The sequence below is a fragment of the Diospyros lotus genome, chromosome 9 (genome assembly GCF_014633365.1).
Source record: "Diospyros lotus cultivar Yz01 chromosome 9, ASM1463336v1, whole genome shotgun sequence".
NCBI lineage: Eukaryota > Viridiplantae > Streptophyta > Magnoliopsida > Ericales > Ebenaceae > Diospyros > Diospyros lotus.
Window position 1 is genome coordinate 15,638,378 of NC_068346.1, and position 72,089 is coordinate 15,710,466.

The 72,089-nt window shown below is 37.2% G+C and overlaps 2 protein-coding genes across 2 annotated transcripts; one reads left to right on the top strand and one right to left on the bottom strand.

Annotated features, from left to right (window-relative positions):
• The first annotated feature begins 14,865 nt into the window (after positions 1-14,865).
• On the top strand, positions 14,866-15,693 carry LOC127809271 (uncharacterized). The gene has a single exon (XM_052348035.1). It carries the CDS (start codon positions 14,866-14,868, stop codon positions 15,691-15,693), a length of 828 nt encoding a protein of 275 aa, XP_052203995.1.
• Positions 15,694-23,931: 8,238 nt separating this feature from the next.
• LOC127809107 (uncharacterized) lies at positions 23,932-26,636 on the bottom strand. Its single transcript, XM_052347783.1, has 2 exons — positions 26,166-26,636; positions 23,932-25,564 (listed from the first exon to the last, which is right to left on the bottom strand). Exons 1-2 carry the CDS (start codon positions 26,277-26,279, stop codon positions 24,467-24,469), a joined length of 1,212 nt encoding a protein of 403 aa, XP_052203743.1. The 5' UTR covers positions 26,280-26,636; the 3' UTR covers positions 23,932-24,466.
• Positions 26,637-72,089: the final 45,453 nt, after the last annotated feature.

Here is a 72,089-nt window from a genome sequence, read left to right on the forward strand (position 1 = left end):
CCGCTCATCCTCAGCATCGCATTTGACCATTCAAGTGGCATCATCCTAACTACACATACTACACATACTACACAAACCACCTATACAAAGAGGCAGTGTCCAAGTCCCTATAGGCATGGTTCAGCGATAAAGCACTTAGAAGGATAATAAGAGTATCAGAGATTTAAATTTTAGTGGCAGTTGGTGGCATTTATTGCTGGCTTGTTGCCTTTGTGGAGAGAGGGTCTTAGTGCGCCCTATCCCCTCTCTGAGGGTCCCATCTGCATGACATGAAGGGGGTCCACAGGGAGAGTAGCCATATCTTGAAGGTCCATTTTGCGTGTGTATAGGATGGGTTCACATCCAAATTTATCTGAACGTGTATCAGGGGGAAGGTCATCGCCCCTTGGGGACTAGTTGGGCATAAGTCCGGATATCCCAAGTGAATCAAAAAAAAAAAAAGAAAAGAAGAAGAGGCCGTGTCTGAGGGTTCAGGTAAGATAATTTTTATGTATTTATTGCATTACCACCACATCCCTCTCAAGTATAATAATTGACTGCATTTAATCATGTGTAATTAATTCAAATAAATATATATAAATAAATAAAAAAAATAAGCATGTAGGCATAAGGCATTTATACTCATCAATATACAAGTGTGTGTTGCAGTATAAATTTATTTATTGGATGGGAGTTTAGATCGATTCACTGGAAAATTTTTATTAAGACAGAAATAAAAGTAGCGGAATTTTTTATGTGCTGAACTAATTTGTCAGAACAATTCAATTGATTTTAGGAAAAAATAAATTGAATGTGCGATTAAAAACCAAATGTATCGGATTAAGACAATTTCAGTATCAATCCAAATATTTCTCAAGACTCACAGAAAGAGGGTATCATCAGGTTAAATTAATTTTAAGCTTTTTGTTATTGATTACATTTCGAGATGACGATGGTTCTTGTAACGCCCCATTTTTCGAGCGTGTTATAAATTAAGACAATTTTAGGATAATAATTTTTTTCTTTCAAACTTAAAGCTAAATTATATCATTCCTCAAATCTATTCCAAAATTTTCATACATTTTCTTGAAAGAGAATCATTATACACATCAAATGCGAAAGCAATAATTGAACCTGATATCTTAACATTGATCATAAATCAATTCTTATATCATCATTCCTCCTTCTTTTTCCCTGCTTCTTCCTGCAACTCACGAGCATGCTTCTTCTTCTCTTTTCTTTTTTTCTTTCTTCTTTTCTTTTTCCTTCTAGTGCCTGCTGCGCGTGCGAACAGGGCCTCGCCCAACCGCCTCCAACTGGCCTCCGTCGCCCGCTTCTACGGCCCACGGTACCGTCTTCGGCCATCCTCGGCCTCCTACGAGTCATCACCGCTATTGCGATTGCTCCACTGTGGCTGCTGCCCGCGGCCGTGGTTGCTGCCCGCGGCCATGGCCGCACGAGCTTGCGACCATGGCTTCCGCAAGTTGCTACAGCTTGCTCTAGCTGCTTCTGAGCGCCTCTTCGTGCCACCACGAGCCACCAAATTACTGCTCCGTCTCGACCAGCGGTTGCCCTGCTCCAGGTCGAGCTTACATGTCAGCCATGGCCGTTTGGAGCTCACTGCCATAGTTGAGGCTCCTTGCTTCAAGCCACCTTCGCTTAGCCAACTTCCTTATTCTCTCGATCTCTCCATCAATCTCTCACTCTCGGCCTTGCCCTTTCTCCTTCTACTATAAGCTCTCGGCCAAGCTCGAACTCTTTGCCTCTTTCTTCTCATTCTTCCCCTTTTTATAGCCACTTCCACTGCCAATGGCCTACCTTGTCCATCCCTTTTAGCGTGAAACACACTCCAATTGTAGCCATGATTTGGCAGATGGATGGCTTAAAGATGTAGGGAATGGCTGGGACACCTACACACGTACACTTATTATATATATATATTACATATATATTACACTATAATAATAATGAAATACATATTTAAATATCCAATTTCATCTCTATTACACTTGGGCAATTCCCTAATTGCAATTACGCCTTCAAATATTAAATTAATCTGCATTACAATACTGAAAACGCAAAAATTAATAACTCGAAGTTTACTCGATAAGGACGATTTCACCCTAGTGTCCTCACCGAGCTATCGTTTCATCCTGAAACCACTGAAGGGTTTCTTATTACGAAAAGTCGAAGCCCTCTCAGGCTTCCGTTGACTTCTCGGGAAGTCCCCTACGACAATTCGATTTTGCAGCCTAAATGGTAGCTGCATTTTAGCTCTACCGAAAATTGTTCCCAATCCGATTTCTTTTGATACCATAAATCTTATCTCGGAACTCTCATTGAGACCATATTATCTTCTTTTGGCATCTCGGTTTCAGGGTACTCCCTGCAGTCGATTCGGTACTGATAACTGCAATCAAGCCAATTTTTCAACATTTTAAACTTGTTTAAATTACGTGACAACTTCACAAAAATATGGGTTTTTACATTCTCCTCTCCTTACAAAAATTTCGTCATCGAAATTTACCATATGTTCTAAATCTCAAAATTTCATCCTCGAAATTAACACCTGACTAATCACATAACTAGGGAAGAACAAACCTCAATACCTTATTTCAAATAATTCTGTTGTTACTCTTCACAAGAAATCACATATCCCAAGGGAAATTTATACCGACTATGATTCTCATTTGACTCCTTTCACGAGTCCTATCATGGACACAACTATTTCAGAAAGTTCCTTCATGAACCCTTGATAACAGTTTACCAACCTCATAAACTTTCAATCATTTCATAAACAGTTAGGGATCCTATCACAGTGCTCTGGTCCCTTGGAACTTGGATCCTAGTCAAAACATAACATTCACGGTGTTACCTAAACTTTGGCATCTGACCGTCTCCTTGCCAGTTCACTAAGAAACTCAGACCCTGGGTCCCAGACCCATATTGCGAGACAACCTACAAGCTTCTCTAGCACGTTAGCCACAAGCTCATTACTAGCCTTCTGCCTTAGTCCTTAAGCTCAAATCCACTATTAATAGGCCACACACCCATGGTGTTATCGTCATTCTAGAGCTTCATTGTCCTGTCTCCGAGAGTTGTAATTGACTCGACTCCCGTCACTTTTGATACTTTTCTTAATACTAGCCTAAATCTCCAAATCTCACGAATTCTCGATCCTTTACACTTACTCAGGTTACCAACCTTTGCTCGAACCTAACCTCTATTCAAAACTTTTGGTTCGACTCTCGAAATCTATTAGGGCATCTAACCTTTCAAAACTTCCAACCCTCATGGTGCTTATGACAATTAATTTTGATTTCATGTTCACCGATATGGAGCCTCATGCTCTTACCATTTCTTTCTTGATTTGCTTACGGCCTAGCAAGCCAATCTTGGTCTCAACATCTATCATGATGTTTCCTAACATTATCCTCAATATTCCTCATGTGTCTCCCTATCCGAGGAGTACACCAATATTATCAATAGACACGATTACCACGCGATTTCAATGTAGATGGTACTTTGGTCAAATCATCAAATCACGACTCCATTGTTATATCCGGAATGCCTCATTCCTCGATCACACATCAATCATAAATATCCCAGCCTCTTATAGCTGTTTTATAATTCATCAAATTCGCGGTAAAGATATCGACTCTTAATTATCACCTCTTTCAAAGCCTAATAATTTATATTCTCAATCAAGCCACTTATAGCTAAGCATCTAATAATCTCATGCTATTATTGACAATTTCATCATTAAGAAATAATCCTGATAAATCTTCCAAGAATACCTCATGGTATTTTTCATTTTTCTTACGGCTTTTCACTGACCGCAAGTGCCATACCACATATCAATAAGCTCCTTATAATCATAATTTGCTGACATCACTCAGCAATACATCTCCCAATTTGCCTACTAAGCTACCTAGACTAACCGTCTAGTCATACGAGAGTTTCATTCTCTAAAATCGAAATTCCTGGATTTTCAATCGATCTATGTCTGTAGCTTCTCCTACTGCGTCCTGTTATCCTGGCACATCTGCCATTACTTGATTCTCTCAATCACGTCCAAAGATTCACACAATTTTTGAGATGTCAATCCATAGCTACACTAAGCTAGAGCAGGTAGGTATTTACATCACCGACGGTACTCCAATCCTCGCTGAAAACTCTAAAGTTTCCTCATGAATCCCTAGATCCTCAATCAATTCTTTCAAGAAATTCCTCAAGAATCCCAAACTGATTTATCTCCAAAAATCTTGAATCAGATCACGATATCTAGTTCCAATCATCTTCCATTGACTCTATTTCCTTGCAACTATGGCTCTCAATCCACCATTCATTATGGTGCTTTCAAGTTCTCTTCGTTGGGTTGACCACCGACAATTTTACCTGATTTCGCAAGTCTATTTGACACACTGAACCGTAGTCACAACCTCTGCTGACTAGGTCACCTCATAATTTTTTTTAAGGTCTATATGACCTATCAAGCAGCTCTTTCCTTTTTGGTATCTGAACTCTACCTTGAACCGAGGTTGTCATCTCACTACTCATCATCAAAGCTTTGGACTAGCCCTGCTCCACTAGCTGAAATCTCATTTATCGAGAATCCACTGACTCTCGCTTTTTGTTCTTCAAATCTAGTTAATTATCGGCACACGACCCTTAAATTAGTTCTTCTTAGGCACTACACTTACTGTCAGTCAGCACACAAGCTGTCATCATTACTCCGATCACATGGTAGGTTTACTCCTACACCATACGTCAACCCTCACACGGGTACGTCCTAGGTGAAAATTGCATTGTCTCATCGTAGTCGTCCCAAAACTATCATTCATTATCGCTGCCCTGAGTCTAACTCCTTTTGCAAGAACCTTTATTCTAGGCCCTCATCGCGGTCGATGATCTCATCACCTCATAGGTAGTGCCTAAACAGCTCACGAGCATGCATCTTCCATGTCCATTTCATACGTGAGGTAGCTTTTCCTTTGCAACCTAACTTTTTCTTTGAGGCAATTACAAACGGGACCATCTCATGATCACATTGCCATACTAGATACCGAGGTATTCTACTCCTAGAGCCTCGTACTGTTAGTCGTGTCACTCTCTCCCAAGATGACCGTGAACTCCGATGCAATTCTTTAAATAAGACACTCAGTCCATATTGAATCCATTTCATTTCAGGTTGATTCCCTAAGCTTCCGGCCTTGATCAATCACAGCTAGTGGCACACCTCGCATCCTAGACCATTGGGACTTAGACCTATACAAGGTACAAACCCTATTGGGTTGTCCCAGATCTTCAGTATCTAATTGTCTCACATGCAGTCTGCTATGATGCTTTGGTCGACGATTCTCCCGTACTTTACCACAAGCCATCCAGCAGCCATTTGCACGTGGGTCCCTAGAGTTAGATCTATTATTGCAAACACCGAACCAGTAGTGCCGTCACGCTGCTAGGGTTCCTTATCCTGTCTCTGCGAGTCACATCGATTGTACCACTGTCACCTCATCAATTGGCGCAACTCATACGCCATCATTTGGCTATCTTCGGCCTCTTGCTTGACCCAATACATTGGATCCCTGATATTTACATCTCATTTCCGAGACACTAAATGATCTTCGAAAAATACTTATCATTTGATCCTAACTCTTTAGCTAGGCCATGTCACATCAGACTAATTATTCATGATTCGATCATCCTTGATAACCATAGTTATCCTATCTTTCATTGTAAAGATTTCAACTAATGACCTCAAATCAATAGTTTCTAAATCTCTTGAATCCATAATCATGGTTACCGAGTCAACCTTACACCCGAATCATATCATCGAATCCTAACTTCAATAGCTAGACCATTCCGCTTGTACTAACCCCCATCAGGCTTTTACTATTCATTGAGAATAGTAACCATATACTAGAATAGTGTCTGTACGTAAATAGTACACCAAGTAAGTTCTCAGGAAAAAAAGGTGGGTCACAAATGGACCCACTTAAATATCAAGTCTTTCCTTAGCTAGAATTTTCCTAGACATGCACTTCCACTACATAACACTTAAATCCAATAACCTCTGAACCTTCAACTGACAATCCCCAAATCTCTAAATAGGGATTTCGTCTTACGAATCATTAGTCTATTTCCCCTAAGCCTCCACTTGGGGTTCCTACTAACTGGTTCTATCAATATCGGATTCTCTTAAGTCTCCAAATTGCTATTCCCTAATTTCCAAATAGGATTCAGCTCTAACATCAACTATATCCGAGTCACTTAAGACTTCCAATAAACTTCAGCTCTGATACCAACTATATCAAAGCCACTTAAAGTTCCTAAATAAACTTAAGCTCTGATACCAACTGTATCAAAGCCACTTAAGACTCCCAAATAAATTTAAGCTCTGATACCAACTGTAACGCCCTGTTTTTCGAGCGCGTTATAAATTAGGACAATTCTGGGATAATAATTTTTTTTTTCAAACTTAAAGCTAAATCATATCATTCCTCAAATCTATCCCAAAATTTCCATACATTTTTTCGAAAGAGAATCATTATACACATCAAATGCGGAAGCAAGGATCGAATTTGACATCTTAACATTGATCATAAATCAATTCTTACATCATCATTCCTCCTCTTTCTTCCCTGCTTCTTCCTGCAACTCACGAGCATGCTTATTCTTCTCTTTTCTTTTTTTCTTCCTCATTTTCTTTTTCTTTCTTATTTTTCTTCTTCCTCCTCCTTCTTCTCCTTCCATTCTTCTTCTTCTTCCTTCCAACGCCTGCTGCGCTCGCGAACAGGGCCTCACCCAACCGCCTCCAGCTGGCCTCCGTTGCCCACTTCTACAGCCAATTGTTCCATCTCCGGCCATCCTCGGCCTCCCGTGAGTCATCACCGCCATCGAGGCTGCTCCGCCGTGGCTATGGCCGCACAGCTTTCTGGAAGCTTGCGACCATGGCTGCTGTAAGCTGTTACAGCTTGTTCCGGCTACTTCCGAGCGCCTCTTCGTGCCACCACAAGCCACCAGATTGCTGCTCCGCCGCGACCAGTTGCTGCCCTGCTCCAGGTCGAGCTTGCACGTCAACCATGGCCACTTAGAGCTCACTACCATGGTTGAGGCTGCTTGCTTCAAGCCACCTCCGCTCGGCCAGCTTCATCACTCTCTCGATCTCTCCATCAATCTCTCTTTCTCAGCCTTGCCCTCTCTCCCTCGATCTTGCCCTCTCTCTCCCTCTACTATAAGCTCTCGGCCAAGCTCGATCTCCCTACGTCTGCCCTCTCATTCTTCCCCTTTTTATAGCCACTTCCACTGCCAACGACCTGCTTTACCCATCCCTCTTAGCGTAAAACACACTCCAATTACAGACATGATTTGGCAGAGGGATGGCTTAAAGATGCAGGGAATAGCTGGGACGCTTGCATACGTACACTTATTATATACATATATATTACATATATATTACACTATAATAATAATGAAATACATATTTAAATACCCAATTTCATCTCTATTACACTTGGGCAATTCCTTAATTGCAATTACGCTCTCAAATATTAAATTAATTTGCATTACGATACCGAAAATACAAAATTAATAACTTGAAGTTTATTCGATAAGGATGATTTTGTCTCAGTGTCCTCACCGGTCTATCGTTTCATCCCAAAACTACTGAAAGGTTGCTCATTATGAAAAATCGAAGCCCCCTCAAGCTTCTATTGACATCCCGAAAGTCCCCCATGACAATTCAATTTTGCAGCCTGAATGACAGCTGCATTTTAGCTGTACTGAAAATCGTTCCTGATCTAATTTCTTTCGATACCATAAATCTTATCTTGGAACGCTCATCAAGGCCATATTATTTTCCTTTGGCATCTCGGCTTCAGGGCACTCCCTACAGTCGATTCGGTACTGATAACTGCTATCAAGCTAATTTTTTGACATTTTAAACTTGTTTAAATTACGTGGCAACTTCACGAAAATATGAGTTCTTATAGTTCTAATTCTAGTAATTGACATACATGGCATGTCGACTCAAACTTAAACAACCACTATAAACCGAAATGTATATATTGTACACTTAAGCTTAGGGATAATGATATTTCTAAGTTGGACAACCTACATACATGGCATGAGGGTTTCGACGGATTAAGTATATATCTCAATCCAAACTTAAGTGTTTTGTTAAAAATTTAAAAATTAATTTAAACGCCTCAACTTTCAGTAAAGTTCAGCTAACTCGAAAAATTTTGACATCAGACACTGTTCTTACCTTGGCCTGAGAATTATTTGCCACACATCTTCATTTTTTAATATAGAAAATTAAAGTGCAAAAAAAATAAAATATAGAAAAGTAAATATGCGGTATGCAAATGACAGAAATTAAAATTACAGGTATTTAAGTGGTAGAAATTAAATGGCAGTATTTAATTAAAATACAGAAATTTAAAGTACTGAAATTAAAAATATATAATGTAGATTGTAGTATTGAAATAGACAGAAATTAAATATTGCTGAATGTAAAATCGCGTTAACAGAAATGTAAATGCCAATAATAGAATTAACAAATAGAATGAAAATTTAACAGAAATGAAATGGAAGAACAATGCTAGAAATTAAACAACATAAATCAACAGTGCTGTGTGTGAAATTAAAAAAAAAAAAAAACCCTTGCTGTGACCATTCCTCCATTTCTAGCCGTTTGTTTCCTTCTCACAGCCACGGTGTGTTCCTTCCCCGTTGCTGTCCCAGAAAACTCAGTGCTCTTCCCCCGTATTCGGATGGTGAACGGGGGATAGAGCTCTTTCAGGACACTGGTCGTGAATATATATGTGTACATTACACACTAAAATTGCCCTTGATTTGATCATTAATTGCAGAAGAGGGACCGCGTTCTGCTGCCGCTGCTTTTCACGCTGCTGGGCTTTGAATTGGGCTTGTGGCTTTAAACATGTGGGCCCAATTAGACTTATCTTCAATTGATTTAAGTCTCCCAACTTCACGCAGGCCTGCAGCATAATGTATTATATATATGTACGTGCTTATATAGTATGTTATATGCTTATATATTATATTATATATATATATATATTCTTCACGCATGCACTTATATGGTATATAGTCACGCATGAATATATGTATATGTATTATATTATATATTATATTTATTTCTTTATTATTATTTATTTTTTTAAATCTTTAAATATGCCCTAATATTGATTTAATCTTTATTTTTCATATAAACTGGCATATAATTACTAAATATTCAATTAAACCCAATTTTAAGATTAAAATAGGGGTATAATTATAATTTTTTTTTTTTTTACCGCTAAACAATAATTGATTTGAGCAACAGGAGACTAGACCTTGCACTCCTTTCTTATAAGAATAGTCATTTTAGGACATGCTCCAGGTTCAAATATTACTAAGGCAATCTCGAGGTAGCATACAACCCTTGAACAAAGCATAGACAAATAATGGATCGAGTAGTGATCAACCATCTAAGCCTCGTCACTTTGGCACCCATTGTGGGGCTGATTTTTGTATTCGTTTGCATATGCTTAATTTGGAGCCACCCGCTCATCTACCTAGAAACTACCTGGCTCCTTACATAATATGTTACCCAATGAACACCAACCACTAGAAGTCCCGAGCATCCAAACCTAAGCCATACTAAAGCTTGGGTCTCTATTATTGTGAACCAACTACCTCATGATCACCAAGGGAATCAACCGCCCCTAGATAGAGTTACATAGCTCGAGAATCAAGTATAGCACCTCTTGGAATTATTGACCACCTTTCTCAGTTAATAAAGAGGCAGATGAGCCAATCCTAAGGGTCTCCCCCTCTTTGACGGGTGTAAAAATCCATGATGTTATTAGTTAACATTCAACAATAGAATGACAAGTCACTAAGAAGCTTCATTACTTAGTTCAATGCGAAAGTGCTTAAAATTCGTGATTTTGATCAATACATTACCGTGATGCCCTTTTAAAATGGTTAATAGGGGTAGACTACTTAACTCTCTAGAGAAGAATCCCCTTCTCTACTTCTTAGACATTCTCAACTAACCTACCAAGTATATTAGTGTTAAGGAGGTACACCACATAAGGAGAGAAAAACAGTTGGAGAAGAAATAAAAGGACAAGAAAGCCATCAAGCATAAGGGGCAATTAGATCTTTAAGAGGGAAAGTGCCCAATAGAGAAGGTCGGACCAACCCTCAGAGGAGCCTCGCAAAGTACACTATTGAATGCTCCATGGACTGAGATATTGATGACCATTAAAGGAAAGGAATATCTAAAAGGGCCTAAGAAAATAAAGACCCCGACACATAAGCGAGACTAGACAAAGTATTGTTGTTTCCACAATAATCACGACGATACATTGAGGAATGAAAATAATTGAGAGAGGAAATCCAAGACTTACTGAATTAGGGTTATCTTTGACAATTCATCTCTTAGGAAATGGAAAAGATCGATCGAGAAGAACATAAAGATTAGGGAAGAAAAAGTCCATCCCAAACATGGAGTCCCTTTCAAGGGGATAGGACTCGTACTCCACCTCATTTATAAGGAAAGTAAATGGTTGTCAAAAATCCTCTGGTCTTCTACACATTCGCTACAATAATTGATTCTCGAGAAAGGTTGGAGGTTGTGAGGTCAAATCCTGGGAATCAAGTAGCTTGAGAATCACAAAAAAAGCGAGATCCAATGGATTAGTGATATTTTCGAATGAGGACCTCCCTTCTTAGCCTAACTTTAATGACCGCCTTGTGATCTTAACTTTGTTGGATTGTTAAAACCTTAGGAGGATCTTGGTAGACACCAAGAATTGAGCAACTCTACTCAATCAAAGTCTCCTTGATAGGATTTGATGGAAAGGTATATAATATAGACAGATAGGATGATAAGAATCTTGGTTACAATAGGCTTAGGCTTGAGAAGAGTGACAACAGATTGACACTTCATTGTGGTAGATGCACACTTGACATATAATATGATCCTCGATAGGTTAAGACTAACAGCCTTCTAGGCCATTCCTTAAACCCACATAATGGTCATGTAGTTCCTTACCCCAAATGTGACTAAAGAAGTTAAGGTCAATAGGAAAATAACTTGGGAGTGCTACTTAGCCCCTTTTACACCATCTGAGAGAGATCATCCTAAGGATCGTATTTGACCATCCACATGTCCTTATCCTAGCAACACTTACTACAAAGGCCATCTAAATAAAGGCATGGTGTCCAAAGGTTCTAGTACGCCATTTTTTACATATTTATTGTACTACTATTGTGTCTGTAGGCCTTTTCAGGGCATTGAATTTTATGTTAGGATTTTGTTTTTTTTATTTATATACTCAAATTATACTAAAAACTCCAGCATAATCATATAAGAGTAACATTCCTATGAAATTAAGGAAACAATAATCTTAATCATAAATGGAAGCAAAATCGAAACCTAAAGATCTTGCAATTTAATACATAAAAGGACTCATACAATCACATCACTTTGTCCAACATAATATTACAATAGCAGTTTAAAACCAAATACGAAACCAACTGATATACTAATCCTAGCCTTGGCATAGGACCCATAAAAACTTCTATCATGCTCATGCCTCGATCACTCCCTTGCCTTTCTGGTTGCTCGTTTCACCTGAAACGTGGAATATTCTAGGGACAATTGTCCAACATTAGAGATGAATCTTCTAAGAGAATGTTAAAATAATATGTATGCATGATGCATGGACTCACATAACAAATATCCTAGTATAACTTCCTTGGAAAACCAGTCTGGCACGGAACCCTAGGCAGTAATTCCGACATGTTTATGGGGATACACCTAACGTTGTTCCATCAATTACCTTTGGAAAATTCTGGCTACACTATTAGGGCGATATTCCATCTTATGCACAAGTATCAATATGTCAACAATATCATGCCATGAGAAGAGTCACGATTATCGATGCAATAGTATATGTACGAATATGACAATATATTCTCAAATTTCATAATACATAGTAATTTTTGAGAATAACATGCATAGAAAAGAAAATATCATTATGTATAAACCTTTGGTGTAAAATCACTCACATTTGACAAAATTTGGAGCACCTCAAAAAACATGCACATCCTTGATTTTCGTGTCGAACCTCAAAATTCTCACAAATCATTGCACCTCAAGCCTCAAAAGCACCCTATCCATTATTTTATTCAAATAAACATTAAAACCCATTTTTTCATAATTTGTTTGCATTTTCTCTATTTTCTTTCTATTTTTCTCTTTAGAAAATCTAGAATAACTACCTACTCAAATATTTTTCCAACTATTTTTAAACCAAAATTCCTAAAATAATATTCCAGATTTTCTGAAAATTTTTCAGATTTTTATGAATTTTCTCCTATTTTTCTCTAATTTCCATAATCCTCTTTTTCTCAAAAATAAATATTTCTTAAATAATTTTCAAAATTTTTCTCCAGAATAATTCACAAAACAATATTACCATTTTTTTTAAATTTTCTAAGAATTTTTTCCTTTTTTAATTTTCCTTATTTTTCTATTTTTCTTACCTTCTCCGGTCGTCTTCTCTGGTGACCTACAATTTGTTTCGATACTCGACCCGACTTCACCTCCTAGAAGATCTCTCAAACCAATCATAATGGTACTCTTGGATGCTCGAAAAACAATCGGAAGTGCCTTAAATCGATCAATTACAGTCCGGCTCCAGCGATGCCCGATTTTTCGACGAACTCTTAAAACTTTCTCAAATGAATACGAAATTTCACTAAACTTTTCAGAAATGCTCCCCAAGACACGAGAAACAAAAACCCCTTATCCTTTTCCCTTAATGTTTCCTCAAACACGTGAATTCACGACTCGCTCAATTTTCCGGCGAACTCTTAAAACCAGCTCAAATGAATACGAAATCTCACCAAACTTTTCAGAAATGATCCTCTGGACATGGGGAACAAAACCACTCTATCATCTTCCCTCAATTTTTTTTTTAAAATATTCAAATTGATGAGTTTAATTTTTGCAAAATTTGACTACTTTGAAACCTCTATTTATACTCGAAACCGAGCCCCCACACGTCTAATCTCGTTTAACCCAAGGCCATAAATGTCTCATTTTGTTTTAGATCGGTCCAAAAACCTCAATTCAAGTCCCCAAAATCCGATTATAGTGCTCAAAATTTCGATAACTTTCTACCATGTTTTCTATCGACAGGGCTGGTTTGTCGGCCAAGGAATAGCCTAGGCTTAGCCTTGAGGCCCCTCAGCCCATTTCCTCAACCAATCTTAGCCGAAATCAGGGATGGCCAGCAGGTTGGTTAGCCATGGCTATCCAAGCTTTTGCAAAAAATTCATTTTTGCCCCTCTCAAGTTGAAAAATTCTATTTCAGCCCTTTCCACAAAGCTTCTGAGCTTTCCAAAATTTCTGTTGAGACCCTCACGTTCTAAACTTCTCATTTGAGCACTGAAGATTCAAAAATAATGTCATTTCAACCTTTCTTGAGAAATTTCAAAAATTACACTTTGACCCAAAATTATGCTTTGATTGTGAAACCCCATTGTTTCATCCCGAAACCACCTAAAAGTTATTTCTCATGCAAAATTTAACTATTTCAAGGGTTTTGTTGACTTTTTGAAAGCCTCTTACAAGAATTCAATTTTTGAACTCGATCCAAAGCTATATTGAAAATTGTTTATGATCCGATTTTTTTCAACGCTAAAAATCATGTCTTGAGATGTTTGTTAGAGACATACCTATTTCCTTAGGTATCTAAGTTCCTAGACATCTTTTCCGATTGATTTGATCATTTTATCGGACTATTCTTGGCATTACCTAAAATTACCAGAATACCCCTACGCGCTAATAGTCTTGCTCGCTACGTGGATTACCCGAGAGGCTGACACGTGACAAGTCAACAATCTTGTGCGGAATTCGAAAGATCCGGGCCGGTCCTCATCAGGTATAAAAAGTTCCACAGCTCTTACATTTATTACGACTTGCATTTATTCTACTGATTTGAGCGTCGAGTCCACCCCGGGGGACCCTAGCCCCGCCACTCCATTGTCTTGCAGGTCCTATCACCGAGGTCCAACATCGCCAAGTTCGAGGTCTGATTCCCGAGGTCCATTTGCAGAGGTGGCACGTGGTGGTCGGTCCCAAAAACCATCATCATTTGGCGACCACCGTGGGGCCGACGTTCAGACTCGCCAGTCTCTTCTTTCCCTACCTCACGCTTCGGACTTCAACTCCTCACCTCGAACCTCGGTTTTTCCATAGGTATCACACGACTTTCGGTCCTGGCCATAACTACCTACATGGCTCCCCGAAAGGATGTGACTCGAAGCCAGGCTGGGGCTAATCTAGAGGCCCCACCGCAAGGGGAGAATCCACCACCTCCGGCCAATCCAATGCCGGAGGATCGACTCACCAGGATAGAGAATCAAGTCCAACAGTTAACAGGGTTGTTGATTGGTTATTTACACCAGAATGAACAACATCGTCCGCACGTGCCCTCTCGGAGGGCGGAGCACCAGTCGTCTCCTCCTACTCGGGAGCCTCGTCAATCCCGCCAGTCGGGCCAAGAAATCCACTCCTTTGAGGTGGCAGGATCTACTTCTTCCCTCTCACGAGAAGAATGGACTTCACAGGAGAGGCGATTGCGTTTCCTAGAGAGTCAAGTCTAGGAACTCAAAATGGGAAAGGAAGAGCTGCCCCACCTAGGCTCTAACCAACCCTTGAGCAAGGGCATCATGTCAGAGGTTCCACCAGAAAGGTTTCGTATCCCATCCATCAAGCTCTATGACGGAAGCACAGACCCCTATGATCACGTAGAACTTTTCTCCTCTCACATGCTGGTGCAATTGGGGTCCGACGCGATGTGGTGTCGGGCATTTTCAGCTACTTTCGGAGGTCATGCCCGGACTTGGTACACCTGTCTTCCCCATCGTTCCATCAACAGTTGGGAAGAGCTAAAGACCTACTTCCTAGCCCATTACGCTCCCTTGAAGCGCTACCGGAAGTCTTCCATGGCTTTGGTGAACACCAAGCAAAACCAGGGTGAATCCCTAAGGGATTTCGTGGCTAGATTCAATGAGGAGGCATTGAGCATTGACGAGTTCGATCAGCGGATCACAATGGTAACTCTCCAGAATGGCTTGAGGGCCGGACCATTCGCTCAGTCCTTGGCCAAGACTCCACCTCGTACTTTCACAGAAGCCCTTACACGGGCTAATAAGTACATCAATGCGGAAGAGGTGATGAAGGTGAAGCGAGCTGAACAACCTGACAAGAAAGAAAGAGAAAAGGAAAAGAAAAGGCCAATGATGGAACATAAGACAGACTATCACCCCTCTCGAACCCAGGATCGCCTGGGCTTTGGGGGTGCCCATGGTAGCCCGGTGAGTTATACTCCCCTCAACGCCAGTCGAGCAGAAATTTTATTGGCATTAGAGGATAAAGATTATCTGCGGCGTCCTCCACTGCTGAGGTCTCCACCCAATACTCGAAGCAAAAGAAAGTATTTTCGTTTCCACTGCAACCATGGTCATGTTACAGAGGACTGCATCCAGTTAAAAGAAGAGATTCAGGAGCTTATCAACCGGGGTTACCTCCGAGATTTCGTTGGCCAAGAAGGCGTGAGTTCGGGTAGAGTTGAGTCCAAGTCAGATAATAGGAGAAGGTCTCCTACTCGGGATTACTTCTGAGAGCGAAGTTGGACACCGTCCCGGAGAGAAGGAAAACAGCCTACTGGGGATGGATGAGCTCCGAGACCTGTCCTAAATCCGAAAGGCCACATTACTATGTACTATAACCGATGAGTCCACGCTAGGAGTTTCATGCCATGAGATCTTGTATTGCGAACGTTCGACGTGAGCCATCCTCAAGAAGCGAATAAACTAACTTCGAATTAGAAAGGACCGTACCGGGTGATAGAATCCTTAAGTCAAGGGGGCATATCGACTAGAAGACATGGAAAGCAAGTCCTTGAAGCATACCTGGAATGTCCAAAACTTAAGGAAGTTTTTTCAATGAGGAGGGGAATTCCTCGAACCTCTTTGTACTCTTTTTTTTACGACTAATGGCAAGACTTCGGATTCTCTCCATTTAATAGCAATCTCACGAAGGCCAACACTTCGCCAAAGAAAAATCCAAGGGTTACGAGCCCTAGGCCGTCCCCAAAGGTGGACTAATGGCCACGGAAAAACTCATCCAAGAGTCACGAGCCCTAGGCCATCCACAAGCCGAAGATGAACAAATGGCCAAGGAAAAACTCTAGGCCAACACCCTCCTCCGTGAGGGAGTGACTAAAATCCAAGGGTCATGAGCCCTAGGCCGTCCACAAGCCAAAGATGGACTAATAGCCAGAAGAAACTCAACACCCTCCTTCGCGTGGGAGTGGCGACAATCCAAGGGTCAAGTACCCTAGGCCGTCCACAAGTCGAAGATGGACTAATGGCTAAGGAAAAACTTTAGCCCAATACCCTCCTCTGTAAGGGAGTGGCTAAAATCTAAGGGTCACGAGCCATAGGCCGTACACAAGCCGAAGATGGACTAATGGCCAAGGAAAAATTCTAGCCCAACACCCTTCTCCGCGAGGGAATGGCTAAAATCTAAGGGTTACGAACCCTAGGCCGTCCCCAAAGGTGGACTAATGGCCAAGAAAAAAATTCAGAGCCCAACATCCTCTTTCGCGTGGGAGTGGCGACAATCCAAGGGTCAATAGCCCTAGGCCGTCCCCAAGACAAAGAGGGACTAATGGCCGGAAGAAACTCAACACCCTCCTCGGTGAGGGAGTGACGAAAATTCAAGGGTCAAGTGCCCTAGGCTATCCACAAGCCAAAGATGGACTAATGGCCGGAAGAAACTCAACACCCTCCTTTGCGTGGGAGTGGCGACAATCCAAGGGTCAAGTACCCTAGGCCGTCCACAAGCCAAAGATGGACTAATGGCCGGAAGAAACTCAACACCCTCTTTCGCGTGGGAGTGGCGATAATCCAAGGGTCAACAGCCCTAGGCTGTCCTCAAGACGAAGGCGAACTAGTGGCCGGAAGAAACTCAACACCCTCATTCGCATGGGAGTGGCGACAATCCAAGGGTCAAGAGCCCTAGGCTGTCCCCAAGACGAAGGCGAACTAGTGGCTGGAAGAAACTCAACACCCTTCTTCGCGTGGGAGTGATGACAATCCAAGGGTCAAGAGCCATTGGCTGTCCCTAAGACGAAGACGAACTAGTGGCCGGAAGGAAATCAACACCCTCATGGAAGTAGTTAAATCCAAGGTTCAAGAGCCCTGACTCATTCTCGAATTAAAGGAATGTAGAAGGTTAAAAAAGGAAAACCACAGCTGGGCACAAACCAAATGGAGCTTAAATAGGTACGACCTACCTTGGAAAATCTCGAGCCACATCTGCGACAAAGAAAAGCCAAAGAAGCGGGTTAGTCAAGTTAAGGCTTATTTTGTTATTATTAAAAAAAAATTCATATATATATTTATATATATTAAAAAAAAAAGAGGCAAAAGCCCCAAGGGTCGGCCATGGCCCACCCAATGTGCGCCCATATATATATATTTATATATATATATATGTAATAATAAAATAATAAAAGCAACAAGCAAGCAGGAAGGGGGCTCCCAGAGGGAGGTCGGCCATGGCCAAACTCCCCGGCCTTGGCCGACCTTAGCCAGGCCGAGCCAAGCTCTTGGCCATGGCCGAGCATGGTCGAGCTCTGGGTCGGCCACGAGCCAAGGTCGACCTCGACCAAGGCCGGGGAGTTCGGCCAGGCCGAGCCAGGGCCGACCTTGGCCAGGCAAGCCTTTGCCTGGCTGAGGAAGAAGATGAATTAAAAAAAAAAAAAAAGACAAAAAACAAGCAACAAATAAGGAGCAAAATAATATAAATAAAAAAAGCAATGGAAGAAGTAAAAAAAAAAAAAGAAGGAAAAAACTAACTTCAAGAGTTTGGGGCTTAGTTGTCTCATACTTAAAAATACTCCTGCACATCTTGAGAAAAATTTACAGTTAAATAGCCTTAGAAATTAAGTTACTTCTCGACCCAGCATAATTCTCAGCTTAGCTCAAGGAGTGGGGGGCAAGTGATGTGGCATTACCTAAAATTACCAGAATACCCCTACGCGCTAATAGTCTTGCTCGCCACGTGAATTACCCGAGAGGCTGACACGTGACAAGTCAACAATCTTGTGCGGAATCCGAAAGATCCGGGCCGGTCCTCATCAGGTATAAAAAGTTTCACAGCTCTTACATTTATTACGACTTGCATTTATTCTACTGATTTGAGCGTCGGAGTCCACCCCGAGAGATCTTAGCCCCGCCACTTCGTTGTCTTACAGGTCCTATCACCGAGGTTCGACATCGCCAAGTTCGAGGTCTGATTCCCGAGATTCATTTACAGAGGTGACACGTAGTGATCGGTCTCCAAAACCATCATCAATTCTAATATTAATTCTTTTAAAATTTTATATTTTCTTCCTAATACTTATTTTGAAAGCAACTCAAAGTTTCTTAATATTACAGTGTCATTTACAAGTATAATGATTGAATGTCGAAAGACCTGTCAGGGCCTAGACCCATCATTCTTTCTTGCAACCCATTATTCTTTCTTGCAAGAAAGCCCTTTCAAAACACACTCAGTACTAGGAATTATCGATCAGGTAATGATCAAGCATTTAAACCCATCACTTCCGAAGTCTACTCAGATTTAAAGGATACAAGCTCCATTTGTTGATAATCAATGAAATAACAAACACAATTTATTCAATATTTCTATATATTATATATTACAAATTAAATACTTCTATGATTTCTCATTATTTATAGCCGTTAGATGGGCTTTGACAATTCAAACAGAAAATATTGCATATATATATATATGGTTTTGCATGGATCAACATCATCTTAAATTTCGCACGTCAACCTCCACGGATGGACATCCATTTGCTGAGCTCAAACTTGCCATGCTCGCGTTTGATGAACTCTTCAGCCTCGGCATCAATGTCTTCTCCATCGTCTCCGCCATTGCCTGCAGCTCCGACGTGATGCCCTTGGCCCGCGGTTCCAACCTTGCCCTTCGCCCCCGGCCTGGGAGCCTGGAATCCATGGGACGTCCTGTAGATGTCCGAATAAGGCGGCGCATCGACGAGCTTGTGCGGGGTCAACTCAGGCATTTCGACGAGCACCTGGTGGGCACTCTGAGAAGCAGCCGCACGATGGTGGTGCTTGAAACGATGATCTCCGCTTCCGTTCTGCATTCTGGAAAGCGCTTGATTGTTCGATGTGGATTGGATGTAGGTCTCGATGGACGCCATTTATAGAGGAAGAGGAGGAAGGCTTGATATTCGGGCTCCTTGGCTCTGAAGCTTGAGCGCCTTTACAAGGCAACCTAAGGAATCTGAGAGTTTGGAGGGGCCGGAGAAATCAAGGAAATGTTTGGCGAAGGAGCATTCTTCTTTTGGCTCGGGTGTTTTCTCTTCTCTTTTCTTTTCTTTTATTCCATTTGACTTTCTTTCATTTGAAGATTCAAATGCCCAAGTGATAAAAACGCACGTGTAATAAATTACATTTGTACCTAAAATAAGTTAGAAAAAATTGAAAAAAAAAATAGTATCATGGCACTGACTTGTCACTTGTCATTTTAATAGGAAAATACTATTTGTATTTTTTGAATTACATATTGAGTTACATAATATAGTTAAAATAATAAAATTACCCCTTATTCAAATCGGTGAGGCAACGTGAGCTGGCGAGATGCATAACTAAAATATTCATCACCCAAAATAGTGAATTCGCACGAGTAGATGAGACGCAAGGCGTATTTTAGTTATTTACGTTTATGTAATCTAAGGTATAACTCTTGATTTACAAGTAGTATGATCTATTTTAATAACAATTAATAGAGATAGATGATGATTCAGAGTTGAAACTAAATAAAACAAAATTAGGTTGTTATTATTAAAATGTTAAAAAATGAAGATTGAAAATTGAAATAAAGTAATTAGTGTTTATTTATAATAAATATTTTAATGTTATTTAATGATAAAATCCAGTTATTCCACGTGTGCATCAAATTAGCATTCGTCATGTCATAGATCATAATAATTTCTTCTTGGCTGGCTGGCTCATAAAATCCTTCCTTTTGGCTTGGAATTCAACGAAGGGAAAGTTGCTTCTTCTTTCTTCCCATTTCGTGAAGGATTTGAGATGTCTGCCCACACCCATAGTCTCGGACCAAAAAGATATATTCCTTCATTATTACTAGTAATCACAGCTTATTCTTTTGGAACAGAAATTTTAACGAGGAGGTATAAGAGATATTCTTTTATTCTTTTAATCTTTCAGAGTTCCTTTACAAAGTGGGTTTGAAACATGTGTTTTAGAATGTATGTAGCAACCGTGATCAATGAAAGCCCAAGTGATAAAATTTTGCAGAAAAGCTCTGGCGAAGCATATACATGCATGCATGTACATCTCCTCCTCTCCTCTTCGTTAATGAAACCTCACAAGTAGTTTTCCTCTAGTATTCTGCTTTCTAAGGCATCTTTGAATGTCCCAACGTTCACAATTCAAAGCCAATCTACAGATGATATACGTCTTTTCTTTGATTCTTTCCATGAAACAAAGCACGAGGGCATCTGAGCAGCAGACGGTAAAGCTGAGTGTTGGCTGCCTACCTTTGGAGGTATTTGTTTGCTTTCATTTGAGGTGTGGGATTCTCTCTTCTCAATATACACTCCTTGGTCAAGAATGAGTTGTAATTTCGATATGAATTTTCCACATACAATGGCATATGATATGGCCCAAAGTTTACCATCTCACAAGAGATACTACTTGTTTTGGCCAAAGGTGCATGGCTGACATGCAGAGTTTTATTCTTAAAGGGAGCCTTGTGAGGTCAGAGGCCACCTCATTGCTTACAAGTTAAGAACTCTCTTCTTAAACCCTTCCCTGCCAAGAAGAGGGTTGAAGAAAGCAGAGATCTTACTCACTGTAAACCATAATCTCGCTATTATTAGTATTTATTTGTGTTTGCTTGTTCGGCAAATACATTTAAGTTTGTAGTAGCTAGTACCTTCAACATTATTCTGACAGGTGTTTGATGAAATGCCAAACAAAACTTTAAGCATACCAACAAGTAGGGCCAGACCTTCCATGAGACCCATGAAGCGGCTACCTCAGGGCCCATGGAAATTTCATAATTTAGGGACCCATAAATTGAAAATGGCCCATACAAATTTCACAACTAGGGGCCCATGGAAATTTCACAACTTAGGGCCCCATGCTTTTTTCGCCCACCCACCCCCTTCTCGCGACTCTTTTCTCTCTGTTTTTTTCGCTCGTTGCCCTAGTCCTACCTCTTTGGCTTCGCCACGCCTCGCCCTTGCCCCCTTTCTTGCGACCCTTCTCCCTCTCTCTTTCGCTCGCTGTCCTAACCCTACCTTTTTGGCTCCGTCGCGCCTCACCCTTGCCCTCGCTCTCGCCTCTCATTGCTCGATCGGCGATCGCTCATCCTCACCGACTTGCCTTGCTCTCGTGGTCGGTGGCTTGCTGCTCGGGCGCTTGCCTAGCAAGCATCGCTTCTCGCTGCTCTGCTCGGTTGCTGGCTCGCCATCGCCCTCCGTCGCTCGCCCTTGTGGGTTGTGGCCGGTGGCTCGCTACCTCTCGATTGCCGATTGGGTCATCATATTAGATCTACTTCTCAGATGCTCTAACTCCAGATCTGCTTCAACTTTCAGCGATTAGTTGCTCATTCATTTTATTTCGATTATGGTAATATTCTTCATTTCGTTTCATTTATGGTAGTTTTTAATTGATAATTTTTTAAAAAAATAATTTTATTCTTATGTTATAAATATTTATTTATTTTTTATATTTTATTATAAAAAAATAAAATTTGAATGTAATATACAATTCGGGGCCCATTTTCACGTCTCGACTCAGGGACCCAAAAACTTAGGTCCGGCACTAGCAACAAGCAGCCAGGCGACACCTTCTTGGTAACTAGACCCCCTTTGGTGTGCAGTAGTTCCCATTCCAACACCCTGTGCTGGAATACTTCTGACCATAACTCCACGGGTAATACGCACACCCATCCGGCTGCACCTGGTAAGACGGGTACCCACTGATAGCTGCTGCGCTGTTCGACATGTCTGGACCACAGCCATAAGGGTAAGCTGAAGGTTGCCACACGGTTTGGTGGTTGACCCAGCCAGTCCACACTTCCAGTGGTGGAGCGCAGCTTCCATGAGCAATCCGTTAGATTTGGGGGAGGAGAGGCGGGATGCCGGGGGCCATAAGTATGCCAGCAGTGTAACCGCTGCCCTGCTGCTGCAAGGCATGGGCTGCTTGGTGTTGGTAGCCGGATAGAGGGCAGGGATCAGGCCCAGTGAAAATCATTCTGGTATTTGCTTTCTGAGGTATGCATGTTTTGCAATTCGCTGCGCTTCAAAATGCTATTTATAAGGTTTGTCCTTGATTCCAAGTAGATGATAATGCATCTAATGCCTATTTGTGTGTCCTAACTCAGGCTCTTGATATGGCATATTGTCAGGAATTGGAACTCTAAGCTGTAAAATCCAGCTTTATTTGCAACTGTCAAGAATCTTAAACGCCAAGGGGAAAAGGAGAAAAAAAAGATGCTCGCCTGAGGAATGCCACAGCAGCATCAGCATTTCGCATGGCATTGACGTCACTTCTGTGTAATTAACTAGCATGAGTAGTTTGTGAACTATTGAATTTACCAGTGAACGAACTTAATGTACACTTGAGAACTGAAGAGTGTAGTGGCTGTGGATTCTAGTTGTTACCAGGAAAGGGGGAAAAAAAATAGGACATCCCTTTCTATTACACTTTACCCCCTAGTTTGAGCATTCCCAAAGTTAAAGGCAGCATGAAACTCACTCTTCAATACATGAGGTCCGTGAACAAAGAAAACCCACATTGTAAAACAGCAAGATCATTAGCCCAGTCTCATACAAATCAGCATCATAATCTTTTCATATAGCTTGCTTGGTTTTTCTAGGATGTGATGCTTCAGTCTAGGTTTTCAATTGTTTCCAACAAGGATAATAGTGATCTTTTTGGATCCAATCTTCTTACAAGCAATACTAGTCAGGGATTATGCAATGATCTTAAAAACTCAAAGCGTAGCTCTTTATTGAGCCTGGGTTAGCATGATGCAAGAAAGAAGGTTCCGGGGGCTTCTTCTGGGAAGGTTTGAATGATTCTAGAAGATGCCAAATTGGCTGCCTGCTCAGGTCAGTTTTCCCCATCTTATTTCAGTGGCTAACGAAGTACTTAACCTTTTATGCACAGGTATACAGAAAACAATTGCTGGCTAGGAATTTCTACTCCACTAGGAAGGATTCAGCAGCCAACATAAACCGATCTTAGAAACAGTGACTGAAACACATCACTTAGCCTAATGGTTTGCAGATGCCAACAGCAAAACATTCAAGAACCTGACAGAAACGTCTATTGCTTAAGCCAAATCACCTTCTTTCAAGTTTTAACCTCTACAGGCTCAAAATGCACAGCAAACATGTCATCAGTTGCAAAAGGGTGCCTGGAGTGCCAACCAGAAAACATTCAAAAACCTGACAAAGGGTCTATTACTGAAGCTAAATCATGGACTTCCTTTCAAGTCTAAACCTATAAAAGCTCAAAGTGCAAAGAATCTTCCCTCCTCTCATTTTCCAGGATTCCCCTAACCAACCTTTGATCAGAACAAGAGGCAGTACAAAGTATGGTTAGCCAACCTAGTTAAGTTACAATCACATTTTTTTTTTTTCCATGTAACAATCACAAGTTAAATGTGTGTACACGCAGCCAACATAATCAGAAAACTGCACATTAAAAAATTTTTCCACCATTTTATCTATCATTGTTCTTTCATTTTTGGCATAATACTGATAGTTATATGAGAGAGGAAGCAATAAGCAAAGTAGCAACAACTGTAGATCAGACAATAAAATTTATGGACAAGAATATACCAAGAAGTCACTCAAGGAAAAGCCATGAAGCTAAATAACACTTCAAAAATATATAAATAGATTAGTCTCAATCAAAATTTCCTAAGGTAACTGCAGGAACAGAGCCATATTTCTTCTTTGGGTGCACAGGGACCGTACCACATAATGCAAATAAGGCTTGGAAATCCTATAGCAACTTTATCTGTCTCCATAACAACGCTAGGGCCCCCTTGTTGAATATGTGCATTCCTTCTTGAATGAAAACTGTCTCTAGGATGAAGTCACATACTAACTTCGTCCCAGAAATCCGAGAATTCATCCAGTTTCTCAGAACAGTTCTGGAAGAATGATATAAATATGGATCACCATGTACCAGATCTGTAAGGGTGAATGCTGAAGTCATTCATCAACCGTTAATTAAAAATCTTCAAGATGCCTCGCTCTAGCTGTAACTTCAACCTTTATCAAGACAGACTTGTAACTGACCCCACAGGGAATCAGCCTCTTTCTCTTAAGCAATTCCCAGGCAAGAGAAATTTATACTTGTCGGCATTTTCCAAGAGATATGACGGAAGATGAACTGCAGAATAGGAGTGGGGAATTGGCCCCATTTTCCCAATGATTTCCTTAAATGTATACTCCTCGGGTAACATATCAAACAAGTCAGCCCCTTCGCAGATCACTTTCTGAACTCTTTTAGGGTTCAAATAACGAGAGAACCTCACTCTGTCATAATGGCTGTAAGCTTTCATTTTGAATATGAACTCATCAATGTGACGGAAGCAAAAGCTACAATGCCACCCAGCATCAGCCAAGATAACCTCAGACTGTCGATAATGTGCATACTTTGTCTTACCGGACTGATACCTGTGGACTGAAGCTCTCCAGCTGTTATTGTCCACAAGGAACTCAAAGGAGTATAGATAGTTCTTCAGCCGAAGATGGAGCACTGGAGGTATGTCATCACACCACCTCAAGAGATCAATAGTGTGTCTGCTTGGAATCTCATCAACATCCGACATTATCAACAAATCATCATCTGAAATACTGGCTAGTTTGAGAAGATGATCCAATGCTAGTCGCTGGTATGCCTCTTCAATAAATGGATTTTCCCCCTTCCTAAACCTTCCTCCAATTTTACCATATGTCAATCGTGGCTCCACAAATGTGAATAGATTTCGGTTTTTCTCAAAAACCAGAGGCTTTGGTAATCCAGTGAAGGTTGAGTTCGACTCAAGGAGGACAAATCCTGTCACATATGGGTACAATTCCTTCCACCTAATGGTGAGAATCTCTATCTCATTACTAAACAACACTGCATCAAAAACTCGCCTTGGGTATTCGCGAATTCCCCACCCATGAAGTTTGCAGAGGTTCTCCATTGGTACATTCTCATGATAATAGTGAGGGATTTCGAAGAAGGGCTTGGGAGGCGACTCCCACAATGGTCGCAAGAAGTACGAGATCTTCTGCCCATGCAAATAAACAACAAAGGTGCATGTAGGGATCAACACAAATAGAAATATATAAATTTTCAAATCCATTCCTCGCAGAAAACATCGCAATCTCGACATGCTAAACATTCCACCTGGCTCCTGCAAATTCAAAAAGAGACACCATCTCCTATATTCAGCACAACGACACATAAATATAAGAACAAAATTCATGTATAGGGTACTGATGGGAAACATGGATAATCCATCTTTCTAACCAATGAGCAGTCAGCTTTTGCTTCACAATCAGAGTAAGCGAGCAGATTAGGGCTAGCCTAAAAGTGCAAACAAAACCCTAATCAATGAAAATTAGGGCATTATGCAATGAGAGTAGGCAAATTCCATAATCCATTTCCATGGGTTCCACGAATAACATTAGTATCTTCAGTTTTCATGTGATAAAGGACTTTTCAGAAAGTGAAATAAAACAATGAACTTTCTCATCCGCTTCTGGGTTCGTTCATTCAAGCTCCAGGCACAAAAAAAAGGTTGAAAAACAACCCCCCGCCCCCCCCCCCCCCCCAAAAAAAAAAAAAAAAAACTCGAAAATAAAAAAGAAATCAGCCTTTTCTTTTCCTTACCATTTATCAGCAGCCCAGAAAATCACGACCCAAGGCCATAAAATTAAACCTAATCGAAACATTGAGACAAGCAAAATCCAAACAATGTTGCGAGAAACAAGCAGAAGGGAGATAAGAATTACCTCATCGCCGCTACGGCCGCAAATATCGTCGCTCTTCTTAGAGCAGTAACGAGATCCTCCTTCGGCCATGGCACTCAATTTCTCAAAATATCTCGAAATACTACCACTCCACATGCCTCTTTGCCGTTTGTTATCGGAATCTCAAACCCTTTCTGGGAATCCCAGCCGTCAAAACCCGGATCAAAATCAAACCCACCAGAAATCGATCGGAAAAATCGGAGGCCCCCAAGCCTGGCCGCTTTATGAGTCGTCCTCTCTCTCTCTCTCTCTCTCTCTCTCTGTTTCTTTTTATTTTATTCTTTTCTTATTGCCTCTCTCTACCATTCCCCCGGATAAATCACAGCCTTCTGATGATTAAATCCCTAAAATTGAAAAGGGGGAGAGGATAATGAGTGGGTTTAAATGAATAAATAAATGAAATTGGAAGAGACAGATGGGCCAAGGAAGTTGGCTGGCTGGTATTCAACTCTACAATGGAGCCGTTTCTCCTGTCGTCTGCCCATTCTTCTCTACAAACGACTAATAAATAAGTACACCCAGTAACCCTTTATCTTCAGTTTAACTCCTGTTTATATGAGTTTAACATTAAATGTGGTAAATGGGATATTTGAAAATTTTATAATTTTTTAACTTAACTCTTGTAATTGTGTAATTTGTGTTAAGAGGGTAAAAGAAAGTAATTTGAATATTTTATTAAATAATTATAATTAAACTTCAACTTGACGCTTATTTCATTCTTTTATGTAATCAAATCACATACTTTTAATGACATGAATCACAATATTGGGTAAAAATCAAATTTTGAACTTAATAGATAATTTTGTTGGTTAATGTTTATTTAATTTGGGTAAATCAAATGGACACATTCGTTTTTAACCATTTTGTAGAAATTTTTTTTTTTTTACCTCCCTCAAACAAACTAATTACATTCTATAACCACTTTTAAGTGTTAATTTCGATTGTGGTTGTGAATTGAACATGTTAAACTAGATCTAAACTAAAAATTGTGTGAAAAAATCAAAACTAAAATTACACTCGTAATTGGGTTTAACTGTGTAATGAAACTGCACTAATAAAAGTAACTATAGAATATAATTAGTTTGTTTGAGGGGGTAAATATATATATATATATTTTTAGGGAATGGGTTAAAAATGAATTTTCTATTTGAAATGTGGTTAGTTTTCGCAATTTCCATCTCTTTAAAACATGTAAGTGGCATTTCAAACACTTAAAAAATTACAACAAATACCATAACTGTGCATATGGTATTTCGATTTTTTCATATCATTAGTTAACTCTAGTTAAATAATTAAAAATAACTAAAATGCCTTTACATTTGTAAATCACTTCTCTTAACAAGCAAATAAGGTGGTAGATTGAAACATACCCTAAAGCCTTAAGACTAGGCTTTATTCAGCGAAAAACCTGTGGGTTTATGAACTCCCCAATTACTTTGGGTGTTTCATACCTTAATAAAAAAGAAACCCATTCTTTCTAGCTTTTAGGACTAGAACACTCCTCCTAATAGAGATTGGAGTCTAAGGCCACATGGTCACAAGCTATGACGTAGACCTGTTGTAGCATAGCCCGCTAGGAGAGTCATTTTCAAAATAGCCAATGCATATGCATCACTTTAGAGAAAACGTCTCCGTCGATGAAAAGACTTTCCCAGTGTCAGAGCCTATATCCCTTGGGGAATCCCCTTATCACTCATCATTTATTCGAGACCACCTTCTCGTATATTCATGATTTCTCCATGGTTAAGCTTTGCTCTTATGAGGAATCCAAAGAGATACGTCCCTTACCTGTATTACCTTGCATTGTCCTATGGCAATGCGACTTGCCTATTCCAAGTCCACCTCATTCTTGGGGGCCTTCCCCATGGTGAGGGGGGGAGGGGAAGGGTTTCTCACTTAACCCTGAGTCAACACCAGAGACGGGGGAGAAGTAACGCCTTTTCTGAGGAAGGAGCGCACTCTCACATGCATGTGTCACATGTTCTTATCATTTATGTTGCCTATAAATACCCCTTAAACTCCTCAATTTAGGAACAAGTAGAAATAAGCTAATAAACAACCACAAACACGACATTACACTGAAAAACCATTATCGCTGTATCACTTTTCCTCTTTTTGTTTCCCTCTCCACACAACATCCTTACATTGCATTCTGTCTTGTAGACCTTCTCAAAAGATGATGAGTACTTTGCCACTATTCCACAATCTAGACCTTTTTGGCTTGATGGCTCAACCCATCGATAGATCGAGCCTTCTCTAGGCTAGTGAATTGGGCCATCACTAGACGACTATCCTTTTCCTTGGCTCTCGTGGACCAAGTAGGGAGTTGAAGGGGATCCTCATGTTCTTTTAGCTATTTGCTAAGTTTCCACACAACAAATAAATTTTAAATGTTGTATCTCGGTAATAATAATTTGGCGTTGTCCGTGAGAAACGTACAAAACGTCAAATGCGAGGTCCCCCGAAAGATCCTCAGAACCCTTTTTACCCTTCATCAGAGCCATACTAGAAAACCCTAAGAACCAAAGCCAATTCCTTAGGGACAACCTCTGCCTTCAGTGGCTAATATTATGTAAGGTCTTTGGAGCCATTCTTGATGGGGCTACACTTTCAAGCCTCTAGGATTAGCATTCATGGAGGAGAATGTAGCTATCCATACCTTATCTGAAAGACTCCCTAGCTTTCGGATCTCCTAGAATGCTCTCTTCTCATGTTCCATGAGTCAACCGAAGGATGCATCGTGGAATATCAGGATCTCTCCCAAGTGGGAGACAAAGCCCAAAGATGGCCCTACCATGCCCAACAAAATTTCTAACCTTTCTTCTCATGATCAGCTTTTGTCATTACAAAGGCACTTGGCTAGGGTCATCAGGCTCCACCCTTCATCATCATCATCCCTCGAGACTGCCCTTATAGATCATATACAAAAGGAGGGAAAATATGGTGGAGAAGTTTGAGAAAGCACTCGACGCCCCTCAAATTGCTAGGAAAAGGATTGCCCACCTTCTGTTGTTTTGTAGAAGTACTTGTTCCCCATGGCCTCCTGCAACTATTTCTCCTTCATATCTAAAGCTGCGATAGAAATGGTGCATCAACGTTCCAAAATCCTATGTACCTACCTATGGAGGAAGGTGTTTACCACGATATAGGCCCATCTAACATTCTATCAAGTTCATTTGGATGGTAGACTACAAGTAAAAGACATCCAACGGGCATAGCTCCCCAAGCCAGCATAACCCTTCCAGTCACCCTAGATAGGCTTGTTCTTAGCTGTCACTTTGAAAGAAGACAGAAGTACTTGAAGACATGTTTTCTTCCTTTAAAACAACATTGTATTTGAACCAAGAAGCAAAGAGCAATTGTGAAAATAAACGAGGGACTGTTCAAAGAAGTACCTCTAACAAAGTTTTTCTCATACCTATATACATGCCTTGCACATAACTTCTGGCCTTTCGGAACAATTCAAAGACATATTCTTTCCCGGAGAATAACTACGAATGAAAGGCCATCTTCCCAAGACAAAGAATAATTGCGCTCCGGAGTGAAGCTCTCAACTAAGATATGAAGTGAGAAAGAGTAGACACCCAAGAGGGGGGTGAAATGGGTTTTTAAAAACTTTTCAATTTAAAGCAACCTTATGCATAGAAAAATGCTTAACCTTTTAAGGGCTTTTTGAAAATATCTATTAAAAGATTTGTCTTTAGTTGATCAAGGAAATAATGATGTGAGAATATCTTGGAGAGAAAAAGTATTTTACAAGACCAAATTTTAGAACAAATATTGAAAACTGCAAATGCTGGAAATAAAACTTGATTAGCTGAAATGTAAGGAGAAATTAACAATGCAGCACACAAGGAATTTTATAGTGGTTCAACCCAACTAGCTTACTCCACTTCCTTAGCTCCTCACCAAATATTTCAAAAATCCACTATAGCTTTTACAGGGTTAGTTATAACCTCAGATTTTGACAGGTGCAACTATAACCACTGCTTTTCATTGGCTCAGTAGCAACAAATTACAAAGCTTTACAAAGATTTTTAAATGCTCAAACTGAAACCACTGCCTTTTAAAGGATGAGGCATAACCTCTTTCCTTTTAGAGATCATGCAAAACCATAGAAGATTACAAGAAGTAAAGAATAAAGCCTAGAGAAATTTTTACAATATATCACTTAAAGAAGATAACTTCTCACAAAATAAAGAGAGAGTAGAAGAATTAAGAAGATAAGCACTATTTCTTTCTTTTTTTGATTGAGGATAAAGACTTGAAGAATCTTTTTAGCTCAAGATATAAGTAGAAGGTATTCGAGAACAACAACCTTGATCTTTGTAATACCTCGGATTTTTAAACTCAAATATGAGGTGATACCTAAGGTTATTAGGTTCTAATACTTGAGGAAATATGTCATTTAAAAGGATTATAGAAGCCTTGAGACAAATGTTCAATTTCTGAACCAGTGGCAAAATCGTAAATATTGAAGTCGGGTAAAAGTATAATTTATCTAAAATCTTGTGGTGCTAAGTGTAATTTATCCATTTTTCAGGGACCAAAAAGTGCAATTTAAAAATAGCCCGGGGACCAAGTTGCAAAGGGTCTAAGTGTAGTTACGTGAAAAGTTCAGGCCGAAGCGTCGTTTGTTGAAACCTTAAAATATCGCTTCAAAATATATTGGATTTCAAACTCAAATCAAATGTAGCTTTGGATCGTTTTGAAATCCAAGTCTAAGTCTTTGTTAAAGTAAGTCTTCTCCAAGTCTTCTTTAAGTCTTTGTTAAGTCTTTTCCAAGTATTTTCTAAGTCTTTTGCTTAGTCTCCAAGCTAGAGACATGTGGCAAGCTTCCATTAGTTATTTGGAAGAAAAGATAAGATCACATGATGGCTCATAATGACCCCCTGAGGTGGCATTGCATGATTGGCCATAAAAACTAATTAGTCTCCAAGTTTGATAAAGTCTCCAAACCTTATCTTCAATGACACATGGCAAACAACTATTGGACTACTTGGAAGCTAAGTTAAGGACTCATGATGACCCTTGAGGTGGTGACATGTGGTTGGTTCAAAAAGTCTATAAATAGGGGCCTATGTTAATCACAAATCATTTCAAACATTCTAAAGGAGAATCTCTTCCAAATTGCGGGAAACAAAGGGGAAGGTATTGTTCTTGAGAAAAAGAAGAGAATCATGCAAAAAAAAGGAAGAAAATCAGTGGAGAATCGAGGGGGAACGAGCCTCGTCGGAGTTTTTGAGTCTTTCTCGAAGTTCATGTCAAGCAGTCAGAAAACCCATCCTGCTCGTTGTAAACCATGCTTCCTAAGATAATTATTCAAGGTGAGTGATTCCTGCATGTTTTGTGACACTTTGAGTATTTGTTGCTTCACTTGTGTGTGGATGTTGGCTTGCATAACATGCCTTTGTGGCTTACACGTCTTATTTTCCCTTGGCTATGCATATTCCTTCTGCTTTGTCATATATCATGTTTGTGTTGGTGACTGTGGCTAGTTGTTGGGCCATCATGGAGGAACTTTTGCTCTTACGGTGAGCCAGGGGTGACTGTGATAACTGCGGGGGTGATTGCAACACCCTGACATTGTTACCACAGGGGTGGATTTCATAACAACATTATTGCATTTGCACACACATGCATTTCCTTTTCTGAGTCACTCACTTAGATGTTATTATCTAACTTGGGTGTTTCATACCCCTGAGATATTCAACATCCCAGGTATATCGGAAGTACCAGGTGTTCCAGGTTCTAGTTCGAGCAAAGGCAACGAGGTGGTGCTGAGCTAGCTTTGGGTTTTGCAACTAACTTTAGCTTTTATTTCATTATGTACCCTTATAACCAAGTGATGTATTGTAATAGCAGCTAGGACACTCAAAGTTGTAAAGGGTGTGTGTGTGGGTGTCCTACAATTGTACCTGCTGTGATGTGTTATGTTTTATGGAGTATTGAAGGTCGTATGCATTTCTTGAACTTGCAAAGGAAATCTAGTGGAAATCCCTTTATTTAGATTTGGTTAAGCTTTCAGGTTCGATCCAATACTTCTGTTGGTAAGGGTTTCCATAATGCCCGTAGGTGATGTCTTAATTATATTTTAAGTTATTGCGTATTTGGAAAAGTGGGGTGTTATAATCTTCATCTTCATCTCCTTTTATAGTTGCTGTCATGAGGGAGATATATTCAAGAAATAGCTTTTTCTTTCCTTAAAATAATCATTAGAATATTTAAATATCATGCTAAATAATTGAGAAAAAATTGAGAGCAATTTTGAAGCCTTAATTGTCAAGAATGTGCATTAAAATCACTTGCAATGGCTAGTTTAACGGTTATATTTTTTAGTTTCAGCACAAAAATAATCAACTCATATAGGTCTTAATTACTCGAGTAAGTTTGATCATTAATCGACTATTGATGCTCATTAGTCGAGTAACTTTTGATTACACTCGATTATACTCAACAAATACTCGATTATACTCAACAGCTACTCGATTATGTAAAGACATGAATTTAATACTCAACTATCACTTACAAATAGTCGATTATACAATAACTTTTACTCAATTGCTCATGAAAAATACTCGATTAAAAGAGAATAAAACTTCATAATCATTGTTCAAACATAATTACTCGATTATGGAATAGAGATACTTGACTAATACAAGATTTTACTTGACTTTGCTCATCTTTTAGTTGACTAATCAAGAAATGAAATTTGAAATTTGTCTTGGAATAATGTTCGATTTAACACAAATAATACTTGAGTATGACTTTGATCACTCGATTACTTTTGATATAACCAAAACTTGCAATAAATACTCGATTTATTCTATGCCTTACTCGACTATTCAATCAACATATATTGTTTTGAATATCATCTTCAAAATAATCAACATCTAAATATCATAAGCATTAAGCTTAACTATAAAACACAATTTTCTTATCAACATAAAAATAATATAAACCTTAAGCTCAAACAAACACAAGTGTTATTTGTGAACTAACTTTCCAAATACATTTATTTGGTTACATAGAAAGCCTTAGAAGATAAATGAGATATTTTAAAGCACATGGCTTTGACAACAAGTTGAGAATAATATATGTTACTCAACTAAAAGATTCCCTTTTCTAGATTTAAATGAGAATAATTTTACTAGGATCATACATTACTATACAGTATGTAACATAAAGGTGCATCATGATAACTTTATGAAACACTCACATGAAATATTCATAAGTTAAGTAACTTACATTTACTTGACTAAAACATATAGAACATAGCAAATATGTTGAGCCCAAAATATGTTAATTAACAACACAACATATATCACAAAGATGCCATAGCTTGATCATCATGATATCTTGTTTATATTTATCAAAACAAGAGCACATATCAACTTAACAAAGCATATATGACTTCTATTATATAAGCTCTAAGCCATCATACACATATACTAATAATGCATACTTCGAGTAATTCTTGAAAGATAGAAACTTTAGAATCTTATTACTCAAATGCATTGATCCTAAACTTGATTCTTAGAATAGACAAGCAACACTTGAAATATTTTTGCTTATCATGTGACTGCTACACTACCCTACACATTTATTTATCAAAATAATAACCAAATTCATCAAACATTAATCCTCTTGTTAAAGCAGGTATAGGGCGATTATACTCGACAGTGTGCGAGTATGCGTGTAGTATAATTTTAAATTTATATTTCGGTGAGTTCGAGTCAGTTCACAGGGAGATTATTTATAGATTAAAACAAAAATCACAAAAGATTTGATTTTAGGAGGTGATTAAGATGATTTAAAGGCAAGAATTAAAACTAAACTAACATTGAATTTAAGCAATTTGGGTTAAGACAATTTTAGTGTTAAAATCAATTAATTCCCAATTTAATAGAAAAGATCAGTAATATTCATTTGAATTAAGTTTTGCAGATCTATCAGTAATTTTATTTCAAGATAATGATAATTCTTGTTTAAAGAATCTCCATAATGATAATTCTGAGGCTGTGCGCGGAGGAGGCTGACGGTGGACGTGGTGGCGGCTGGCGAGGACGGCGGTGCGGTTGCAACTAGCGGCGGCTGCGGAGGTGGCTGGCAGCTGGCATGCGTAGGGGGGTGGCTGCGAGGTTGTTCATGCACATAAGAAGTTGGGAGGAGAAAGGAAGAAGAAAGAAAAAGAGAAAAAGAAAAAAAGAAAAAGAAAAGAAAGGAAAAAAAAAAGATGAAGAAAATAGGGAAAATGAGAAAAAATTTGAGAAAAATAGGAAAAAGCTTTAAAAAATTTTCAAAAAATTCTAAGAATTAATTTGGATCTATAGAAGCATGCCGAAGCCAAGAAATTGTCTAGGCACGCATTTCGAGGTTAGGGCACTCATACCAAGGAAACTTGAGAGCTAAGTTAAGGTGAGTGATTCGATTTAGCACTTGGTTTTGGTTTATTGCAAATGATTTTGACTCTTGATCAGTTAGCTTCAAGTGCCTAATCTGGTTTCATACAAACGATTTTTGCATATGGTTGGTTAGTGAGTGGTTTTACCCTCTAAACCTTGGGTGGTTCTATGCGAATGATTTGCCCAAATTATTTTTGATTTATCAACATATTGTGCATGTTAAATTTATTATATCATGTGTCAAGTGGATATGTTTTGTAAAAATGAAAGGCGTGTGGTTTTCATAGCATTGATATATTTGGATTCATGTCATTGTTATGATGTTCAGTGGAACGAGATGAGGTCTCCTTGAGAATGTCGCTACGTTAATCCCGCTAGAGGTGTGGAATGTGTTTTCCATGGGTGACCGTCGATGTGCAACCAGGGATTAAGTATGTTGAGGTGTTTTCTCAAGGTTGACATGTTATTCGTTTATGTTGTGCTTATGATCATACATATGTTCTATAAAACTGTTTTGTACCATCATTTAAATGTTTCAATATCTAATCTGGGTTATGCCCCTAGAATATTCAAATGTTCTAGATGGGGATTTAACAAAGGCGAAGGCGTGGCTAGTTAAGGGCCAATGGAAAATGAGCGAGATCACTATTTACATTTTCAAGTCATGTAATCCTTATTTGATTTAGAAGATAATATGTATGAATGGTTTAGTAATCTATGTTATTTAGTCTTGTTATTTTTGTTGCGTAATGATATGCCTTACTTAGTTTAAGTCTACTGAACTTGTTAGCTAAGTGGGCAAGATTGGGGTTCTAGGATTTTGTGAGCATGTGAAAATTGTTCTTTGAGACACTATGTGTGACAAACTTATGTATGGCAAAAAAAAAAAAAAAAAATCCCACTAAATCCCTTATAGTGGCATGCCCGACAAGGTGGGGTGTTACACAAAAAGACTAATGCAAGACTTTCACGAAAGAGATTGAGTACTTTACGAGGCAGGGATATCGACCAAACGAGAAAAATCCAACAAACTAGCCACTAAGTAAGAAGACCTTATCAAGTTAGCAAAGTAATCTAATATGGGGTTTATAAGTTTCACTCCCTAGATGAAGTATTACCACACACCTAGGCGTTGGACAACTTGAAGAGATACTACTAGTAATAATCCAAATAGTTATGTTTTTCTTTAATTTTTATTACGTGTAATCTAGTTTTTGTCATTGTTATTTTAAGTTCTCCTTGCAATCATGAATTTGCTTCCCTACGAGGCCTTATCTATTTAGAAGTCGTTAACCCAAATAGAGGTAACATTAGTTATAATTTAGTATCTCTCACTTAAGCAATAACTATTTGTGTATCATACATGCATAAACTAAACAAAGGGATTGGTAACCAGCTAGCTAGCACTAGACCATGCAGAATGTGAACATGGTACCTTTTTTCACAAATGATGACCCATTTTAGGGTCAAACTAATAATTAGATACACCAACGCACAAATCGAATGGTATGCAATGTGATCGTCCCCAATAAGAGATGATAGATAGACTTAATCTACTCAAGAAAGTATACAACTAACAAAGGTTAACAATAGCGAAGACATTCAAATATCCTTAGGCAACTAAGATGCCCAAAACGAACCCAAGGACTTGGATTCTCAAAGGATTGTTGAACCCTTGGGGGTTTACTTAACAAACTTGGTCATGATTATGAAACATTCAAAACATGAATGAGAATTAAAACAAAACATTCAAGTACAATAGAGAAAAGAAAGAAACAAACAGAAATAGCCTATTCATTAAACTATAAAATACATTAAAAAAGAATTTAACAAAATGAAGCTAAGGTAGAGAAAATGAAAAACTACCTCTAGGTTAAAAGTGATTGCATCTATATCTACACCTAGTAAGCATTCACGAATCTCATGAGCAAGGAATTAAAATCCTCATCCAGTAGCTTGCTTGTGAACAATAATGTGGACATTAGATTAACAAAACTCGATAAGTCCTTATTGATATTCCAAGTAAGCCAATTACAGCATGTCAATTGCCTTTTTCTCAACATCCTTTTGATGTGAACCCATGATGGAACAAAGCCAAAGGAACCCATAAAAGATTGAAACGAACCCTAGAAAAGCTAAAATCGAATATAAGGCAAAGAATTCTCGACCTGTTGATTCATGAACCAAGAACCTAGATTATATTAAAATCTAGACCCGTTGATATGCATAAACAAGAACCAAGAATTGTGTTGTTGAACGCCACAAAGACTGCCCAAATCTTTGATAAGTTCAGGTCTTGAACGCCACAAATAAATAAATCCTTTGATAAGTTTGAAGTTTTGTTCTTTGAAGGACAAGATAGAAAAACGCAAAATCTCTCAAATTCAATTCATAATAATCTTCTTCTTTCGTTTGCAATGGAAAAACCTTTAAATAAGAAAAAATAATTAAATCCTAATTCTACTTGAAAAATAATAAAAATCCTAAACCTATTCATAAACTAAATCCTAAATCTAATGGGTTTTAGTTAGCCCAATCCAAATAGAAGTAGAAATAACAAAAGTAACTAAATCAAACTACAAGTTGGAATAACAAAACTAACATAATGCAACTACAAGTTGAAATAATAAAACTAACTCAATCCTAAATTACATAGGAAATAAGTAAATAACTTGCTAAACAAGAATCCAATTTTTGATAAGGATGACTGGATTGACTGATAACATTGCATCATTGTTAGTCGGCTCTCCATGATTCTCATCATTCCCTTCCTCTTGAAGACGATTCGTCCTCGAATCATAAACTAGAACAATCAACTTGTCGGCTGACTGCACTCTCACCCTGCAATTAAAACACAAAACAAAACACAATAAAAATTTTATATTTTATTTATTTATTTAGGCGAGAGGTTTATACTCGTCAGTGTACGAGTGCAGTTGTAGTTCAAATTTAAATTTATACTTTCTGGATAAGTCCAGGTCGTCTACTGAGAGATTTATTTATGGCAAAAGAAAAAAAAGAATGTCACACACACGCACACGCATTTAGATGGATTGATAACATGATTTTTTATAATTTTTTTAGATAACAAATACTAGAAAATAAAGCAAGACAGAAGTTGAAATAAATACTAAACGTGAGAATATGAAATTGGAAAGTACTTGAGTTAAGACAATTTCAGTGCCAACCCGTTGATTCCCAAATATTAGCATAAAAGATTAGCAACATTAATTTAATTTCAGATATGAGGATTTGTTATTAAATGCAATTAAAGATAATGATAGCTTTAGTTTAAGCAATCCCCATACATGATATGCGGGATTCTAATTTAAGAAACTACCATAAATTTAATTACAATTAATACACAAAACAACTAAATTAATTATCCGGGTTTGGGTATGATAGCGTTTCCAGTTCTAGTAACTCTCATGCGTGACATGAAAGCTCTAAGTTAGGTTTACGCTCCAATCCAAACCTAGTGATTTTTCAATAATCAAAACAAACTCATATTGAAGTTTAAACCAATGTTACTCATTTAAAGCGTAGCTTTCTTTGGGAATCATTGGCGTTAGACACTGTCCTTGCCTTAACCCAAGATTAGATTTAGCTACTCATCTCTATTAAATTAATTGACAACAATTTAAATGACATAATTTAAATAACAGAATTTAAATGACAGGAATTAAAATAGAAGAAACTAACCGGCCATTTAGGCGGTAGATAATTAAAATACAAGAATTAAAATTGCAAGAATTTAAAGGCATAAACTAACCGTCCATTTAGGCGGTGAACAATTAAATGACAAGAATTAAAATTGCAAGAATTTAAAGGCATAAACTAACCGTCCATTTAGGCGGTGAATAATAAAGTAATAATAAATGACATAAGAATTTAAAAGAAGAAAGGAAGAAAGTAAGATCACAAGAGAAAATACTAAAGAAAATGAGAGAGAACAAAAGCAATTCTCAAAGAGAGAATTCTAAGGAAATAACTAAACTTTGATTCAAGAATAATAATCACACTTACAAATGCAATCAAGTGATCTATTTATAGGCCACAAGATGCAATACAAACCACACAATTTCAATTATTCAACTAGACATAATTATATCTAATGGGCACTCACACACTTAAAGTTAAATGGATTTTAGCTATAATACACATCTAATATTAAATGGATTTTAGCTATAATATCCACCTAATAGTTAAGTGGATTTTAGCTAAAAAACACACCTAATAAAGCTCTCACATAAAAAATAAAAATAGATTTCTATAAATTGATTTTTAATCTTCATTAGGATTAAAAATAATCCTTGGGCCTTCTCCAAATAATATCTTCCATGGGTTGCTCAAATTGGGCCTTAATTCTTCATGGGCTTAAATTCTTCATGGACTTTAATTTTTCATGTGCTTGATTTCTTCATGGACTTGAATTCTTCATGGGCTTGATTTCTCCATGGGTTTGATTTCTTCATGGACTTGAATTCTTCATGGACTTTAAGTCTTCATGGGCTTTAATTCTTCATGCCTAAAAAAAATAAAAATAATTTAATATTATTAATAAATTATATATTATATATATGTATTACACATGGCACATATATATATATATTATATTATATTATATATATTACATGAATGCATATAATGATGTATATGTATTATATATAATTTTATATATTATTATTATTATTATTAAATTTTACTTTAAAATTTCATTTCATTCATTTTTCAATTTAAACTTGCATATAACCATAAAATATATATTAATATCTAATTTAAACTATTTTTAAGATCAAAAGAAGGGTATAATTATAACAAAATTTTTATAAAATTAACCACTAATCATACCCCCCAACTTAAACATTGCTAGTCCCTTAGCAATCAGATTATACACCTGCCAAACTTTATTCACAATAACTGTATGAATGTAAAAATTTCAAATTCGAAACCGAAATGCATAAAATTAAATAAATAATTTAGCATTCTAAATCAGATTTTTGGTTAAAGGTCATACAATCTCAGGAATGGAAATTAGGATAACCAACACACAGACTTACTCCCTCGAAGTTTTGACTTCAAATCTTACTATGGATTTTCTCTCCAATAAAAAGGATTCCTCAAGTGTACACACAAGGGGGTGCACCGTTATAAGAGTAAATGCAGAACAAGTTCAAAACTCGGTGCCATCCCAAATACAAGGAACGTATTTTCATGAAAGAACAGGGAAATTGACATAGCTTCATGATTGGAATAATGCTCTAGACGAGTAACTTCTGAATTTAAACATGATTCCCTACTCCAAACTCAAATTCTGAGATCACATGATTTATAGCATAAAAAAGGACCAGACTGGGTTGTAATGGGGCTATAAGGTTAATACGGGTTGTCAAAGAAAAGGTAGAGTGTGCAAAGGGTGTGTCGGGATTTTTTTTTTTAGCATTTATTTTGAAACAGTTATGCTGAATAACTAAGAGAATTTGCCCCCTTTTTTCACTTTTTTTTTTCTTCTTTTTTTTTTTCTTCTTTTTTTTCTTCTTCTTCTTTTGAAATATGAAAATAGATAAACAGACTAATTCCCAAAGTCACACCAGGTTGGATAAAATTCATATGGTTATGGGTTAAACAAGGGTAACGAAAGAAGTTGTACTACAAATGGCTCAAATGGGCTAACAAGAGGTTGATTTAAAGAAAAAAAAAAATAGGCTCAAAATGAAAGAAATTGATCCCCCTATCATGCTTCTCAGTCATCTAATTCATAGTTTGAAACCAGTCAAATTCATCCGCTATCATACTAGACATTCAAAGCGAATTGATATTTTGAAGCCATTGAAAAGATAAGATAAACAAGAGAGCATATTTAGAGTAAGTGTTATTTCACTCAGAATTAACGGTTATTAGGCTCAAACACTTGCTTAGGTAATAGTCTCCACTTCTGTTGAGGGATCATACAGTGTACTAATCAGTTAATTACTGTTACCTTTGACTTTATGACCGATAACCAATTTCTAAATTTTGAATCCCTGATGAATGTAAATTACTTATTCTCATGCATAAACGTTTTCAAATGAGAAATCAATGCATTCATGTTTCGTATTGTAAACTTAACCGGCTATCAGTGCATAACTTTAAAGCTTTAGGAATAGCATTATTTAAAACACATAATAATTTTTGTTTTTTATAAGAGCAGATAAAGACAATCAATTCCCACAAGACTACAAACTAGTAATTACAAACTCACAGTTAAATATAAACCAGATGATTCATGACTAGACCTTACACCCCCCAACTTGAATTGCAGTAATAAATCAGGGTTGTTAGGAATACCTGTAACTCCACAAGTCCATAGATTTGCTGTGAACTGCTAAAACTTAAACAACAAATGAGCACACCATATATATATATTTATATTTTCACACCAAAATAAAAATTTCATGCAAGTCATAAGATAAGCAAAATGCGTCTCAAGAGTACAAAAAGTACTCCTTACTCAGCCATCTTATCAAAGACTTTGCTAACAACATTCCACAGTTTTGTTTTGTTTTGTTTTTTTTTTTTTTTAAAAAACACAACCAAGAAAAATTCTGCGAGTTGTACAATAACTAGATGCGTCTCAAGAGTACAAAAAGTACTCCTTACTCAGCCATCTTATTAAAGAGCATTTCTCACAGTGATAAATCTAAATTAATCGGACCCCTTTGGCGCTTGTTACTAATTGCCTTAGACCAGTCTATCCGAGGCTCATGAGGATCGTACTGTGGAACATAAGCATGTAATTTCTCTAACAGCTTATCAATGGTGGATGCAGAAATGAGAATCTTTCTTGCTGAACGAGAAATGAACTGTTGGTCCACAGCCTGATCAAGAAAAGAGAGTAACCCATCGAAAAAATGGTTAACATTTAAAAGTCCAATGGGTTTGGTATGGAGATTACTCTTGGCCCAGGAGATTATACAAAAGATTTCTTCAAGTGTTCCAAAACCTCCTAGTAAAGCAATGAAGGCATCTGACTGATAAATCTTACAAGCCATGCGCTCAGACATAGAAGTCGTTTCTATAAGTTGACCGCGTGTAATCCAGGAAATATGTGGTTCAGCTAAAGGGATTGGCATTATACCTACCACAGATGAATTTCCAAGATGTACAGCTTGTGAAACATAACCATTCAATCCACGACTTCCCCCTCCATATACCAAATTAATTTTTTTCTCTCCTAATTTTTTACCAAGTTCGTTCGCTGCAAGTGCGTAACAAATATCACTCCCAAGTTGAGAGCCACAAAGTACACATATGGTTTTAATTTGACGAACGAACTGCCCTTCCATGTTTGTTTCTTTTGTATGTCCTGAAAAGAAGTTTGGAGATCAAAAGTAGCTATACAACAATTCAACAAGAAATAAATACAAACAAAAATCTTGTGTATATATAAGTAGTTGTGATTGTGGCTCACATCTTCCTCTGGTTTTACGTCCAGAAACGGCTTAAACACTTTCTATGAAGTGGGGATAAGCTTCCCATCCAATTTTCTTATAGATTGGAAAACATGGTCGTTTTTAGTCAGATTCCCAAGACTATAGCGTTGGTGGTCACTTCTGAACTGGGTCCATAAAGCAAGAAGTTCTCTTTGCACTATTCCACACGGATGCGTCTCAAGAGTCAATCGGATATCATCCAGAGACTCCTTACTCAGTCCATCCTTTATGAAACTAATTTTATCTTCTCGATTTATGGACGTAAACCCCACAGATTTGCATCGTGTGTTACAGGTCCATCGAGCACATTTGTAACAACCATTCACTCTTTTCGCTCTTCTTTTCTTCGCAAAACTACTCTTCCCTAAGTCTGGAAAATGCTTAAAACTAGGTGAAGTTTCACCAGCTAATCGAACTTTTGTTTCGATCAGCCAACGAATATCTTCAGGGATGTTATTAAGCATCAACAACCTAAGTCTTTCACACCTAGCAACATAAATTTTTTTCAAATCATTCTGCGGGAGAGATGTATAGTACTTGTGAATTTTTGAGAGATAAAGATCCATTTTTTTTTTTTTTAACTATACTAAGAAGAAAGTAAAGAACTATAAACTTTACAAAAGGGATGAGAGTACCTGATCGGAGAATAACACAAAGGAGAGAAGACTGAGCTCAAGAAGGGTGGCTTGCCTTATACAGATATGGAGTCTCTTATAGAGCAATGACCATTACCATTTTACACTCGGCTCGAGGCATGCCATAATTACAGGGTCAGGCTTGGCGTCTCTTTTTCAACGCTTGGTGCCTCATTTTTCAACATTTGGCAGTGTGCCTTATTCTTTATAGGGCAGTGTGATTGCACTGCCCAAGAAAAGATAGCTACCACCAGCGTCAATTCTGTCTCTCAATTCAATTTTTTTTTTTATATTATTATTTTATTGTTTTATTCTTATTCTTATTATTATTATTATTAATTATTTTTGTTTTTGATGATTTTTTTTTTTTTTTGCACAATGGATCAGTTTCAAACACCAATAATTTTTTTTTGCACAATGGATCAGTTTCAAACACCAATAAAATCAAGTACACCTTACCCCCCAACTTAAATTGCGCATTGTCCTCAATCGACAATAAAAGGATAGAAGATAGGCATACCTGGTGGTCTTCAATGCATGAACTTGTATGCAAAAAAATTTTATTTAGACTGCACACAGAGAAACACTCTTTGAATCAAAGTTAATTAAGTAATGCAGAAAATGAACAACTTATATATATAATTCTTTATTATTTTATTTTATTTTATTTTTTTATTTTTTAATTTTTTTTTCAGATCTATAAACATCCATTTAACCTAAATGGAAAGGTGGTCTTTTAACGTCAGATTCCCAGACGATAGGAAACTTTCCCTACTCATCAGATGATGATGGATCATCTAAATCCACAACTCCTTCATTCTCCTCAACACTACCCTGGTATGGTTTCAACCTATGACCATTGACTGTTAGAAGCTGTCCTGACTCCAGATTTTCTATCTCAAATGCCCCATATCCTGAGATGGACTTGATTACAAAGGGGCCGACCCATCGAGACTTCAATTTTCCTGGGAATAGATGCAATCGAGAATCATACAAGAGTACCCGTTGCCCTACCTGAAAGCTTTTTCGAATGATGTGCCGATCATGTAACTCTTTCATGCGAACCTTGGCCAATCTTGCATTTTCAAATGCTTCATTCCGAATTTCTTCAAGTTCATTCAATTGGAGCTTCCTGGATAAGCCTGCTTCAGTTAGACTCTTGTTGATCTTATGAATTGCCCAATATGCTTTATGCTCAATTTCCACCGGCAGATGACAAGATTTACCGTATACTAGCCTATAGGGAGACATTCCCAAAATTGTTTTGTAAGCTGTCCTGTACGCCCAAAGAGCGTCTACTAGTCTTAAGGACCAATCCTTACGATTAGCAGCAATAGTCTTTTCCAATATGCGCTTAATCTCCCTATTGGCTAACTCGGCTTGACCATTGGTTTGGGGATGGTATGGTGTTGCAACCTTATGCAGTACACCATATTTCTTCATTAATCCTGCCACAACTTTATTACAAAAATGGGAACCCCCATCACTGATGATTGCTCGTGGCATCCCAAATTGACTGAATATATTTTCTTTCAAAAATTTCACGACAGTCCTATGGTCATTTGTTCTGGCCGGGATTGCTTCTACCCATTTGGACACATAGTCAACAGCAAGTAAGATGTATTCATGACCAAATGAATTGACAAATGGGCCCATAAAATCCATACCCCAACAGTCAAAAACTTCTAACACTTGGATCGGATGTAATGGCATCATGTTTCTCCTTGACAGACTTCCTAACCTTTGACATCGATCACAATTTGAACAGAACTTGTACACATCCTTGAACAGTGTCGGCCAATAAAATCCACTCTGAAAAATTTTTGCAACTGTTTTCTTGACAGAAAAATGGCCTCCACATGCAAGAGTATGACTGAAATTGATAACACTTTGTTGCTCATGATCGGGTATGCATCTACGGATGATTTGGTCAGGACAATACTTGAAGAGGTAGGGCTCATCCCAAAAGAAGGTTCTGACTTTTCTGAAGAATTTATGCCTATCTTGCTTACTCCAATGGTCTGGGATCAGACCAGTTGCCAGGTAGTTCGCAATGTCGGCATACCAAGGGACAACAGATGATGCACGAATAACATTCACTTTAAACAGTTGTTCATCAGGGAAATTGTCATGAATTGGTTCATCAAATTGTGTGAGATCTTGACTTGGAATCCTTGACAAATGGTTAGCCACCACATTTTCTACTCCCTTCTTGTCTCTGATTTCAATGTTGAACTCTTGCAGGAGTAAGATCCATCGGAGCAGACGGGGTTTTGCATCTTGCTTTGTGAACAAATACTTCAGAGCAGCGTGATCAGTAAAAATGATCACTAGTGACCCTACGAGGTAAGATCGAAACTTGTCCAGGGCAAAGACAACTGCTAGTAACTCTTTCTCTGTAGTGGTGTAATTCTTTTGTGCCTCATTAAGAGTTTTGCTAGCATAATATATCACATGAGGTTTCTTATCCTTCCTCTGCCCTAACACAGCTCCTACCGCATAATCACTAGTATCGCACATAAGTTCAAATGGGAGGGACCAATCAGGGGACTGAATGATAGGTGCTGAAATGAGTGCATCTTTCAATTTATCAAAAGCATTTTGACAGGCAGGACTCCATTCAAACGGAACATCTTGAGACAACAAATGGCACAAGGGTCTTGTTATGGTGCTAAAGGAAGCAATGAATCTCCTATAAAACCCTGCATGTCCCAAAAAACTTCTGATGTCTTTCACATTCCTAGGGATGTGGAGTTTTTGAATTGTTTCAATTTTTGACCTGTCTACCTCCATCCCCCTAGATGAAACGATGTGCCCCAAGACTATGCCCTGTTTCACCATGAAGTGACATTTTTCCCAATTGAGTATCAGATTTGTTTCCTCACATCTTGCTAAAACATTTTTCAGATTCTCCAAACAGGCCTCAAAGTTACTTCCATAAACAGAAAAGTCATCCATAAACACTTCAACAATTTGCTCAACCATTTCACTGAAAATGCTCATCATACACCTTTGAAAGGTGGCTGGAGCATTGCATAACCCAAATGGCATGCGCCTGTATGCAAATGTCCCAAATGGACATGTGAAAGTTGTTTTCTCTTGATCTTCTAGTGCAATTTCTATCTGATTGTACCCTGAGTACCCATCTAAGAAACAATAGTAGGCTTGGCCTGCTATTCTCTCCAGAACTTGATCCAAGAAAGGCAAAGGAAAATGATCTTTCCTTGTCACAGAATTGAGCTTTCTATAATCAATGCACATACGCCATCCTGTCTGGATGCGCGTGGGAATCAGTTCATTGTTCTCATTTTTTACAACAGTGACTCCAGACTTTTTGGGTACTACCTGTGTTGGACTTACCCACTTAGAATCAGAGATTGGGTAAATTATTCCAGCATCCAATAGCTTAAGCACTTCTTTTCTGACAACTTCTTTCATGTTGGGATTTAATCTCCTTTGCATTTGCCTAACTGGTTTTGCTCCTTCTTCCAAGAATATCTTATGAGTACATATCAAAGGGCTAATACCTTGCAAATCTGAAATGGTCTATCCTAATGACTTCCTGTGTGCTTTTAGAACTTCTATCAATTGTTGCTCTTGCTGAGGTGTCAAACTTGAAGAGATCACCACTGGGAATGCTTCCCCTTCTCCTAGAAAGACATACTTCAAATCACTGGGCAATGGCTTTCTCTCAGGCGTGGACTGATGGCTATCAGGATCCATGAGCTTACTGTCCAAGTTTCTTAATGGCTCTAAACCAGGCATCCATGTAGGCTTCTCACTTTCTTTGCTTATGACTTCCACTTCTTTTATTTCTTCAAGATCTTGATTTCCTTCTTTGGGTCTTCTCATGAACTCTTCAAAACAGTCATTGGTCAGTGTTTGGATCAAGTCTACCTCCTCCACTTCACTCTCAGTGTCCTGATGTTTGGCTACCCTGAAGATATTCATTTCTACAGTCATGTTCCCAAAAGATAGCTTTAACACACCATTCCTACAGTTGATGATGGCATTTGATGTGGCAAGGAATGGTCGACCTAAGATGACTGGCACAGGAGGTTGAGGCCCCTGATGTGGCTGGGTGTCCAAAACGATGAAGTCTACTGGAAAGTAGAACTTATCGATTTGTACCAGAACATCCTCCACAATTCCTCGTGGAACTTTGACTGATCGATCAGCCAGCTGAAGGGTCACTCTAGTGGGTTTAAGCTCACCTAATCCCAACTGTTGATACACACTGTATGGCAACAAATTGACACTAGCTCCTAAATCCAAGAGTGCCCGATCAACCTTTTGACTTCCTATGATGCATGTAATGGTTGGACAGCCTGGATCTTTGTATTTGAGAGGAGTTTTCAATTGGAGAATGGCGCTGACTTGTTCAGTTAAGAATGCCTTTTCATGCACATTTGTTTTCCTTTTTACAGTGCACAGATCTTTCAAAAACTTTGCATATGAAGGTGTTTGTTTGATTGCATCCAACAACGGGATGTTGATTCTCACTTGCTTAAACACTTCATATATATCTGCATTTTGTTGCCCTTTTTTCAAATGATTCAACCTTTGTGGAAAAGGTGGTTTGGGCCTGTATTGAATTTCTTTCTCATCTTCTTTTTGTTTTTCATTTTTCTCATTTTTTTTATTTTTTTCATTTTTCTCATTTTTTTCATTTTTCTCCACGGTGGATTCATGATCTTTTGGTTCTTTTTCTTCATCAACATGTTGGTTTATCCTAGGATCAGTTGGTTTCTCAATTATTCTTCCACTTCTTAGGGCAGTCACTGCTTGCACTTGTTCATGAGTGTTGGTTTCACTATTTGAAGCTTCTACCTGGTTGGTTTGCCTAATTGGGTTAGGATTAGTTTGGGATGGAAACCTTCCGGGTTCTCTCACACTCAATGTTTGTGTTATCTTGGTCAACTGGCTCCTAATGTCTTCTATGGCTCTATTTGTTTGGTCTTGATTTTTGACAAGCTGAGCAACCTGATTGTTGATACCTGTTTGACTTTGGATGAACTGGTGCAAGGTATCTTCCAAAGATCTCCTATGAGGAGGTTGGTAAGTATTGGATGAAGAACCTTGATTTTGTTGAAAGGTGTGTTGTTGTGTAGGGAAGGGAGGTTGAGAATGATTTCCAGAATCATTTCTCCAAGAAAAATTGGGGTGATTTCTATTATTGGGATGGTATGAATTGTAATTCTGATTATTCCCATAATAGGCTCCACTCTGATTTTGATTTAGTCTCCCCTCAAAGTTGTGTGAATGATTATTATTAGTCTGCCCATACAATACCTCCTTGAAAGCAGGTAGGGTAGGACATTCTTCAGTTGAATGATCTGTTGCATCACACACAACACACTTTACTTCCACTTGATTAACAGATTGCACCTTTTTGGGTTGCATGTTTTCAACTTTCTTTGTTAAAGCAGTTAGTCTTGCATTTAAATCATCACTCTCACTCAGTTGGTATCTCCCTCTAGGTTGTGGATTTTCTCTTGAATCAAGAGCAGATGTTGGACCAACTTCCCAGTTCCTTGTATTCTCAGCCAATGTGTCAAAGAAGTGGAAAGCTTCTTCTGGAGTCTTCTCATAGAATTCTCCATTGTACATTGTAGAAACTAGCATTTTCAATTGGGGAGTGAGTGAATCATGAAAGAAACTGACCACTCTCCATTGCTCAAAAGCATGGTGCGGACAAGTGTGAATAAGGTCTTTAAACCTTTCCCACGCTTGAGCAAAATTCTCATTTGGTTTACAGGCAAAGTTCATGATTTGTCTTTGAAGAGTAGCAGTTCTGTTGGCAGGGAAGTATTTTTTTAAGAAAGTTGTTTGCATTTCTCTCCAAGTTCCTATAGATCTAGGTGGGAGAGTGCTTAACCATATTTTTGCCTTATCTTTCAGTGAGAATGGAAAGAGTTTTAATCTTATGACATCTTCATTTGCTGTATGGTCCATGCAAGTGCTACATACTTCCTCAAATTCTTTCATATGAGTATATGGATTTTCAGAATCCATGCCATGAAAAGTTGGTAACAATTGGATTATGCCAGGTTTGAAGTTAAACCTATGATGGTTGATGGGAAGAATAATGCATGAGGGGGTTGTCTGCCTAGGAGGATGAAGATACTCCCTAAGGGGTCTGATCATCTCCTGATCAATGGGATCAGGGTCACCGTGGTCACTACCACGTGCAGACATGTTCTGTGGAAGTGGCATGTTCTCATTATGTTGAGACATGAGTGACTGATTTTCTACAGTTTTACCTGACCTAAGTATCATACACTATGCACAAATAAAAATAAAGTAAAAAGAAACAGAGTTACCGAATTTATCAGGAGATGCTTATTCTTATATTTTTTTTCCTTTTTGTTTTTGCCTCAATCTCCCCGGCAACGGCGCCAAAATTTGACTGCACTCTCACCCTGCAATTAAAACACAAAACAAAACACAATAAAAATTTTATATTTTATTTATTTATTTAGGCGAGAGGTTTATACTCGTCAGTGTACGAGTGTAGTTGTAGTTCAAATTTAAATTTATACTTTCTGGATAAGTCCAGGTCGTCCACTGAGAGATTTATTTATGGCAAAAGAAAAAAAAGAATGTCACACACACGCACACGCATTTAGATGGATTGATAACATGATTTTTTATAATTTTTTTAGATAACAAATACTAGAAAATAAAGCAAGACAGAAGTTGAAATAAATACTAAACGTGAGAATATGAAATTGGAAAGTACTTGAGTTAAGACAATTTCAGTGCCAACCCGTTGATTCCCAAATATTAGCATAAAAGATTAGCAACATTAATTTAATTTCAGATATGAGGATTTGTTATTAAATGCAATTAAAGATAATGATAGCTTTAGTTTAAGCAATCCCCATACATGATATGCGGGATTCTAATTTAAGAAACTACCATAAATTTAATTACAATTAATACACAAAACAACTAAATTAATCATCCGGGTTTGGGTATGATAGCGTTCCCAGTTCTAGTAACTCTCATGCGTGACATGAAAGCTCTAAGTTAGGTTTACGCTCCAATCCAAACCTAGTGATTTTTCAATAATCAAAACAAACTCATATTGAAGTTTAAACCAATGTTACTCATTTAAAGCGTAGCTTTCTTTGGGAATCATTGGCGTTAGACACTGTCCTTGCCTTAACCCAAGATTAGATTTAGCTACTCATCTCTATTAAATTAATTGACAACAATTTAAATGACATAATTTAAATAACAGAATTTAAATGACAGGAATTAAAATAGAAGAAACTAATCGGCCATTTAGGCGGTAGATAATTAAAATATAAGAATTAAAATTGCAAGAATTTAAAGGCATAAACTAACCGTCCATTTAGGCGGTGAACAATTAAATGACAAGAATTAAAATTGCAAGAATTTAAAGGCATAAACTAACCGTCCATTTAGGCGGTGAATAATAAAGTAATAATAAATGACATAAGAATTTAAAAGAAGAAAGGAAGAAAGGAAGAAAGTAAGATCACAAGAGAAAATACTAAAGAAAATGAGAGAGAACAAAAGCAATTCTCAAAGAGAGAATTCTAAGGAAATAACTAAACTTTGATTCAAGAATAATAATCACACTTACAAATGCAATCAAGTGATCTATTTATAGGCTACAAGATGCAATACAAACCACACAATTTCAATTATTCAACTAGACATAATTATATCTAATGGGCACTCACACACTTAAAGTTAAATGGATTTTAGCTATAATACACACCTAATATTAAATGGATTTTAGCTATAATATCCACCTAATAGTTAAGTGGATTTTAGCTAAAAAACACACCTAATAAAGCTCTCACATAAAAAATAAAAATAGATTTCTATAAATTGATTTTTAATCTTCATTAGGATTAAAAATAATCCTTGGGCCTTCTCCAAATAATATCTTCCATGGGTTGCTCAAATTGGGCCTTAATTCTTCATGGGCTTAAATTCTTCATGGACTTTAATTTTTCATGTGCTTGATTTCTTCATGGACTTGAATTCTTCATGGGCTTGATTTCTCCATGGGTTTGATTTCTTCATGGACTTGAATTCTTCATGGACTTTAAGTCTTCATGGGCTTTAATTCTTCATGCCTAAAAAAAATAAAAATAATTTAATATTATTAATAAATTATATATTATATATATGTATTACACATGGCACATATATATATATATTATATTATATTATATATATTACATGAATGCATATAATGATGTATATGTATTATATATAATTTTAAATATTATTATTATTATTATTATTAAATTTTACTTTAAAATTTCATTTCATTCATTTTTCAATTTAAACTTGCATATAACCATAAAATATATATTAATATCTAATTTAAACTATTTTTAAGATCAAAAGAAGGGTATAATTATAACAAAATTTTTATAAAATTAACCACTAATCATCGGCATCTTTGCCACCCAGCATTAAGAAATTTTTGTGGTCGCCCCATTTCCAAATTTTCAAGCATCTTTTTTTATGTAGGAATGAAAAAGAAGAAAACAAGGATAGATAAAATACCCGAAATTCAAAGCTCTGATACCAACTGATACACGATCTGGTGCTCTAATACCAATTGATGTGAACCTGGTGCTTTGATAGCAACTGATGCGTGACCCAGAGCTCTGATCCCAACTAATGTGAACTCGCGATGGAATGAAGCCAAAGGAACCCACAAAAGATTGAAACGAACCCTAGAAAAGTCAAAATCGGATATAAGGCAAAGAATTCTTGACTCATTGATTCACGAACCAAGAACCTAGATTATATTAAAATCTAAACCCGTTGATATGCAAAAACAAGAACAAAGAATTGTGTTGCCAAGAATTGTGTTGTTGAACGCCACAAAGACTGCCCAAATTTTTGATAAGTTCAGGTCTTGAACGCCACAAATAAATAAATCCTTTGATAAGTTCGAAGTTTTGTTCTGTGAAGGACAAGATAGAAAAAAAGCAAAATCTCTCAATTTCAATTCATAATAATCTTCTTCTTTCGTTTACAATGGAAAAACCTTTAAATAAGAAAAAATAATTAAATCCTAATTCTACTTGAAAATTAATAAGAATCTTAAACCTATTCATAAACTAAATCCTAAATCTAATGGGTTTTAGTTAGCCCAATCCAAATAGAAGTAGAAATAACAAAAGTAACTCAATCAAACTACAAGTTAGAATAACAAAACTAACATAATGCAACTACAAGTTGGAATAATAAAACTAACTCAATCCTAAATTAAATAGGAAATAAGTAAATAACTTGCTAAACAAGAATCCTAGTAAAAAAAGAATTCGTATTCATCCAATTCCAACCCAATTAACTGGATTGACTGATTCGATTGAGTCATTGTTAGTCGACCCTCCATGATTCTCATCACCTTTAGTCAACCAATAAGGGTATCGACACTTTGCTAAGCTTTATTCTTTTGAGCAACTACCTTTTCGATATTCGCCTTGACTTGATCTCTCTTACTTCAAACCTTTGACATTTCAGTTCTTTACTCTGAAGATTTCTTAAGGAGTTTAGAGTACTCTTCTTCCACCTTCTTGTAAACCTTGTAGAATGTATTGTAAGTGGAAGTTAATAGCCCAAGCTCCTACTTTGCCTATGTGGCCAACTCAACATGCTCTAAAAGCTACTAGTGCAAATCCTCAAGCTATGTCACCATAAAGGATAACCTTGATGCCTCAATTAGACATTTGTTGCACTCACCTCAAAGACCACAACCAAGCTTTTTAACCTTGGACTATTACTGTAACAAGTCTTGCAACTGCAACTCCATCTAAAAAACACAAGTCTCAAACTCAAACATGCACTCGCTTAGGACATCCAATGCATTATCATTCAATTTGATGTCAAACTCACGAATGCAATCCTCACCGCCAGCAACAAACATTTGCAAAAAATGCTTGTGGTCCATTGTTGGAAAATTGACACAAAATTAGCATGCGACATGGTATATTGAGGCTAAAATTTTAGTGGGACCTCTTAAATCTTTTAACTAGGTAAAGTGAATTTTTATTCTTCGTCATGAGAAAATCGATTTGGTATATTTATATGCTCAAAAGGTAAATGAGTGAATGAGAAATTGATGCTCAAAGTATACCCGTTGTGTAACACCCCGCTTTCTCAAGGGCGTGTCACTATGTTGGGGCTCAACATAAAAATATACATTCTCTTCATACAACACATTTTTTAACACCTCAAGTACCATATTCCAAAGAAAATCCCCCAACACATCATTACAAATGCGGAAGTTAAAATCAAAACCTGATATGGTACATAACCGAATTCACTTTATTCATCACATGGAAATCGTACCATAGTTTAAACATCACCATATTCTAAACTAAATACATGAAAACTCATTTCTCAAAGATAACAACGAATTACCTCAACATAATCAAATGATTCCTCAAATAACATCAAATTATAATAGTATTGCACTATCAATTTCTCAATCATCATTCGCAATACATAACATTCTTACATTTAACAAGGCTGATCCTCAATGGGACTTAAGTTCCAACATGACTACATCAAATTTGAATCTTCATGAAGAAGCAAAATACCAAAACAACTCTCCAAATCCATCGGACACGTCATCACATGTCGTCACATCTCGACCACTTCCCTGCCTATACTGCAAGTCTCAACTGGAATGTTTGAATATTCCAGGGGCATAGCCCAATTAGAAGATGAACCTTCAGTGAAGGTTTAAAAATAGATACATGAATGCATAATGCAACGACATGAACAAACATATGGCCTAGTGTAATTTTCCTGGCAATCAATGCCCGGCACGGAACCCTAGGTAGTAATCCTGACCTATTTACGGGGTAGTACTCCTATACGTTGTTCAGACAATACCCTTAGGGAATTACAACTACACTATCAAGGCGACATCCTATCCCATGCATAGATATCAATATGCTAACAATATCATGTCATGTGAAATAATCACGACTATTAATGCAATAGAACATGTACGGATATGATAATATGTGCATAAATTACAAATAATTTAGCAATCCTTCGTGAATATCATGCATAAAATAGGCAAACATATCATATATAAGTTTTTAAGGAAAAACCACTCACCTTAACTTAGCCTCTCAGTCTTCCTCGGTATGCGTGTCTTGACCTCAAAATGCGTGCCCAGATAATTTTTTTAGTTTCGGCATGTTCCTCTAGCCCCAAATTAATTCCTAGAATTTTTTAGTTATTTTCTCTATTTTTTTTTCTATTTCTTTTCTTTCTTTTTTTTTTCTTTTTCTTTTTCTTTTTTCTTCTTCTTCTTTCTTCTTCTCCCCTGCTAGCTTTTCTTGCGCGCGAACAGCCTCGCGACCATCCCTTGCGCGTGCCAGCCACCAGGCGCTACCGCCTTCACTGGCCGCCACTAGCCTCGCCGGTCATCGCGCAACCAACGACTCCCCCTACTTGCCGTTCACAGCAGCTGTGTGCTTCCATGGTCGCGCCTGGCTGCTGTAACGGCCAGCCCACCGCTGCTCTTTCTCATCGTCGGCCACCTCCGCGATCGCTGCTACCATTCTTACTCGCCGCTGACTAGCCTTAGTTGCTCCCATTGTGGCCCAGCCATGGCCACTCCTATTCGCTGCCATCTTGCTTCCTCTATTGCGACTATCTCTCTCAATCTCTTCTCCTATTTATAGAAAATCCACCGCCTCAAGTTTCCTTAGCCATCACTCCTTGAATCCACTTGCATCAAAACTTAATCACAAAGCTTTCACAGAGGCTGGACACCACACACACACACACACACATATATATATATATTACACATCATATTAATGCTTCAATCTTCTCAAATCTTTCTGCAAATTCAGGACCGCAGGATGGGAAAATTCAAAAAAAGGGAAGGCATGTTTTAGATGCAAAAAGAGGCACCCGGGTAAGAGGTGCGATGGCCAAAGCATTGTTTGTTACACCTGTGGATAGCCCGGGCAAACTTCCAGAAATTGCTCAAAGGAAACAGTTTAAAAAGGTAAGGCCATAGCAGCAGCACCAGTGAGTATGATCTACTACAATTGCAACCAGCACGGGCACATCGCGAGGAATTGCCCAAATAAGAAAGAGCAGCAGCTAAAGATTGAAGAAGAAAAGGGGACCAGACAGGGGCGGGTCTATAATTTGACCAAGGATACTAAAATAAAATAATAATTGTGGAAGCTAAAATAATAATCAATAAGCTAAGACAGGTAATCATCATAAATGCGGAAGCTAAAATCGAAACCTGATATGGTACAAAATCGAAATCCACTTTAATCATAAAATAAGAATCCATACCATTACATCTTTAAATACTTAATTACATGGAGACTCATCATCAAGAGATAACAACTAAGTACCTCAAATGATACAATCTAATGATACTTCAAAAATACATTAAACCATAACAATTATACATGATCATCAATATCATAATATATCCTGAATCCTCATGAGGAAGCAAATAGCGGGACAACTCGTCAAACCCATCGGCCACGTCATCATGTGCCGTTACGTCTCAATCATCTCCTTACCATATCTGCAAGTCCTAACTAGAACGTTTGAATGTTCCAGGGGCATAACCGATTAGAAGATGAATCTTCTAGTGAGGGTTTAAAAACATGATATGTGAATGCATGATGTAAATACATGAACAAACATTTACCTTAGTGTAACTTCCCAGACCTAGCTCAGCATGGAACCCTAAACAGATTCCTGACACTTTTGGCAAGATAATCCTAACATTGTTCCAACAATTGCCTTTGGGGAATTATAGCTACACTATCGGGGCGACATCCCAATCCTATGCACAAGTACCAATATGCCAATAATATCATGCCATGTGAAAATCACGTTTTTCCATGCAATAGTATATGAACAAGTATGACAAAATGATCATAACTTTCATAAATATCATATCATATATAAGCTTTTGGGGGAAAATTACTCACTTTTAGCACGAAGTTTTGGATATCTCAAAAAATGCGCATCGCCTCGATTTGCGTGTCAGACCTCAATTTTAGTGCCAACCCTCAAAAGTTGTACCCATCACTTTATCTCGAGCACAATAATCCTATAAATCATATTTAATCACTAATAATCTCAAAACATCAATTTCCACTTTTTCTATGTATTTTCTTCCATTTTCCATTCTAAAAATTCAAATAAATACATTCAAGATTATTTTCTTCTATATTTTTCCATAACAATTCATTAAAGTTTAAGGACATCAAAGGAAAATTACTAGACTTACCTAAAACCCTCGTTTGCACGTAAAATGAGACTAGTTGATGCGAAAATTGAGACATCGGGAAGGTCAACATCAAAACGTTTTGCACAAACCCCCATAACTTATTTTTCTAGATTTTTCCATGATTTTTATCGATTTTTCCCACCTTCCACGCGCCCACATGCGTTAGGGCAAGTGGCCCGCGTGAAGACCAGCGCTTGTGACCCACGCACTAGTCATCTTCTCTGGCCACGGCACACCAAAAAATTTAGTTCTCTCCACCAGCTTGCTCTTCTAGATGAATCGATCAGGATGGCACCGGTATTGGCTTGAAAGGACCACTCGAAATGGCTCAACCGAAGGCTTAAAGCCTCGACTTAGGTGTTCACCTCTCATTTCTGGTGAGGCTTCGAAACCGCATCAAATAGCCACCAAAATGTACCAAAATTTCTAGAAATCTTCCTCACCTCATGGGCAACAAAAGTCCCTTAATTTTGACTCTCAATTTATTCGAAAATGACCTCGATTTGAAGCTTAAATCCCCTTCAGAATCGGCCACCATGAACACCTATTTATAGGCATTTTCGGACCTTCAAACGCCCGATATCGACCAACCCATGATCCTTAGAGTCTCTACCTTCCCCAAGTCGGTCCAAAAACCCATCGAAAGGCTCCAATTTCACGATCTTAGTGGCCAAAATTTTGGCCACTTTTGGCCGAAAGTTGGCTCGATTCCGACGAGTTTTAGGCCATTTGTCAGCCAAGAAACTTGTCTTGGCCTTGCCCTGAGGCCCCCCAACCACTTCCTCAGGTCTCCCATGGCCAAATTCGGTGATGGAATGGGCTGGTCGGTAATGGCTATTTGAAGGTTTTCTTGAAATTACACTTTGGCCCTTCAAACTTTGGCTTTCTCACTTTGACCCATTTTCACATAGCCCCTAAACTTTGCATAATTGCAATTAAGTTCCTAGAGTCCTAAAAATTCATTTGACTCTTGAAGATTTCGAAAAAATATCGTTTCAACCTCCCTTTGGCAATTTTAAAAAACTGCACTTAGGCCCGAATATTTGTTTTGGCTATAAACCTTTTCGTTTCTTCCTAAAACCACCGAAGGGTTGTCCTACATACCGAATATGAACCCCCTCAAGGTTCCGTTGACTTCCCAGAAGCCCCCTACGATAATTCGATTTTACAGCTTAAATCGTACTTGCATTTTAGCTGTATCAAAAATCATTCCTGATTCGATTTCTCTCGATACAAAAAATCATTTCTCAAGATGCTCGTCATTGCCATATCATTTTCCTTAGATATCTCAGCTCCAGGGCACTCCCTTTAGTCGATTCGATCAATTTTTCGGGCTATTTAGATACCAATCATCCCTGAAATTCCATTTTTCTAATAAAACGCTTATTTTCAAATAATCCTAATTTCTTGGGTACTACAAGAGTAGGTTGATTTAGCTGAATCACTATAAAATATGTGTGTGCTGCATTATTTATTTCAACCTTTCATTTTAGCAAGTTAAGTTTTTATTTCCAGCATTCAAAGTTTGCAGTTACAACTATATAATTTGATCTTGTAAAGCTCATTCTTTTTCATATCATATTTGCATCATATTTTCTTTAAGCAACAAGGGTTAAAACTTTCAATAAACTCTCTTATATCAATGTCAATCCACGCTCCAGCGAGATAGTGAACCCCAACACTCTCTCTTTGTGCTAGACAGAGAGAGTAAGGGAGATTAGGGTTATAAATGAAGTGGGTTCAAATCAAAGTGGCTTCTCAAGCTTGATAATCTCACTATCATGAACAGTAAGCTACAATAGGTATTAGGAAACAAGAGGAGCAATGGAAGAAGGGCAATCAAAGGGTCTTCTAAGCTCTGAAGTTAGAGAAGAATTCACGCTAGGGTTGAGAGAAACTCAATGCCACAATTCGTTCTCGTTTTTGGCTTATATATCAAATATATAAAACCCTAGCCGCCCAAATCTCCTCACTAGAGACAAGAGACATGGAAATTAGGCTGGGAACAAGGAGGGGTTGTAACGATCGAGATTTTTACCTCAATTCAACAATGGAAGCAAATTGATTAAAAATACACATTTCTGATACCAACTTGTAATGGCCGAAAATTGTAACGACCAAAAATTAAATTTCCATGTCGAATAAATTCTTTTATTCCTACACAATATTCTGATACCAGTCTCATTTCACAACAGCGAAAGCGTAAATAAATTAAAATTACCCATTTTAGGGGCTCTTACATACACCTTAAAGCATCAACTATTCAAATCTAACAAAACACATCATTTGAGCCCTTGACACCCTCAAGATCTTTTCGGTCGGGAGAGCCCTGTACACCTGGAATGATGCAAGTAAATATGAGCCATAAGGCCTGTCAAGTTTAACTGAAATAAAGGGAGCATGAGACTTATAGGCAATGAGAAAACATAAGGATCGTGAATAACATTTATGGCATTCATACCGCAGCTCTTTACCTCTCTTCATGATAACATGATGTAAAATGCAATCATGCTCATATACAATTTTTTTAAAACCATTTATGGGACCAAAGTCCAAAACCATGGAACCGAAGTCCATACCATAAACCTGGGACCGAAGTCAAACTCTAAGCCAAAGCATTCTTTGCGGATATACCCCGCGGACTCGTTTGCTGCGCACATCATGAAGCCTTTACATATTTTTAAAAACCATTTTCATCCACATGCTTCATGCTTCCTCATAACATGCATATTTGTAATAACTTTTCATATATAACTGACATGTGATTAACGAAGCAATATGCACAATAGGGCAACATTCATGCAAGACAACATCGAACCCTTGCATATCCTCAATAAGACATCATTCCCAAACCCTATTTGAGACTCAGGAGTTATAAATGAGAACCATAAAATAATTTACTAGAAAAGGGGAATAACTTGCAAAATGACTAGCTAAATTGGAAGCATAAACTTGCAAATTAGGAAATTAAACAACAAAGGCTTGCAACTTGGAGAATTTAGCAACATGAACTTGTGAAGAAGAGCAACTGAACTTAAATTTTAGAAAATTAAGAAATATGAACTTGCGATAACAAGAATAAAAGAATGGAACTTACAAAAATAGGAAGAAAACTTGCATAAAGAGGAATTGAACTTGCATATTAATAAGAAGGTTGAGATCTTGCCTCTTAAATGAAACAAAGAGGAAGAAGAACTTACCTTAGATACTTTACTTTAACCTCTACTACGAACTGGGTTGCTTATGTTACAGCCCAAGCTCACACCGCCAGAATTTCCCTTAATTTATCCAAAAATTCTCCCATTTCTCTCAAGCTTAAATTCTCCAAAATTCTACCGTTTCACTGCTTATTTATAGGCCAAGAGGAGGGACGTTGCAAAGGCACCAAGGGAAGCAAATTCTAAGCAAAACAACATATGGCATGGCTATTGGACAGGTGGTAGCCATTGGGCGCGCGGCAAGGCCACGCAGGGCCTTGCATGGAGTGGCTTGGTTGTGCATGGGCACGCGGCCGCGCCCATGGTGATAGAATTGAAATGATATGGCACACACCAAGAAGGGGGTGAATTGGTATAATTAAAATTTCTTTTGAGAAACAGAGATGTCGTCGATGAAGACCACGGATTCGTTAAACCTTAAGACCTTGAAATGGAATGATGAGGTATCAATCGTGTAAAGACAATCTCATTTTGTGAAAAATAAATTTGAAAGCTTATAAATGAATTAACAGAAAGAGTAAGGATAAAAATGAAAACATGAACACATAAAAATAGAAGGCACAGAAGACACAAATTTATAGTGGTTTGGCTTTCCAAGCTTAGTCCACTATCTTAACTACCCACTAAGGATTTTTTAGCAAATTCACTATCAACCCCCTACTCAAAACCCGAGTAGGTCCACTAGTCCGAGACTAGGAAATATACAAGCCTCCTAATCAAATGGGCCCTCTAGCTAATGCTAGGAAAAGCTACAGAAATTGTGAGAATGAAAATCTAAGAGAACAACTCTTAGTTACAAGCTCTCTCTTTAAATAAAGAATCGAGGCTTAAAATAAATGTAACAGTGAGATACATAAGCCGAAAAAATGAAAATACAGAGAGTAAAATTTAAAGCTCGATGTAACAATGAAAGCTTAGTAAATCAAGATATTTAATGTGTTCAGCAGCTTTCAATGCGTCTTCAACCACCTATTTATAGTTGATGGTGGATAAATTTGAATTTTGAACCATTGTGGGTGGTTGGACGAGTATTAATTGAGCAAAAAACTAGCCTTTATAAGTTTTTGAGAAACAAACGGTCGATGGACAAAATTGATTAGTCGACTATTTCTTCAAATAAAACTAGGCATAGTCGACAAACAAGAAAATATAGTCGACTATCTTCTAATACAAATTATCCATAGTCGACAAAACATTCACATAGTTGACAGATACAAAAATATGAAGAAGATTTTAAAAATCATATATAAACATAGTTGACAAAAGTAAAACTATAGTCGACTATCCTTACATGATAGTCGGCAGAATAAAAAATAGTCGACAAAAGCCTTATATAGTCGACAGATTATACAAGCATAGTCAATTATCCTTAGGCATAGTCGACTATCCTTAATAACATAGTCAACTATCCATTTTGAAAAAATGAAAACTTAACATATCTTCATTTTGATTCTTTTGAAAGCAAGTTGAGATTATCAAAAATATATTTATTTTGAATTTAACCACACTCAACAATTCTTTTATAGATTTTCATACCTTGCTTCAAACTCATTTATTAAAGATTGATTTTCTCATTCATATAATCCATATAGCAGAGATTGATTTTCATATAGTCATTATCAAAACCATTTTATTACCAAGAGTAAAATATCAATCTCCCCCCTTTTGATTGATGACAAAACAAATATGAAAATCAATTCACTCACTTTATCTACCCCTTTTTGTCAATATCAAAAAGATGAATACTCCCCCTTTTTGAAACACACTGAGACTCCCCCTTAAACCAAGAAACACATAGATTGATCAACTATTGAAGCATACAGTTAGATTTAAACATATGTTAATAAGAGTAAAATGTCAATACTTAAGCATTCATTCATAAAGTGATGATGTAGTCTAACAAAACATATGATGAAAGCAACATTTAAGACTGCCAAGGTAAACATACACAAAGTAAGCATCTAAAAGTAAAGTAAAATGTATGATAAAGGCAACATCTAAACATCTGGAGAGATGGAGGAAGGAGAAGACTGAGCTGGTGAAGGAGATGAAGCTAATGGAATAGATGGAGATGCAGCAGGAGGAGGGAATTGAGAAGAAAGCATCTGAATAAGGTGTCCCATCTGAGATGAGAGATCTTCTTGCTGCTGATGGAGACTCTATCAAATTGGCTTCAACTCTTGATATGTCAAATTTTAAATTTGCCATCCCTTGAACCACTAACTCTTCATGAGATGAAGATGGTCCTTCTTATCTTCTCTTCTTCCTAGGATTCTCAAGCTTATCAACCTTGAGCCATTCCCCATTCTTATTTGCATAGCCAATTCTAATGGCTGTCTTATCATTTATATGCTGAGAGGGGCTGAGATAGACTTTTCTAGCACTTTCCATGTTTCCCACTAAACTATCTAGTAATTCACCGATTGCCATGCCATAGGGAAGTGACCTAGTCTTTGTTGAAAAGAAGTCTATCATCAAGTTGATCATCAGTAGACATAGATTTGGCCTTCTCTTAGCCTTAGTACATTGAAGTAGCCACAAATCAAGTCTAGTAATAAGAGAAAAACTGCCATTCCTAGGGTAAATCATCTGATAATAAATGAGATGAAGAATTATAGTGTTCAAGTCCATACTTGTTGTGTCAGTGATTTTAGATGTAAGAGAGTCATCTCCTATGACTTCTTTGCTAGCCTGAATATAGTCTTGTGTCCAAGAGGCATAATTCTCACCATCTAAAGGAATTCCAAATCGATTATGGATCAGCATCAAGGTGACTTCCATATGAGAATCCCCAATGTTGGTTTTAAACTTCTTATCTGACTTCCTCTTGTGATATGTATTATTAGCATTTGAATAAAAATCCCTAACAACATCTTCATATATGCATCGATGAATTGTTAAGAAGTCCCACCAACCAAAATCCTTAAACATTTGAATATAGGGAAAACCAATGGTTTTTAGAAACGTTAAGTCCAAGTAACTACCTTCTAGGATTTCTCGAGACTCGAAGTGAATGGAGTACCTTTCTTGTTGTCCTTTAGAATTGAAAAGTTGGATTTGAGGCCTTGGTTGAGATGGATGACGGCTTGAGGAGGCCGGTTCCTTTCCTTTTCCTCTGCCCATGTTTGAATTCTTCATTTGAGCCATTGAGAGTGATGAGACACGATGCAATAGAGAGAGAGCAAGAGAAGCCGCAGGATATGGCCGAGAAACCAAGCGAAGGATAGAGCCGAGAGAGATCAAAGGAACAATTTGGATAGGTCAGCACTTCTAGAACACAAACGAATCAAATGCAAGATGATAGAGAGAGATAAGGATTTGGTACACAAGGAGAGCAGTTCGGCCACACAAGGAGAAGTTAGGGTTTAAAATGAAAACCGATAGTCGCCCGTTCTTTAAATAGGTGGATCTGAATAGTCGACAGAATCTAGAGGCATAGTCGACTATTATAGCAAGAATCTAGGATATAGTCGATAGATACTGAGGTGCTGTCGACAGATTGGGTTTAAAATATAACGCATAGTTGACTAGGGCTGAATCTCCTGTCAACTATCTTGGCAATCTCATATCACTTTAGTTGATAAAGACATGAAATTTGTTGACTATACTTGAAGAGGAAAGATTGAATTATCATAGATGTGCCCAATCATCACTTATAAATTTTAGCCCAAATGCATATTGTCAATAAATTATTTCATTTAATTGATAGATTTACCAGCTTGGCCTTATAATAGGAAAAACACAAAAAGAATAATAAACCAATGATAATATCTAGGAAAATAATATCACAGACAATCATGTAATAATTAATCTTAGCTCACTCCTAAAATATTCAAACTTTTCTCTATCAAGGGGCTTTGTAAAGATATTTGCTACTTGATGATTTGTATCTATGAATTCAAGACTTATATCTCCTTTTTGAAGATGGTCTCTAATAAAGTGATGCTTTACTTCTATGTGTTTAGTTCTTGCATGAAACATTGGATTTCTTGTTAAAGCTATAGCACTAGTATTGTCACATTTTATTGGGATATTTTGAAGTCTTGTGCCGTAGTCTTCTACTTGATATTTAATCCACAGTATTTGAGCACAACAATTTCCAGCTGCTACATATTCAGCCTCTGTAGATGATAGAGCCACTGTGTTTTGCTTCCTACTTGACTAAGATACCAAACCATCTCCTAAGAATTGACATGAACCACTTGTACTTTTCCTATCTATTTTACATCCATCATAATCTGCATCAGTGTATGCTATTAGATCAAAATTGTTTGATTTAGCAGAAAATAGTTTTAGATTTGCAGTTCCTTTTAGATATCTTAAAATCCTTTTAACTGCTTTCAAGTGTGATTCTTTTGGATTAGATTGGAACCTAGCACATAAACACACACTAAACATAATGTCAGGTCTACTAGCTGTTAAATAAAGCAAAGAACCAATCATGCTTCTATAAAGCTTGTTGTCTATAGCCTTGCCTAACTCATCTTTATCTAGGCTTTGAGAACTACTCATAGGTGTAGCCATAGGTTTACAATCTTGAACATCAAATCTTTTAAGAAGATCTCTTATGTATTTTTGTTGAGAAATATATATACCCTCATCTTCTTGTTTTATTTGTAGTCCTAGAAAGTATTTAAGCTCACCCATCATGCTCATCTCAAATTCTCCTTGCATAAGATTTGCAAATTGATCACATAGAGACTTATTTGTAGATCCAAATATGATATCATCCACATAGATTTGAACTAATAGAATATCCTTATCATGACTTCTTATAAATAAGATTGTATCTATTTGGCCTCTTTTAAATCCTTTATCTAAGAGAAATTTACTAAGCCTTTCATACCATGCTCTAGGGGCTTATTTTAGACCATATAAAGCTTTAGACAATTTGAACACATGGTCTTCATACTTGTGATTTTCAAAGCCTTGGGGTTGTTCTACATAAACTTCTTCATTGATATATCCATTTAAGAAAGAACTCTTGACATCCATTTGATATAACTTGAAGTTTTTGTAACAAGCAAATGCTAATAACATTCTTATGGCTTCTAACCTAGCAAAGGGGCATAAGTTTCATCATAGTCAATACCTTCTTCTTGGCTATAACCTTGAGCCACTAGCCTTGCTTTATTTATAGTTACAACTCCATTTTCATCCATCTTATTTCTAAATACCCATTTTGTGCCTAAAACTGGATAATCTTTTGATCTTGGAACTAGTTTCCAAATTCCATTTCTTTCAAATTGATTTAATTCTTCTTGCATGGCTATAATCCAATTCTCATCCTCTAAAGCTTCTTTGACTTTTTTAGGTTCTACTTGAGATAGAAAGGCAGCATATTGCCATTCATTTCCAATGGATGATCTAATTCTAATGCCTTTGGATGGATCTCCTGTGATTTCATTCTCTTTGACATATTTCCTTTCTCTTGGAAATGTTAGTTCTTTTTCTACTTGATGCTCTTGTTCTCCTTCAAACGGATCATTCTCTTGAGTATTAGATTCATTTTTCTCTATTGAAAGCTTTTTAAAAGTTTGGGTTACTTCATTTTCACCATCTTCCCTAAGTTTTGGAACTTCAATGCTTTTATCATCAACTATTACTTGAATTGTTTTCTCTACTACTAGGGTTCTTTTGTTGAATACCCTATAACCTTTACTTTGAGATGAATATCCTAAAAATATACCTTTATCACTTTTAGCATCAAACTTTCCTAGAGATTCTTTTCCATTATTGAGAATATAGCAAGTGCTACCAAAAACATGAAAATGACTTATGTTAGGCTTTCTTCCTTTGAATAGTTCATAGGGAGTCTTTTTCAATATAGGCCTTATTGAAACTCTATTTAATATGTGACAAGCAGTATGAATAGCCTCTGCCCAAAAATACTTAGGAATATTTTTATCACAAATCATTGTTCTAGCCATTTCTTGTAAGGATCTATTATTTCTTTCTACTACACCATTTTGTTAGGGAGTCCTAGCACAAGAGAAATTATGATCTATTCCATTTTCTTCACAAAACAGTTTGAAAGATTCATTTTCAAATTCTCCTCCATGATCACTTCTTATCTTTGAAATACAAAAACATTTTTCTCTTTAAATTATTTCATTGAATATTTCAAAAGATCTAAAAGTTTCATTCTTAGAGGCAAGAAAAATTACCCATGTGAATCTAGAATAATCATCTACTATTACAAAAACATATTGTTTACCTCCTAAGCTTAGAGTTCTCATTGGGCCAAACAAGTCTAAATGAAGTAGTGTTAGAGGTCTTGATGTTGATACTTCATTTTTTGGTTTGAATGATACACTAATTTGCTTACCTTTCATGCATGTGCCACAAATATGATCTCTTTCAAATTTAAGCTTTGGCAATCCATTAACAAGGTCATGCTTAACTAACTTGTTGATTAAGTTCATACTAGCATGTCCTAGCCTATTATGCCACAACCATGAGTTTTGAGAAGAATTTGCAACTAAACAATTTTCTATCTTAGATGATCCTAGAAAAGTAAGATAAACATTTCCTACTCTTTTTCCTTTTATCTTTATTCCTTTCATTTTTGGACAAATTACCTTACAGGAATTAGCATCAAAATGAACTTCTTAGTTCATATCACATAATTGACTTATGCTTATTAAATTATGTTTTAAATCATCAACAAGAAACACATTATCTAATGTAATGTTTTCAAAAGAAATGGAACCCATACCTATGATCTTACCTTGGGGAGTTGTCACCATAGAAGACCTTATGTCCTTCCTTGAAGATGATATTGCTAAGAAGATCTTGATCTCCTGTCATGTGCCTTGAGCACCCACTATTAAGGAACCACTTGCTCCTTGAATCATTTGAAACCAACGCAGCCTACACAAAGAATCATTCACGTTGTTCCCTTTAGTACCCACATCATCTTGGGTCCATTCTTGTTAGAAGATATTACATTTTAGGAACCCAGACTTGTTTGAATTTTTGAGGAAAATTTTGTATAAAGCATTTGTTAACTGAGTGACCATTTCCTCCACAGTAATGACATGTAATACTTCTTTTTGAAAACTTTGGTTTAACGAATGGTTTTCTTTGAATAAACTTTTGATTTGAAGCTTTAACAAAAACTGTTTTACTGGAGCTTGTTTGGAATGAATCAAATCCAATTTCTTGTTTATCTTCAAAATTTCTTTGAGCTCCAAGGATCATTTCTAGTTTATTTTTCCCTTCAACTAATTTTTCTAAAGATTTCTTCATGTCTTTGTTTTCTTTCAAGAGATTTTCTTTTTCAGTACTCAGACTGTTTCTTTCATCCTCTAATATTCCTATTTTATTTTTCAGCTCATTTACTTCGATTTTTAGAGAACTTGATTCCCTTTTTAAATCAATGTTTTTCTCTTTCAGATGCTCACATTCACTTAGCAGATCATTGAATGCATCATGTAGTTCTTCAAATGTAAAATCAAAAATTGAAGTAGGATGCTGAGAAGTTACCTCATCTTCAATATTAGCTATAAAGCAAATGTTGGCAACTTCATCATCTTGTGATTCATCACTTGATGAGAGATCCTCTTCACCCCATGCAACTAGAGCCTTCTTCTTCATTTTCTTTCCTTGTGATCCTTCGTTTTTAGCTGAGGGCAGTCATTTCTCCTATGACCTAGCTTTTTACACTCAAAACATCGAATCTCATTAGAAGGGTTAGTTTCACTTTGATCTTTATCCTTCTTAAAACTTCATTTTTGATTAAATCTTCCTTTTTTCATAAATTTTCTAAATCTCCTTGCTAGTAGAGCAAACTCATCATCATCACTGTCTTGAGAGTCTTTTTCTTCATTTTCAACTTTAAAGGCTACATTCTTATCTTTCTTTGGTTTTGCATTATCACTTCATTTCATCATGATTTCATGAGTCATTAGTGATCCTAGTAGATTATCAAATTCAAGTTTGTTTACATCTTTTGCCTCAGTAATAGTAGTGACTTTAGGATCCCATGATCTAGGTAAACTTCTTAGAATCTTCCTAACTTTTTCACCATTTGTAAAAGTTTTTCCTAGAGAAAGGTTGAAACAATATCATTAAATCTGGTGTACATGTCTTTAATAGATTCATCTTCTTTCATAGTAAATAACTCATAGTCATGAACTAGAATATTTATTTTTGTTTCTTTTACCTGGTTTATACCCTCATGAGTTACCTTTAGTTTATTCCAAATTTATTTAGCTGTCTTGCATGTTGATATTTGGTTGAATTCCTTGGGGCATAGTGCACAAATCAATGTGTTCATTGCTTTTGCATTTGTCTCCATACTCATTCTCTCTTCAGCTGTCCATTTGTCCATTTTTTCCATGTCAGCCAAGGTGACTCCTTTCTTAATAGCTTGCATAAGACTTGAGTCCTGCATAAGATAGATATTCATTCTTGCTTTCCAATAATTGTAGTTAGTACCATCAAAATAAGGTGGACGTGAAGTGCTCTGTCCTTCATGATGAGAGGACCTAGCAAAGTATGCCATTATGTGGATCTTGACCCTAGGTTGTTAGACCTAATTGAAAACAATGGGAACCAGGCTCTAATACCAATTGATAGAATTGAAATGATATGGCACACACCAAGAGGGGGGTGAATTGGTATAATTAAAATTTCTTTTGAGGAACAGAGATGTCATTGATAAAGACCATGGATTCGTTAAACCTCAAGACCTTGAAATGGCACGATGAGGTATCAACCGTGTAAAGATAATCTCGTTTTGTGAAAAATAAATTTGAAATCTTATAAATGAATGAACAGAAAAAGTAAGGATAAACATGCAAACATGAATAAGTAAAAATAGAAGGCACAAAAGACACAGATTTATAGTGGTTCGATTTTCCAAGGTTAGTCCACTACCTTAGCTACCCACTAAGGATTTTTAAGCAAATTCACTATCAACCCCCTACTCAAAACCCGAGTAGGTCCACTAGTCCGAGACTAGGAAATATACAAGCCTCCCAATTAAATGGGCCCTCTAGCTAATGCTAGGAAAAGCTACAGAAATTGTGAGAATGAAAATCTAAGAGAACAACTCTTAGTTACAAGCTCTCTCTTTAAATAAAGAATCGAGGCTTAAAATAAATGTAACAGTGAGATACACAAGCCTCAGAAATAAAGTACAGAGAGTAAAATTTAAAGCTCGATGTAACAGTGAAATCTTAGTAAATCAAGATATTCAATGTGTTCAACAGCTTTCAATTTGTCTTCAACCACCTATTTATAGTTGATGATGGATGAATTTGAATTTTGGACCGTTGTGGGTGGTTGGACGAGTATTAATTGTGCCAAAAACTAGTCGTTATAAGTTTCTGAGAAACAAACAGTCGATAGACAAAATAGGTTAGTCGACTATTTCTTCAAATAAAACTAGGCATAGTCTACAGACAAGAAAGCATACTCGACTATCTTCTAACATAAATTACCCATAGTTAACAAACATATTCACATAGTCGACAGATACAAAAATATGAAGAAGATTTTAAAAATCATATACAAACATAGTCGACAGAAGAAAAATCATAGTCAATTATCCTTACATGATAGTTGACAGAATGAAAAATAGTCAACAGAAGCCATATATAGTCGATAGATTATACAAGCATAGTTGACTATCCTTAGGCATAGTCGACTATCCTTAATAACATAGTCGACTATGCATTTTGAAAAAATGAAAACTTAACATATCTTCATTTTGATTCTTTTGAAAGCAAGTTGAGATTATAAAAAATATATTTATTTTGAATTTAACCACACTCAACAATTCTTCTATAGATTTTCATACCTTGCTTCAAACTCATTTATTAAAGATTGATTTTCTCATTCATATAATCCATATAGTAGAGATTGATTTTTATATAGTCATTATCAAAACCATTTTATTACCAAGAGTAAAATATCACATGGCCCCCCGCGGGGCCGCGCGCGCTCTCGTGAATGGGTGCTACCTAGTGCTTTAAAATGGCATCGTTTTGGCGCCTGGTTGGTTTATAAAAACCAGCCATTCTCCTCACACGGCTGCGGGTTCGATCCTACGACCATCCTGAGCCCCCTACGCCCGCCTGACCGTCTAATCCAGCCTCACCTTCATTTAGCGTTGCACTCATTTTATATTTATAGTGCTACTGCCTCCAGCTTCTTTTATTCCACTTATACCCCAAAACTTTTTCAAAAATTCCTCCAAGAAAACTTAATATTTGCTATTAAATTCCTCAAATCCTCTAATTTAATTTATTTTATTATTCCATAATTACTCCCAAATAAAATAATTAATTGCCTTAATTTTCCATTTCCTCAAAAACACCATAAATAAATATTTTCTCTAAAATTTCTAAATATTCAATAATAACCCAAAATATCATAATTAATAATTGCTATTTGTCTCCAAAATTCTAAGATGTTATAGGGGTGAACTGGTGATAGTTCGTCCGCCTTCTCCATGTGCCCCAACATTTTCACCTCACGAATCGACAAACAATCGTGCATTCTACCAGCGAGATTGAAAGAAACTATTGATAGTTTGCAAAGAGTTGGTGATAGTTTGTCTCACAATGGTGGACAGTTTCCCAAGGTTGTCGATTGTTTTAGCCTCTTTGCCCAAAACTTTCAAAAATTGCATCTAGATTCGCTATTAACTTTTAATAGCACTTTTATTATCTCATAATGACACTAAGGTCCTCGTTAACTCTTAATGACATGCAATTACAAAGAGCCAAAGAGCTTTTAAATCTAAAAGATCAAATAGGTAAAGAGCCTTTAAATCTAAAGATCTATTTCAGTCAAAGATCAAATAGTTTTCTTTGCACAAAGAGCTTTTAAATCTAAGAAGTTTTTGAAGCACCCAATTCACCCCCCCTCTTGGATATATATTTTTCTTACAATTACAAAGAGCCATTCACTATTAGTTTTAATTCATTTGATTGAGATAAAAAATATACTCAAATGAAATGACATTGGTTGCATACCAAATAATTATCATTCGAATAGTCAAATAAACACCATGAAAAACATTCAAATGAGGATTTTCAGTAAGTCGATTGAGCATGTCACCACTCGAATACTCAATATCATTCAGTTGATTGGTGAATGAGACACAAAAACTTGTTTTTTGTTTCTTTCAAAGTATTTGACTGATGATAACACTTATTTGACTGAAATAGAGATACTCAAATGAGCACAAGGTGCCAGTTGATAACTGTCATATTATAGAGACTTTGGCACACATGACAAATCTATCATTCGATTGGTACTTTCCATATTCTATTGAGGAGATTTATTAATGGATTGATATTTTATACAACATATTTTCTTCGCTTAAAAAGTAGTAAGTCCAACACATTTCCTTACTTGATAATTAACCTGATCCAAGTGATGGTTTAAAAGTTGAATAAACTAATTTTTGCATTACATTCAGTTAAATACCAAGAGATATTGAAATACATTGATTCATGAGGGCTCACTCATATATTTGATTTAACAATTAAAGTTTTATCAATATCATCAAAACATTATTGATATATTAACTCAACACAACTATTAGAATGAATTTTTTTTTATTCATATTTACTCAATCACACATAGGTCAAATGGCTTACTTATTATTTGAATGAGACATAGCATATATAATTTCTATCTCAAAACCTCTAAAGTATTATTCACAAATACTACTAATACATACTTAGAGTAATTTTCGAAAGATAGAAACTTAAGAATTTTATTACTCGAATGCATTGAAACTATACTTAATTTACAAACTTGATTAGGCACATAAAACAACACTTGAATGTATTGCTTATCGAGAAGTGAACATTCAACATTTAAGTTTCTTCAAGAGTTCCTTATTGTAATACCCGAGAATTTTAAAAGGGATCAAGAGTAAATTTTCTTTGGGTAAAAGTGAAATTACAGATAAATTGAGGGTATAAAGGTAATTTTTTACCGCTATGAATAACCGAATCGACTGCAGGGAGTGCTCTGGAGCTAAGGTACCAAATAAAAATGATATGGCAGTGATGAGTATTTCAAGGCATGATTTATGACATTGAAAGAAACCGAATCAAGAACGATTTTTGGTACAGCTAAAATGTAGCTGCGATTTAGGTTGCAAAATTGAATTATCATATGGGGCTTTCGGGAAGTCAACAGAATCTTGAAGGGGTTCATATTCGGTATGTAGGACAACCCTTCAGTGGTTTCAGGAAGAAATGAAAGGGTTTAAGGCCAAAATGAATATTCAGGCCTAAGTGTAATTTTCCAAAATTACCAGAAGGAGGTTAAAATGATGTTTTTTAGAATCTCTGGGAATAAAATGGATGTTTTAGGACTTGAGGGTCTTAAATGAAATTATGCAAAGTTGAGGGGCTTTGTGAAAATGGGCCAAAGTGAGAATGCCAAAGTTTAAGGGGCCAAAGTGCAATTTCAGGAAAACCTCCAAATAGACATGGTCGACCAGCCCACCCAATCGCCGAAATTGTCCATCAGAGACCCAAGGAAGTGGCTGGGGAGCCTCGGGGCAAGGCCAAGACAAGCTTCTTGGCCACCAAGTGGCTAAAATCATGTCGAAATCGGGCCAACTTTTGGCCGAAGGTGGCTGAAAGTTTGGCCACTAAGAATCAAGTTTTGGGCTGCTTTCAGTGGGATTTGGACTCATTAAGGGAGAAAGGAGACATTAGAGGCCTTGGGTTGCTTGAGATCCGTTGTTTAGGGGTTCGAATTTGTTTATAAATAGGGGTTCCATGAAGGTTGAATGGGGGCAGGTTTTTAGCTTCAAATTGAGGCCATTTTCGAACGAATTAGCCTACTAAACCATAGGATTTTTGTTGCCCATGAGGTCAGGATCATATCTGGAGAATTAGAAGC

Coding starts and splice junctions, on each gene's coding strand:
- LOC127809107 (XM_052347783.1), bottom strand. CDS start 26,279: ATGTGGAGTGGTAGTATTTCGAGATATTTTGAGAAATTGAGTGCCATG. Junction 25,565..26,165: donor GCGGCCGTAGCGGCGATGAG/GTAATTCTTATC, acceptor TTGAATTTGCAG/GAGCCAGGTGGAATGTTTAG.
- LOC127809271 (XM_052348035.1), top strand. CDS start 14,866: ATGTGGTGTCGGGCATTTTCAGCTACTTTCGGAGGTCATGCCCGGACT.